The sequence below is a fragment of the Leptodactylus fuscus genome, chromosome 1, assembly GCF_031893055.1.
Source record: "Leptodactylus fuscus isolate aLepFus1 chromosome 1, aLepFus1.hap2, whole genome shotgun sequence".
Taxonomy (NCBI): domain Eukaryota; kingdom Metazoa; phylum Chordata; class Amphibia; order Anura; family Leptodactylidae; genus Leptodactylus; species Leptodactylus fuscus.
The window spans coordinates 189,941,461-190,006,922 of record NC_134265.1 but is presented as its reverse complement, the minus strand read 5'-3'; the positions used below and the strand labels follow the sequence as shown (position 1 = coordinate 190,006,922).

Genomic DNA, 65,462 nt, shown 5'->3' with positions numbered 1-65,462 from the left:
TAGTACATGGGCTGGCACTGCACTGGCAGCTTCACCCAACACCCCTGAACAAGTCCAGGATGATAGACGGGAGTGGAAAAAAACAGAAGAAGTACTGCCTTTTTTTTTTTTTTTTTTAAACTGGGCACTGCCCTTCACAATAAGAGTGTATACATGTTTCAGCTTGACTACTACTCTGCAAGCTCTCATTTACTTACAGCTGGGTAAGCAAGAGCAATGCATTGCTAATGCTAGAGAAGGAAGAAAAAGAATTTTAGGCTGACCGACATGATGCAGAAAATGCTACATCTGCCTCATTTAGTTGTCAAGTGATTACATAATTTTTTTTTTTTTTTAAGATGTGAAGACTTCATCTGCACTATTCAGATCTGCCTTCCTAGGCTAAGGCTTTGATTATGCTACTCTTTTATTGCCAAAGTCAAGAGTGTTTTGAAAAGGAAAGGAAAATATATAGGAAATACTAATATTTTTCCCTTCTGATAAATCCACTCCTGGTTTTGGCTTGAAAAACCACAACAAAATCTGCAAAAAAAAGAAAAGAAAAAGGGGGCTTTTCCTTAACATGGTGCTTCAGTCTTAGGGTACATTCACACTACGTAAACGCCAGCTTATTCTGAACGTAAAACACGTTCAGAATCAGCGGCGTATAAAGCAGTTCCCATTCATTTCTATGGAAGCCGGCATACGAGCGCTCCCCATAGAAATGAATGGGCTGCTTTTTTCACTACGAGCACTCCCATTGAAGTGAATGGGAAGTGCATGCGTGTACGGCTCTGAAGGAGCAGAGCTAGCCGTACATGCGAGTACATCCCATTCAAGCAATATAGGAACAAGGTATATGTATAACAGAAAATTCATGAGTTCCATTATTTGTTGAAAGCCCTATAGAAACATGTCCTTACCAAATAAACACAGATAGCAACCATAAAAAGGTAAGTATGACATCTAGTGTGTGTATATCACAACAAAATACATGCAATATACTGATAAAAAAAAATCTCAAAAAGTTTTTATTAATAATTTACCACATACAAGAAATAGGACAATGTCCAAGAAACGATGTACATATACAAAAAACTGGGTATAAACTGGGTAACTTACTCCATATCATTATAGTACAACCATATGGGATCTATTGATAACCTGACAAAGGCTCTCTGTGCCAAAACGCGCGTCGGGGTTTGGGTGTTAGGTGTCTGTCCCTGGTGATCTGCTTATAATTCTCCTCATGGGTGAGTGTTCACATTGTAATACTTGAATGTCTTTGTGTCTGCTTTTTGATACTAATGGTGACTGTGGCCTCTGAGGGCAATGGTTTGTGCTGCTCTACATGTGTAAAAAGTAGGATACATTTGTATGGGACCAAGAATAGTGGTATTATAATATGCATTTACCTATTTCAATTTACGGATATAAACATTAACTTTTATCAATAGATCCCATATGGTTGTACTATAATGATATGGAGTAACACTTACCTATGTAAGATTGATTATATGATATGAGCATATTTAATACTTTTGTAGGGAAATTAGCAGTATCTACAGGGACTGCAACCTGTTGTTGTGGCATCCCACTATACCCAGTTTTTTGTATATGTACATCATTTCTTGGACATTGTCCTATTTCTTGTATGTGGTAAATTATTAATAAAAACTTCTTGAGATTTTTTTATCAGTATATTGCATGTATTTTGTTGTGATATACACACACTAGATGTCATACTTACCTTTTTGTGGTTGCTATACTCAAGTATAAGCCTAGTTTTTCAGCATAGTTTTTGAGCCGAAAAAGCCCCCCTCGGCTTATACTCGACTCAAGCAAAAAAAAAAATAAAAAAAAAAATTTCTATCATTGTAATTTAATTATATAATTAAAGATATATCTTATATATCAATCTGTGATGGAGTAAGATTGATCCCTATTTATTTGATACCCTTTATAAGTTCACCGCAGGAGGATATTGGCCTATGATTTAATAAAACCTTGACGGACAGACTGCACTGTCTCACTATGGAATATATATGTTGATATACAGTGCCTACAAGTAGTATTCAACCCCCTGCAGATTTAGCAGGTTTACACATTCGGAATTAACTTGGCATTGTGACATTTGGACTGTAGATCAGCCTGGAAGTGTGAAATGCACTGCAGCAAAAAAGAATGTTATTTCTTTGTTTAATTTTTTTTTAAATTGTGAAAAGTTTATTCAGAGGGTCATTTATTATTTAACCCCTCAAACCACCAGAATTCTGTTTGGTTCCCCTAAAGTATTAAGAAGTAGTTCAGGCACAAAGAACAATGAGCTTCACATGTTTGGATTAATTATCTCTTTTTCCAGCCTTTTCTGACTATTTAAGACCCTCCCCAAACTTGTGAACAGCACTCATACATGGTCAACATGGGAAAGACAAAGGAGCATTCCAAGGCCATCAGAGACAAGATCGTGGAGGGTCACAAGGCTGGCAAGGGGTACAAAACCCTTTCCAAGGAGTTGGGCCTACCTGTCTCCACTGTTGGGAGCATCATCCGGAAGTGGAAGGCTTATGGAACTACTGTTAGCCTTCCACGGCCTGGACAGCCTTTGAAAGTTTCCTCCCGTGCTGAGGCCAGGCTTGTCCGAAGAGTCAAGGCTAACCCAAGGACAACAAGGAAGGAGCTCCGGGAAGATCTCATGGCAGTGGGGACATTGGTTTCAGTCAATACCATAAGTAACGTACTCCACCGCAATGGTCTCCGTTCCAGACGAGCCCGTAAGGTACCTTTACTTTCAAAGCGTCATGTCAAGGCTCATCTACAGTTCGCTCATGATCACTTGGAGGACTCTGAGACAGACTGGTTCAAGGTTCTCTGGTCTGATGAGACCAAGATCGAGATCTTTGGTGCTAACCACACACGTGACGTTTGGAGACTGGATGGCACTGCATACGACCCCAAGAATACCATCCCTACAGTCAAGCATGGTGGTGGCAGCATCATGCTGTGGGGCTGCTTCTCAGCCAAGGGGCCTGGCCATCTGGTCCGCATCCATGGGAAGATGGATAGCACGGCCTACCTGGAGATTTTGGCCAAGAACCTCTGCTCCTCCATCAAGGATCCATTAAGATGGGTCGTCATTTCATCTTCCAACAAGACAACGACCCAAAGCACACAGCCAAGAAAACCAGGCCTAGTTCAAGAGGGAAAAAATCAAGGTGTTGCAGTGGCCTAGTCAGTCTCCTGACCTTAACCCAATTGAAAACTTGTGGAAGGAGCTCAAGATTAAAGTCCACATGAGACACCCAAAGAACCTAGATAACTTGGAGAAGATCTGCATGGAGGAGTGGGCCAAGATAACTCCAGAGACCTGTGCCGGCCCGATCAGGTCTTATAAAAGACGATTATTAGCTGTAATTGCAAACAAGGGTTATTCCACAAAATATTAAACCTAGGGGTTGAATAATAATTGACCCACACTTTTATGTTTAACATTTATTAAAATTTAGCTGAGCAACATAACTTTTTGGTTTGTAAGATTTATGCATCTGTTAATAAATCCTGCTCTTGTTTGAAGGCTCTAACTTATTTGCATCTTATCAAACCTGCTAAATCGGCAGGGGGTTGAATACTACTTGTAGGCACTGTACATGTTCACTGCAGGAGTGCATTAGGCTAAGGCCCCACATTGCAGAAATGCAGCTTTTTTGTTGCAGATTTTACTGAATTTTTTTAAGCCAAAGCCAAGAATGGCTACAAAAGGAATGGGATATATAGAGGAAGTACTTATACCTTTTACTCAATCCACTCCTGCTTTGGCTCAAAACACAGCAACAAAATCTGCAATAAAAAGAGCTGCATTTCCACAACGTGAGGCTATAGCTTTAAATAATTGATCTTGACTGATAGCTCAAACATCAGATGAATGCAGACTAAGTCGAGAGTGGGAATGGTGAATATAAAGGAAGCACCAGGGGCATAGCTAGCATGGGATGAGTGGGGAAGGGCCCGGGCCCACTAATTCTGATTCTAAATAAACTACTGGCAATTTAGATTTCCAAGAGGCTAATTATTTTTTTTTTTTTTATTATTTCTATTTGTCCTCTGCAGTACCCTGGACTAATGATTCTACCCATAGCCTAGGACAGAACATAGAAAAGCAGCAAGCACCTTTCACTCTATTTCTGGAACATGTAGTTCAAATAGGTGTCCAGCTTTTTGAAAGCATGGCAGCTACTGCTGTAGTCCAAAATACACTCAACATAGTCATTGCAACTCCAAGAAGTACAAGCTGAAAGGTTATGCAAATAGAAATAGCAGCAGATGTCACTAAGATCTGCACATGATCATAATTTTAAACATCTAGTTCCCTTCTTTGGCATGCAATGTGGTGTTAGGAACTGTAGCTCAGTTTCCATTCATTTCAATAGGTGCAGAGCTGCTTCAGGCCCAAGGCTTCTGTCAGCCGAATCAGCTGATCAGTGTGGGGTCCAGATATAGATAGGTTATCAGCATCTGTTAACCATGGGTCTCCCTTTAATCTATTTTTTTCTCTTTGTTAATTGCCGACTGATTGTCCATTTGTGGTCTACAAGAAAGTAGCAGTAATCTGGGGATGCAGGGCCATGTCCTTCTGGTTAGTGGCCAAGTTCACGACGCATTGCTTAGGTCTGTCCAAGGGAGTTTCCAGACAGTAGGGTTGGCAGGCTTCAGTGCCACAGTCTTCCAAAAATTTTAATAATGTAATTACTCTTATAGTCAACACATAGTTCAAATATCCAGAGGCCTAGTTCAGGTTTTTTTTCATCTGTAGGCCAGGCACACAGTGTGTAGTGGCAGTGTGTTAGCCACCGTTAGCAGTGCAGTGGATGGGATTTAAACAAGTTCCATTCACACACTGCAGAAAAACAAAAAAACAAACCTACATTGCAAAGTGTGTTGTGCTGTGTGTTTGCCCAAATTTTTCAACATTTGCAATGCTAGGGATAGCTACCTGGAAAGAACAGCTAAAACCTCCAGACAAAAAGCTGCTATGCCGATCCATTGCAGGATGTCTGCATCCAACTTTCAACAATTCTTTTCCCTATTCTAACATCAAATACGACATAAAAATGGCACAAGTTTTTAGAGCAAATTCTCTCACTGAATATGCCTTCAGTTCAACTGAATGAAAAAAAATCATTCTGCAACAATACTTTCCTTAGCATTTCTCAGAAATTGAAGACCATGCTGAAAAGAAACTATAGTGGTCCCACACAATACAATGTCCCTACTGGTCCCTACTAGAGATGAGCGAACAGTGTTCTATCGAACACATGTTCGATCGGATATCAGGGTGTTCGCCATGTTCGAATCGAATCGAACACCACGTGGTAAAGTGCGCCAAAATTCGATTCCCCTCCCACCTTCCCTGGCGCCTTTTTTGCACCAATAACAGTGCAGGGGAGGTGGGACAGGAACTACGACACCGGGGGCATTGAAAAAAATTGGAAAAAGTCATTGGCTGCCGAAATCAGGTGACCTCCATTTTAGACGAATAGTGGATTTCAAATCCGGGTCATATGAGAATGTGAACTTTGTGACTATGAGACAGGGATAGCTGTACAGGCAGGGATAGCTAGGGATAACCTTTATTTAGGGGGGAATGTTATTAAAAATAACTTTTTGGGGCTCTATCGGGTGTGTAATTGTGATTTTTGTGAGAGAAACTTTTTCCCATAGGGATGCATTGGCCAGCGCTGATTGGCCGAATTCCGTACTCTGGCCAATCAGTGCTGGCCAATGCATTCTATTAGCTTGATGAAGCAGAGTGTGCACAAGGGTTCAAGCGCACCCTCGGCTCTGATGTAGCAGAGCCGAGGCTGCACAAGGGTTCAAGCGCACCCTCGGCTCTGATGTAGGAGAGCCGAGGGTGCACTTGAACCCTTGTGCACCCTCGGCTCTGCTACATCAGAGCCGAGGGTTCGCTTGAACCCTTGTGCACACTCTGCTTCATCAAGCTAATAGAATGCATTGGCCAGCGCTGATTGGCCAATGCATTCTATTAGCCCGATGAAGTAGAGCTGAATGTGTGTGCTAAGCACACACATTCAGCTCTACTTCATCGGGCTAATAGAATGCATTGGCCAGCGCTGATTGGCCAGAGTACGGAATTCGGCCAATCAGCGCTGGCTCTGCTGGAGGAGGCGGAGTCTAAGATCGCTCCACACCAGTCTCCATTCAGGTCCGACCTTAGACTCCGCCTCCTCCAGCAGAGCCAGCGCTGATTGGCCGAATTCCGTACTCTGGCCAATCAGCACTGGCTAATGCATTGTATTGGCGTGATGAAGCAGTGCTGAATGTGTGTGCTTAGCACACACATTCAGCTCTACTTCATCGGGCTAATAGAATGCATTGGCCAATCAGCGCTGGCCAATGCATTCTATTAGCGTGAACTGAGTTTGCACAGGGGTTCTAGTGCACCCTCGGCTCTGCTACATCAGATTGCTACATCTGATGTAGCAGTGCCGAGTGTGCATCAGATGTGTAGTTGAGCAAAACTGACTCAGCACTGCTAAGTCTCTGCATTCGCATAGGAATGCATTGGCCAGCCTTCGGCCAATCAGCGCTGGCTCTGCCGGAGGAGGCGGAGTCTAAGGTCGGACCTGAATGGAGACTGGTGTGGAGCGATCTTAGACTCCGCCTCCTCCAGCAGAGCCAGCGCTGATTGGTCGAGTTCCGTACTCTGGCCAATCAGCACTGGCCAATGCATTTCTATGGGGAAAAGTTAGCTTGCGAAAATCGCAAACTGACAGGGATTTCCATGAAATAAAGTGACTTTTATGCCCCCAGACATGCTTCCCCTGCTGTCCCAGTGTCATTCCAGGGTGTTGGTATCATTTCCTGGGGTGTCATAGTGGACTTGGTGACCCTCCAGACACGAATTTGGGTTTCCCCCTTAACGAGTTTATGTTCCCCATAGACTATAATGGGGTTCGAAACCCATTCGAACACTCGAACAGTGAGCGGCTGTTCGAATCGAATTTCGAACCTCGAACATTTTAGTGTTCGCTCATCTCTAGTCCCTACAGTATTTGCTAAAAACCCAAAATGCTTGGGTTTCACTATCAGCGAATTAGGATTATACTCTAGGGTCTGTTCAGACCCCGCAATATAATGAGTAGAAGCCCAGGAAAGTGAGGAAACAGTGTTACTCACCTGTACTGGCTTCAGCAAAGATCTTTGGGCCTCTTCAATGACTTCACATAGCCCTGAGTGTTACACAAGTGTCATTATACATTGGGATCATGAACCTCTCAAGGTTTGATGGACAAATGTCCTAAGTGTTTCGGTCCTTACTCCTGGTCATGGCCACCTCAGCCTTCAGGAAGGCTAGTGTAGAGCAAAGAAGGGAGGCTGAAGGGGAATCAGAGGTGGCTGTGGGCAGGATTGGTAAATAAAAAGTAGACGGTACCTGTTGATGTAATGGCCTATAAAAAAAAAAAAAAAAAAAAGCAGTATAGGGTGGGCCCATCAGACTTTCCAGAGCAGCAGGCCACATAGTAGCCACTACAGCTGCTATGGCAGTAGTACCGCCACTACAGGTCATGCTGGTTGCAAGATCAGAGAGCAGTTTATTTCATGCAACTCTCCATTGGTTGGTCTGTATCATCTGCCCACAACTTGTTTGCTGCTCCAACTTAATAACTCACTGTTGCTGGGCAGAACATGCAAATGACTTAACAACTGCATAACAAAAAGGGCAACAAAACTGCAAAACATAAGAGCAGTTTTAACATAACAGCAATAATGTGTGAGATTTTCAAAAGTTTCACATGCAGTTTCCATTTAGATGCATTTTCTGTGTCACTCCACACCACAGTTCTGGTATTCCTGCTCAGCTGCTACTAAAGCAGGGCCACCTGAGGAGGATGAAGCCTGTTAGATATAGGATAATGCCCTTAGAGGTAGCCCCAAGCCAAACCAGTAGCACGGTGGATCCACAATCTGCTGTCCATGCTACAGACATAAGCCTGTATGGTCGGTACTAATGCTTTGCATTTTGGATTACTTCAAATTTGGGTGTTTAAATGCAGTGGGTCTTACAGCCGTATTTCACCAGCAATGGGTGTCACTATTATCCCCTACCTGGATGATTGTTTATGATGGCTCCATTTAAGTAGGTGTCAAAATAAAGTATATTGCTAAATGGTTGCTGATATTGTTTTAATGCACAATTAAAGAGCATAGTTTTATACAACTAAAAAGACTTCCATGTAGAAGGTGGTCCTAACAAACATCATTATTTGAGGAATAATGTAGAGGTAAAACCAAAAACATGTTGGTTGTATTTAGGAAAATAAAAAGGCAGCAGAAATTGTAATTGTTAGTCGTAACCGCAAATTTAAATAAAATAAAAACTGCTTCCAAAAATCATCCTTTTAGATTTCCTAAAAAAACGTGAGTGCATCAAGCAGCACATGGTAAGACATGGACTACACAATTGGTGGATCAAACTTCTTGTAGACCACACACCGCCAGAAGTTGTCATCACCAGCCACTTCTTCCTCCTTTCTTTTTCTTTTGTTGCTGTTTTTTCTTTGTGCCAGCAGCACCCATTGGTTTCTGATGTCTTGGTGGAACAACATTGCTGTTTGCGGTTGAAGGAGCATTTGTTGCTCCAGGCCTTGGTGATGTCGGCGGACTGCTCGCTGTTTTGCTTGCATCCCTAAAAACAGATAAATTAATAAAACACTTCATATATGCTCACTGTTCAAATAAATAAAAAACACTGAGTCACTAACAGTCTTAAAAGAATACGAATTTTAGAATTCTATACTTTTGGAAAAACTGGTAATACCATGTTTAAAACATTGCAAAAAAGGAATAAGGAGTTCATCATGGCAACCTCATGACCTGACTTGTCCATCATCTTGATGGAAGAAAATTCTTTCTTAGGTAAATCTCACTTACAGTTCAGCGGTTGCAGCAGATGTGGCTCCCTGAGTTCCCTTTCCGATCTGTTCCTTCTTCTTTCCCTTCTTCTTCCCACGATAATAAGATCTTTCGCGCATCGGTAACCATCGCTCTGGGTCTGGGGCAACCTTGGGGTCATAATTCTTGGGCAACTTGCCTATTTTAGGTAAAGAAAAAAAGACAAAAATATAACAATATAGACATGTATACTATTTCATGTAGCTTAGGGTACCGTTTTATTTCTGCACAAGTGAGCTTTACATTGTAATTTAATCTCGTTGGGAAGTTAGCAGTGAAGCAGACAATGTGGTACTGTACATTGAGTATTTCACTTTATACAAACTTTAAAGAGTAACTAAACTTTGGACAACTTTTGATTTTCTGGCAGTATTTGTGTCATTAACACATTTTGTCTCCTTTTTTGTGAAATCCTGCCTCGCTTCATTTTTCCACCTAGCTTCTGTATTTAGAGTTACTACTGTGTATGGAGTATGGACAGAGAACATGAGGGGAGGGAGAGTCAATCTTCAAACAGTTAAATCTCCAAGAGGTATAAAACAAAGAAACTCGCTTTTCTACCTTTTATATGGCTGAAAACACAGTGGGGGTTACAATCTTTATATCATATATTGAGAGCTGCATAGAACTCTCTTAATTCTGCTCTGTTTACAGCCAGTGATATTTCTAGAAATAATATAGAAGGCACTAAAGCTCCACTTTCATGTGACACAAAAAGCAGGTTTTGTACGTTTTATATACGTTTTATAATGCCCAAGATATAACTGAAGTAAACCCCCCCCCAAATCAGCATGTCTTTGGAGTGTGGAAGGAAATCCACACAGACACAGGGAGAATATACAAACTCCTTGCAGATGTTGTCCCTGGCAGGATTTGTACCTCACATAAAGGAGACAAACTATAGTATATTACAAAACCTATTCATAACACAAATACTACCAGAAAATCATGTCCGAAAGTTTAGTTGCGCTTAAAAAAAAAACAAAAAAAAAACAAGAGTAGAATTGAAAGGGGACCTTTTGTAAATCTCTGAGTGGTATATAACTAGAGTCATTGCTTTGCTGAATTCCATTTTTTTTTTTTTTTTTTGGTCATTAGCAGCCCCACTGCAGCGATGGATTCTGGTGTCATTAGTTTGGCTACCAATGCCAATGTATTGCCAAGTGGGGGATCTCTGGACAGCAGAGAACATCCCTTGAGAGGAGAAGATGGTAGCAATCAGGTGTTTGTGGGGAATCTGTTCCAAATCTATTTACAGAGACCAGAAAGCACATAGATACTATTAATTGTTGTCCCTCATATTGTACAGAACTAGAAGCAGACTGCTTCCTGCTATTGAAGGCCCAGCCATTGTGCAATGTCACCTTTGTACACTTGCTTGACGCTAAACATGGTTCAGTGAATGAAACCAGTCAGGTTTATGCAGTTAAGCTTTTCGTACCTGTTACGCAATGCAATGACTAGAAAGACAGGAGTACAAGTCCTTTCTTATTCTCCACTTCAGTTTAATTTAATTTTTTATTTATACTCAAAATCTAAGCCAACTGTGTGGGATCGGATGTGAAATACATTTTTGAATGGTGTGACATTATGAACATACCTTTCTTTTTCTTCTTTTTTTTCTTTATCTCCACTTGCCTGTTTTAGACATGCGATGAAAAAACAGTTAAAAAAGGTGCACACATGACAACTGGGCATCTGAAATCACGTCATATGTATGTTTTTCTTCCAGTGACAGTAACAAAATCCAGCATAGTGGGCAGAACACCATCACTTCAAGCAAATAAAACCATTCACTACTATACAGTTATAGGTTCACTAAGAAATAAATAAAAGGCTTTAAACCCATCTCTTCTGCAAATGAACTAAGTAGCCAAGTAATTCCTACACATGTTTCTGATTCCAAACGAAAAAATATATACTGAAGATGCAAAAATATACCGTTAAGCTGGGGCCTCACGTTGCAGAAACGTAGATTTTTTTTGTTGTTGCAGGTTTTAATTTTTTATTTTTTTTGAGCCAAAGCCTAGAGTGGCTATGAAGAGAATGTGAAATATATAGGAAGTACTTGTACTTCTACCTTCTACACAACCCATTCCTGGGTTTGGTTAAAAAAAAAAAAAAAAAAAAAAAAAAAAAGCAAAAAAAAAAAAAAAAAAAAGCTGTGTTCCTGCGATGTGAGGCCTCAGCCTAAAGGGTGTGGACCAAGTTTACAACTTCTCAGTTACACACATTAATATGGTCACTAGGACACAGATCATGAGAAAGGGAGACCAGTGTATGCTGTATGAATGGGAGTGGTTAGTCAAGTATGTGCATTACCAAGTACAAGCACAGCCTTGCCAAGTACAGGAATTATTTTTCTAACTTGTTTAGAACCAACATATTCTGAAGATTTAGTTCTCTACAACAACGAGTTCTCTACCGCATAATTATATAGTGTCTAATATTAAGTCTGATATTAAACCCTTAAGGGTACATTGAGTTTCTGTTTCTGCATTTCAGTTTTCCCTCCTTAACTTCCAAAAGCCATAAGATTTTGTGTTTCAGTTTACAGAGTAGTATAGGGGCTTATTTTATACAGGGCAAATTGTATTTGATATTGGCGCTATTCAATATTCTGTACAAGGTACTAGGTGGGTGTGTGTGTACTGAGGAGCATATGATACAGTGGGGGTGTGTACTGAAGGGCATATAATACTGTGTGTGTGAGGCGTACTGAGAAGCATATAATAGGGGGGGGGTGTACTGAAAAGCATATAAAACTTTGTGGAGGGGGGTGAAGCTTACTGAGAAGCATATAATACAGTGAGGGGGTGCACTGAGAAGCATATAACACTGTGTGTGTGTGTGTGTGTAAGGGGGCGTACTGAGGAGGATATAATACAGTGTGGGTGGGTGTGCTAGGGAGCAAATAATACTGTGTGGGAGGGGGTGTAATGAGGAGGATAGAATACTATGTGTGGGGTGGCGTACTGTGGAGCATATAATACTGGGGGGGGGGGGGGCTGCTGTGGAGCGTATAACACTGTGGGGGCGCTACTCTGGAGCGTATAATCTTAAATTATTTTTAAACTATATTATGGCCCTCCAAAGGTTTGAGGGACAGTGAACTAGCTCCCTGTTTGAAAAGTTTGAGGATCCCTGCCTTATAGGAAAGCAAAAATAAAAAGTTGTAGATATTTCAGTAAAGACCTGAGACTATTTTATGCCTGAAAACTGGCATACAAGGCATAATAAACCTGCCACACTAAGTGTAGAACTCATGAGAATGTGCCCTTTCATTTAACCTCTATATTAACCAAACCTTAATAATGTGAATCTAAAGATAGCAAAGAACATACCCTGGTAGTTTGGCCAGCTCTCCAGCAACTTTAGCAGCTTTTTTCCTGATAAATGTAGCGCCAGTAGAATTTTCTAAGGCATCAACATCTACTTTCAAGTGCATAGTGTCAGATGAAGGCAAATGCTCGCTAAGACTGAATTTTGGATGTAAGGAGAATGCACAGTCACAAGTTATACATACATAAATATACCAGAAGATTATTACATGAAATATTACAGTCCATCTTGAAAAATTAATTGCATAAAAACAGCATGAAACATATCATCACAATGTTACATGCATCTGTAAGATTGAAAAATAATCTATAAAAGGATACACTTTTGCCTTATTAGCATCCACAAGGGAGTATGCGGAGATTAGCTGCGCCAACGTATGAATGTCTTTGGGGTTTTGTCTGTGAAGAGAGAGTATTAGTACTTTGTTCATTCAACTGGTGAGAGCCTACAAAAACAAACAGTCAAAAGGAACTCACTTCCATAGTTGCTCCAGGTCATTGATAGCTTCCTTCTTTCGACCATGTTTTAATTTAAAGTTTGAAGCTTCTCTTATTAGAGCTAAGTGCGCTGAGGAGTTTGGCTGTCGAGGAAAAATAGAATTTTAAAATGTCTATCATAAGTAATGTGAATTTTTTTTTAAAGGATTAACTTTTAAGGCTCTGCTTTCCTAACAGATTTTCTATTCATTTCAGCTTTAAGCTAAATGGCATCTACAGTGAAAGCCTCTTTGCAAGTTAATAGCCATAGTAAAACTGTGCCATTTGAAACGCAGTAAAAATGTGCAACTCATTCAATAAAAAAACAAAACAGAGAAGTTCTTAATCAACTAAAGCAACAAAAAAGCACCTTGTAAACAAGGTGTAAATTCATTACAAAATGTTCCAAAAGGGTATTACAGGACCAGATGAAAACCACACAAAGAGTAGGTTATTTTCATATTTAAGCAGACAACTTCAACAAGGCAGTTTTCCAAACCCCACAGACAGACGTAGCTACAGTAGTGCTGGGGTACTCCATGGCTCCATTACTTACAGGGAGTCTGTCATACACCTTGCTGGCCTTTGTACTCACTTTCAAAAGAAGTGTTTATTGTATCTGTGCAAGGCTCATTGATTCTGAAACTTTTAAAGACTATGCAAATTAGCTGTAGTGGCCGTGTAACTTCTACTGTGGGATTCAGTGACATGTTTTCTACATGCCCATAGAGCCCATGTACAGGCCATGTTGTTCTGCTATCTATCTGGGCTCGGACTCCGCGGAAACAAGTGCAATGAGACATCACACTACACTTAGCATGACTGAGTTTCTACCCGACATGTAGGGTTTTTCTGTCCGCTTGAAAAGTCGGACATCTTTACATGCGGACAGTGAAGGAAGGGCACAGAGTGCAAAAGAACGCACCCGATTGCCATTTAAATAAATGACAGGTGTCACGGACACAGCTAGTGTCCGCTCCTAACGTCCATGCCAGATTTTGAACGGACACTAGGAGCGGACACTACCTGTCGGACACAGACGGTAGTGTGAACGCCCCCTTAGAGGCAAGTCAAAATGCTGGAAAGAGGGAGAATAATTGACCTCAGCAGTCATGTGCCATCTGTGTACACTTCTGAGGTCAGTGGCTGTCAACATACAGAATATTGTAAGCACTTGTCCTCTAACTTAAACATGTTAAAATAAATTAAACATATAGCTTACTTGATTTTCTTGGTACCACCCAATTGCCTGGTTAAACACTTCTATAGCACTGTCAATATCTTCATCATGGCTGTGCATAGTAACTAGTGCAGATACCTGGAAGGTACAATATTAAACTTACAATTAAAAAGTAAGTGAAGATATATATGATATCTATATGAAGATATAGTAATGCAATGTATTCTTAAGATTGTTATGTATTGCTACCTTTAGACTGGGTGTCAACAATATGTCACTTCTCTGAGTTTTAACATTCACAAATAGAAGTGTACATAAAAATCTTAGGTCCCTGTAACAAAACTTAATATGCCCTTATGTTTGTTTCTTAAGTTACAAGATCTTTATATGAGTTGGACCTCTGGTTTTCCAACATAGGGCAAATTCTGTTACTATGCTAGTATTGCCCCCTTCAGGACGAATTTTAGACACAGTGTGGCCCTGGGCAAAATTTAAAGCGGGGCCCCAAATGCTGATATATCAACAACACTATCACATCCTGTCACTTCAGAAGTTAGTGATGCACTTCCAGCAGCATTGATATACCGTATTTTTCGGACTATAAGACGCACTGGACTATAAGACGAGGTTTTAGAGGAGGAAAATAGGGAAAAAAAATTTTGAAGCAAAAACTGGTAAAATATTTAATATATGGGAGTTGTAGTTTTGCAACAGCTGCAAGGCCACATTGACAGGTGACCCTGCAGCTGTACGGGGATGCATAGAGTGTTTTTTTTTTTTTTGCGGGGCCAGAAGTACTTTTTAGTTTACCATTTTGGGGAATATGTATTGCTTAGATCACCTTTTATTGAAAAAAAACCCGGTGGTTTATGACATATGATTTTCTACTTTTATATATATATTCTAGGGACAGGAGGTGATTTTGAACTTTTATTTATTTCATATTTTTAAAGCTTTTTTTTTTTTTTTTTTTTACTATTTTATTCCCCCCTCCCCGGGGCTTGAACCTGCGGTCACTTGATCGCAAGTCCCATAGACGGCAATACAACTGTATTGCCGTCTATGGGACATTCTGTCTATTAGTATTACGGCTGGTCATAGAGACCAGCCGCAATACTAATACAGCAGTGACAGGCCAGGGAGCCTCATTAGGCTCCCGGCTGTCACCCGAACAGGTCGGCTCCTGCGATATCGCCGCGCAGGAGCCGGCCTGCATCTTTACAGGTACGGGGGAGAAGGGGCCGCTGACAGACTGCAGACCCGGCATCCGCTGTACTAGAGAGGCGGATGCCGGGGAGGGATAGACGCCGGGGCCTGAGACAATCGCTGCCCTGCCCTGCATGAAGCCAGCGGCGGGGGGACAGAGGATCTAAGCATCACTCCTCCCGCTGCTGGCTTCATGCAGGGCATAGGAGCGCAGTGATGTCGCAGGCCCCGGCACCTGTAATGGCGTCTATCACTTGCCGGCTTCCGCCTCTCTTACAGCGGATGCCAGGCGCTTCATTCGTACTATAAGACACACCCTTCTTTTCCCCCCAAATTTTGGGGAAAAAAAGTGCGTCTTATAGTCCGAAAAATACGGTAGTCTTAAAAGATCAGGAGAACAAAAAAAAAAATAAAAAATAAAAAAAGGGTTGTAAATGGATATTTAGTTGTGAAACCGCTATACTGGGGAAAATTATTACCACTAAACAGACAGTTACCAAACAATACCTGTATACAAGGCCCACTAGCACACTACCTCCACACAGTGACTACCTCATTATGTTACACAGTGATACAAAGACCATAGCCACGTATTACACAATACTTCTATCCTAATAAACATCAAATCAATTAAAGGGTTTTTCTGGCCTCAAATTGATTTTTTTTTTAAACTGATAACCTATCCACAGGACAGGACATCAGTATAACCCCACACAGATAAGCTGTTGTAGCAACTTCCAGGACAGGACAGGATGCAGTGGACAGGATTCAAGTAATTTGAGTGGTGCTGTAATTACCCAGGACCACCACTATACAGAGGATGGGGCTGCTGTGCCACTCCTATTATTTGCATAATAGCAGTGCTACATTCTGTCCACTAGCAGCACTATCCTGTGGATAGATCATCAGTATCAAAAGTCAGTTTGTGAGTGAAAAACCCTTTTAAAATAGCGATTTAATAATACCCTTTTCTGCCCCAAGTAATAACAATTTTTCCCCATACGCAATACAAATGACCACCTTTGTATTGCCTTATGAGCTATTATAGTGCCCACTTATAATAGTTCCAGCCTGTAAATAATAGGTCTCCCATATAAATCAATCCCCTCTACTAATAGTTCCTTCTTATAAATAAAACTTCCTCCTTATCAGTAATAGTGTCCCCTTATAAGAAATAGTCCCTCCTTATTAACAATAGGTCTCCCACTGGCTTTATTATTAATAGTTCGAATATATATATATATATATATATATATATATATATATATATATATATATATATATATATATATATATATATACACACACACACACACACCCCGTATATAATATTATATATATATATATATATATATATATATATATATATATATAATCTTTCCCCTGCCTTATTATTAATAAATAATAATAATAATAATGAGTAAGGCTAGGTTCACACTAGCGTTTGAGGATTCTGTTCCCCATTCTCCGCTTGAAAAATGCGGAGACAAAAGTCCTGCAAGCAAAACAACAGAACAAGAACGGACAGAAATGATACCCGTGTGAAAGTACCCTAATTCTGGATTATAATGGAGATTTTGTATACTTGGATCAGAAGTTGCAGTTATATACTCTAATAAAACTAAAGCAAACTCTATAAACCACATGCACAGCTGCTATCACTAAGAATTATTTCAAATGGTTTAACCAATTCAGTACTGGGCCAATTTGTTACAGAGAAGTTACAGCCGGCTCCCAGTTTCAGCAGCTGCATGAGATCGTTCTGATTAGATGTACCAGTACGTCCTGTCAGAACAAGGCAATCACCTTCCAGACGTTTATACTCTATGGGCGGTCCGGAAGTGGTTAAGTAAAATTTTTAATTTAGGGGAATACAATGAACAAAATTTTAGCAAGTATCTTTGCATATCATCAAAAGTAGCTCCAAATAGTGTGCTCATTCTCTTTTTGCAAATACGTAAGGTACAAGTGCAAACCAAATGTTAAAAGGATTAGAACTCACCATGCCAGGTCTGTGCTCCAATTCCTTTATAGTTTTCATTATCATACATGCCTTGGTTACATTACCTGAAATAATTAATAATTCAGCTCATACTGTGGTTAGATTCATTAAAAGAAAAAACCCTTACATGTTAAATATATTACATTTTTGGATAAAGAACATACCTTGTGCGAGTTTCAGCTGTGCCATTGTTAGTTTTATTTGGGGTGAATGGTCGGGATTCTGATCAGCAAACTCCTACGAAAACATAAACATTAAAAGTAAACTAAATATTTCACAACTGATAGACTTATGACAAACTGGATATAATATTAAAGCTGGACAGGAAGGGCAGTTTTTTTTAAAAATGTATTTATTTTTATACAAAACAAACCTTTAAAATTATTGTGATAAAATCATCCTAAACCCCTTTATCTTCATAGCTGTGGGCTATGAATCTCAGTGTAGTAATGACAAGAGCTCTCTCTGTCACTCCCGTACTACAGTGAATAGATCAATAGTCACACATGAGCACAATCACTCCATTTGCTCACAAGACTAACACAGCCAGTGGTCATATATTTATCACCTACCCTTTGGATAGAAGAAAAATGCAGTTTCTGAGAAAATCCCTTTAACTGCTATCTATTTCTTACTAACCTACCAAATGTTACTAGATTCTCTGTGTTACTTGCAAAAAGGACAACCGCAGAATATCTCATTCTTGCATACCTTCTAACAAGCACAGAGAAAGTGGATTAGTCTAAGAAGTAGAAGTTCAATGGGATTCCAAAACAAAAGTATCAAAAACTAAAGTGATAATGCCAACATATTTTATCTTTCTTGATATATTTTACTAATAGGCAGAGTGAGTTTGTCACCAGAACAAAGCATATAACCCAGCCCTGCAGATAGATAGGTTACGGAGTCACATAACTCAAATGGAGTTTTCCCGTTAAAAATAACCGCCTCCACTGCCAAGATATCAAGGTTTTTGGCAATATGTAAATTAGCTATATGGAGCTATTTCCATTAAAAAAAAAAAAAAAAATCTCTTGGCAATGAAGGCACCAATTCAGAGGGGGAATTCACTTTGCTTCAGGTAACCCTAACCTATATGCGGGGCTGGGTTGATATGCTGGGTCCTGGTGACAGACTCTGTTTTTGAGTGCGGCCCTTGATGTAAAATTCCGAACTTGTCGAACACTTGTCCACATGATATAGCACTCCTGCAGTCACGATATTCTCACCACTTCTATTCCATGCAGTGGAAACACAAATCACCACACCCAGTACATGCGAGATACAAAAAGTTACTACTCAGCGGTAAGGCATGTCTAACATGATTATAGATCAAAGAGGAAACACAGGGTGGAAAATGAATTTTGCAGTTTTTAAGTACAGCAACACTTTTCCAGACACCAACTGTTTTAGAAAACCAAAAAGTGCACATATTTGCAATGTTAGCAGCCTTCTGGCACACCATCCCAGTGTAAAAATACCATAATACTATGCATAGGTCTTTTGCATTGCTTAACATGAACATGCTGCACACGTATCTATACCTGAAGCAGGTCGATTGCTTTTGCATGCTGCTTCTCACGACAAAGCTGGGCAGCCTGAATTAGAACGGGAAGAAGATTCTCAGGATTCTGAGCCTGTAAACTGCTGGACAACTTTCGGCACTGCTCTGCCTAAAAAGACAAAGAACCATTTCTAGTAAGACACAGAAAAACACACAATGGAAAAATTAAGTTTTATGAAAAAAGGAAAAGTTATATTAAACTGCTTACCTGATTTGTATACATGGAGAGCAAAGCCTTGTTAAATTCTATGGATTGCAGTTGTCTCTTTGCCAACTTATGTTCTACACCTTCAGCATTTGTTAGCTTCACTTTCTTCTTTGAATCAAACACATTTTGATCCTAGTAAAGGTAGAAACACTTGACTGTTAATAGGTGGGAAAAAAATGACATGTAAAAAAAGACAAAAATGAAAAACTAACAAGAAACAAAGAACAAACAAACCTTGTTAACAGTTATGATGTTATTTGCCACAACAGCTAACAAACCAACATCGGTGGGCCTGTAAAAGAAGATGTAGTTATAATAATTAATAATTATAAATAAGACAATGTTTCATAAATGAATAGAGTAGCTGAATATAAGAAATTGTATAATGTATTCAATTAAATAAATCTATATCCTTCTCCACTTATCGAGCTTATGTCTTAAAGATCTATGGAGAGGGCAGGGGGTGGAAGAAAATGCTGGATTGACACACACTGCTACAATCTGATTGAGAGTTCTTCTGACACTGCTGTATCTTTAAGAGAAGACTACTAATGCACAGAATGAGGTAATAAAACAATTAACAGCCTCCTCCTCCTCCCCTCTCCATAGATTCCATGTATGAGCTGGATACAGAGAGACATATTGTGCATAAACAAACAAACAAACAGTCTGAGTGAAGATAAAGAGGAGGAAGGAACCTAATAAGATATGTTAAAAAGTATCTTATATTAACATGTACTATTCAATTATGAAAAGTGGTTTTATAAGTGGAAGAATGCGTTAAACACACTACTGGCAAAAGTAAAAGTTGGAGGACTCACGGCTTCGGTTTAACCCTTACTTTAATTTAATGATTTGATTGTAAAGCTGGAGTGCATCATCTATGGATCCTTGGAGCTGCATGACATACGCCATCTGACCATGAATTATTGCCAGTTCAGCGTCTATATCTTCTTCTGTCAAATCCTGAGAAAATTATATAATTGATTTGTCAGATGGAAGACACTAAATTATACTGTAAGACCATATAATACATTATATTCTCTAACACACAGTAGAAGCTACAGAACATAGCAGTTTATTCTCACCGTGTCTTCTGAAATTGATTGTCTGCAGAGATCTTAAAAAGATAAAAAAAACAAAAACAAACATGAGATTAGTTAATACAGAATTATGTGGTGACATTACACAGAGAAAATAAAATTAATCACAAAAAAATATAAATCCTCATTCAAAATTTGGGCAATTCAAATAGGACTATAGGAATAGGACTATAAATTAACTAGGCGTACTGTTCAGATGTGTAACAGTTCTAAGCCAGTACGTGCAAAATTATCAGCTATAAAAAACAAAACAAAACAAAAAAAAACATTCAGGCTGGGGCCCCCATGTTGCAAATATGCAGTGTTTTGGCAATGGCAGAAACACTGCGGTAAAAAATGCTGCATATTATAGTACCTGCAAAGTGGATGATATTCTGGCTAATCCCATCCACACATTGCAGAAAACCCCCCAAAAACCCTGCATCAAAAATGTGGCGATTTCAAAAAAACGTTGCGTTTCTGAAAATTGCAGCATGTCAATTATACCTACGGAAATGCTGGCTTTTCTGTTTAGGTACAATAGAAGCAGAAAGTCCTGTGAGGAAAACTGCAGACTTTCTGTTAAAAACGTGTGGAAAAAAAAATGTGATGCATTTCCGCAGCAACTTTTTTTTAGCTGCAGCTCTCTACGTGGAGCCTTAACTTAAAAATGGTTTCCAAGTAGTGGTCAAATTAAAGGGGTTGTCCCATCACAAGGATCCTATCTATACTGCTTATTAATGTGAGTGTAAGACTTTTCCTAAATACATTGATTCAGCAAAACTGCTTTGTTTGTCCACTATATCACTTTATTCTTTTTTTTTGACACATCCCTTGACTTATCTGGTCATAAGTCAAGTGATGTATCTGCTGCTCTGAGGGGGGAGGGAGGAGGGGCTAAGTGCACGGGAGCAAGCCTGGAGGGGGGGGTAGTTTACCCTTTGGGGGGAAGGGGCCGCCAACACAGACCCGGCATCCACTGTAATAGAGAGGCAGATGCCTGGCTGGCTTCATGCAGGGCCGGAACATAGCGATCTGTGCTGGCGTCTAACCCTCTCTGTATTACATTGTGAAGGCTGTACGTCCGATGCCTAAGCATTGGGAGCGCACACACGGGGCCAGCGGCATAGAAGCGACGACTTCTTGCCGCTGGCTTTGAATATGTAACCACGCCCACCAATGACGCAACAAAGCCGGAAGACAGAAGAATTTACAGCAACGAAGACTGGTGAGTATGCAACGTGGGAATACCCCTTTCAACAGCTAAACTGATGGGGTACAGAGTCAGACTGATCGGTTATTGAAAGAGAAGGGTAGGCTGTCTGTTTTAAAGAAATGGAAACCCCTTTTAAAAATATAATGTGCAAAAATATTTTATTGCAGTGTAAACTATATTCAGTCACCCCTTCACTGTGTGGTGTTCCACAACTTACTTTCAGCTTCTCGCAGCTTTTTCATTGCTTCACGTAGCCTTCCCTGTCCGATTAAGCTACAGGCAGCATTGTAGCAAAGTTCGTAAGTTGTCTCCTGCAAACCAAGGTCTTCCTATAAAGCAATATAAAAGAGAACGATGGATTTTTCTTTAAAACAGGAAACAGGACTATACAATGGAGGGTTGGTTTCCGAGGGAGGAATTGCTTTAATCACAGACAACCACATTAAAATAACGTTCCTTCCAAATAGATGATTTTAAGAACGTTAACCTTTAAAATGAAGACACTTACAGGCTTAGTCTTTGACCAAAGACTCATAGCAGCCACCACTGCAGACAGGTTTGTTTGTCTTTCCTCATCATAGTCATCTTGAGAATTTCGAATGAGGTCACGATAGACAGATATGCATTCTTCATATCGTTCCAATCTATAAAGCTGAAAGGATGCCAGAAAAAAAAAACACACACAAAAACACAAAAAAGATATTTGTTTTTTAGATTAATACATTTTAATTAGGAGATACAGAAAACAAAGACTGTAGCATTACAGCAGCTGTATCTAAATATCCCAATCCTGACCATATTCAACCAGTTATATCTCTAGAAACAGTAGCAGTGGAGCTGCAACGGAGACTCTTCTCTTTCACACGACACCAGAAGCAATTTCTATCTCAGATATGTAATAGTGGAATAATTTGGTGTCTCCTACAGGCTATGGCACTCGCTCCTGATGCCCGGGATCTGCCAATTACAGATCCTGGGACTTTTAATCCCTTAGATGTCTTGGCCAATAGTGTGGGAAGGAAATACAACACAGCAATACAACACAATTTCCCTCATCCTATATATATATATATATATATATATATATATATATATATATATATATATATATATAAAAATTAAAACATAACAGATATTGGATATTGACACATCTGTAAGGACCCGAGCAATACAAATGTAATATTAATATACCCATGCACAGAAAGGCGTAAAGAAAAATGTAAAAGAATTATAGCATCAATGAAACCATCAGGTGTTCCTGCAAAAAAAATAAGCCCTCAAACAATTCCATTAAGGGTCTTGGAAACAGGCGATGGGGGGGAAAAAAAAAAAAAAAAAAAGTTATTGCAGAATGGGTTTCTACTAGTAGTAAAACTTTGTTGACCCAGTGAATACATTTATCAGGTTATTTAACCACACAGTGAATGGCACAAAGTTTATAGTATAAAAAGGAAATGGCAAATTTGCAGTTTCCTTCTATTCCTTCCCAGAAAAAAGTTAATAAAACTTAAATCAGTAAGGTATGTCTACCTCCAAAAATACTATCACTAAACATTGCCACTTGTCATACAAAAAACCATGCCCTCATACGGTTATATTAACAGAAAAATTATAAACCTAGAGGGCCTGGATTGGAATGACAGAAAAATGCAAGAAGTGGTTTGGACATCAAGAAGTAAAATAGGACCAGTCAAAAACGGGTTAACGTAAAAAAATTATAAAATAAAATATGTTTTTGCACTGACTATTCCATCTCATGAATTCATTAACCCTTATTTCCAATTTCTAACGTTCCATGGTCACTTCTGTGTTTTAATTTCACCTGCACAGCTTCAGCGCAGCTCTTCCCCACTTCCACTATCTATGTTGCAGAACCATGTACACACAGCTTTATGTGAAAGCACACTCAACAGGGAAACCTATGTATTTGGGTTGACAGCTGGCTCAGTGATAGGAAGCAGGGTATACAAGATCTCATACAGCTATACTGATAAACCAAGAAAGAAAAAAAAAGTTACATCTGTTGTACCACAGAGGGGAAGAATATTTTACTTGACATATGAATTACAAATCTAGAAAAAAAAGTGTGAAATTTTTCAGTTTTTTTTATTAACTATTTTAGGCTAAGGCCCCACGTAGCCACAGCCAAAAAGCACTGTGGGAAAATCACATAGTGGTTTTTCCTCACAGTGCTTTTCATCGAAAGTCTGCAGAGCTTTCCCTAAGTATAACTGACAAGCTGCAATTTACAAATAAGCAACGATTTTTTTTTTTTTTTAAATCGTTGTGTCCGCTATGAATATTTTTCTGCAATGTGTGGATAGTATTAACCAGAATCCCATCCACTTTGCAGCTAATGTAAAACGCAATGGCAAAATTGCGGCGTTTAAAGGGATTCTATCACCAGAATACCCTTTTTAAACTAAATGCATGTAGGAATAACCTTAAGAAAGGCTATTCTTCTCTTCCCTTTATTATTCTGATCTGCGCCGCCGTTCCTTAGAAATATCTTATTTCTTCCTTATGCAAATGAGTTTTCTCGCAGCACTCGGGTTGTCCCCAGTGCTGCTTGAAAACTCTCCAGTGACGGCCTCTGTCTTCTTCTCTGGACCGCCTCTTCTCTTCTTCAAAAAGAGCCTACTTATGTCAGCCAGCCATTTTCTTGTGGCCTAAAGGGAGAGGCCACAGGAAAATGGCCGATGAACATGCGCACTCGACTCTTTTTGAAGAAGAGGAGCGCAAGAGAAGAGGTGGAGAAAAAGACAGAGGCTGTCGCTGGATAGTTTTCAAGCAGCACTGGGAACACCCCCAGTGCTGCAAGAAAACTTATTTACATAAGGAAGAAATAAGATATTTCTAAGGAAGGATGGCGCAGATCAGAAAGATAAAAGTAAGAGAAGAATAGCCTTTCTTAAGGCTATTCCTAGGTGCATTTAGTTTAAAAAGGATATTCTAGCAATAGAATCCCTTTAACGTTATATGGGGCCCCAGCCCTAATGTGAATTTTAGGGGGTGTATAGTAACTTACTTGGCAAGACTGCCACCGAAAAAGACTTGGGGATTTTGGAAGACAGCAAACTTACTTTTAGTGACCAGTGCCAGGTAGCTACTGCCAAGGTAATCAAAATTATGGGATGCATCAAAAGAGGTCTAGATTTTTCATGACAAGAACATAGTTATGCCTCTATACAAATCACTGGTACAGCCAAACTTACACTATTGTGCGTAATTTTGGGCCCCAGTATACAAGTAAGACATAATTGAACTAGAAAGAGTGCAGAGAAGGGCGACCAAAATTATTAGGGGAATGGGTGGATTGGCGTACAGAGAATTAATAAATTTGGAATTACCGTATAAACTCGAGTATATGCCGACCTGAATATAAGCCGAGGCCCCTAATTTTACCTAAAAAAACTGGGAAAACTTATTGACTCGAGTATAAGCCTAGAGGGGGAAATGCAGCAGCTACTGGAAAATTTCAAAAATTAAAATGGCCGGAGTTTTTGGGTGCAGTAGTTGCTGGGTGCTGGGGAGGGGGTGTTTTGGTTGTCTGTCTTCCCCTTCCCGGAGCTTGAGGACTGGGTTTTTTTCCCCCTTGGAATTTAGCCTGGCTGAATATAGGGTATCTGCAGTGCTCCTATTAACCCCTTCCCGACGGAACAGGAGCACTGCAGATAGCCTATATTTAGCCTCGCTATAGTCAGACTGAATTCCAAGTGGGGGGGAAAAAACCCAGTCTCAGGGAAGGGGCAGTTAGACAACTTTTTTTTTTTTTCCCGCTACGGTGTTTACCGTACAGGAAAAATATTTTTATAGATTTGTAGAGCGGGCGTTTTCGGACACAGGGATACCTAATGTATATGTGTTTCACAGTATTAACAGTATTAGTTATTAATTATATGTGTTCTAGGGAAAGGGGGAGGATTTGAATTTGTAATACTTTATTTTTTTATTTTTTACTTTTTTTTATACATTTTTTTTTTTTTTGCATTTATTAGACCACCTAGGGGTCTTGAACCCAAAGGGGTCTTATCACTAATGCAATGCATTACAATACATTGCAAAAATCATCATTTCTTTTGCAGGCTGCATAGAGCAGCCTGCAAAAGAAAAGCACTGCAGGCCGGGGAGCCTTTACAGAAGCGCTGAGGGGAATCCCTGGCAGTAGTGCTGAGGGGTGGACCTGAATGAGAACCTCGGCTTGCCAGGGACTCCCCTCAGCGCTTCTGCCGGTGGCTGGCCGCAGTTCCCCTTCCCGTCCGGCAGCCGAGATCTTCCTTCAGGTCCGGCCTCAGCGCTCATGCCAGCGGCAGGGGATCATCCTCAGCGCTTCAGGGCCGCCCTCGAGAGAGCGATCTACCCTCTCCCCCCTATCTCCAGGGGCATAGCGTCACCTGCCTCTTCCCTGCAGCGGTTCCCCTCGGAGGCCATCTCCGCTGTAACTCTTACAGCGGAGATGTCGGAGGTCATGAGCTCCGCTGTAACAGCGGAGGTGCCGGTTGCCATGGCGACTGCTCTGGAGTAGAGGGGCGCCATTATAGCTACAGAACCGACATCCAGACACCGGGGCGGGTGCCGGGCCGCAGCATCGCCACGCTGCTGTTCATTTCAAACTGCAGAAGTACTTACGATACTTCTGCTAGCAGGGCTGGAACGCGACACACGCTGGGTGCGAGCCTGAGGTTACGTGGCCACGTCACCCCTCCTGTGATAGAGCAGTGGTGGTGGTGGTGGGGGGGGTCTGTGTTCCGGCCCTGCTAGCAGAAATACCGTAAGTACTTCTGCAGTTTGAAATGAGCAGCATCACCACGCTCCTGCCAGGCCCAGCACCCGCCCCGGTAAAGACAAATGATCCAGGGTTTTATACCGCTTGCTGGTTTTGGGGTCTAGAAGCTTTTTTTTGCCTTCCTATAGATCAAACACTTAGGGCTATCGGCTGGCCTTCATCCAACCTCATCTACTGTGTAACTATGTAGTGGTCCTCAGCAAAAACAGTGGCATTTCTAGATCTTTTTCCCTTGTTATGCTTGTGTCAGATCCGTTCGTATGGATTTCTCATCACAGGACTATATTTCTGGTATGAAAAACTGTCTGTTTCTACATGGCGATAGAATATTTTGCTGCATAGAGTACAGAATGCCTAGAGGCTGGTTTACAAAAGGGGAGGGGGGTGGTCAGGTGTGCCTGAGGTCTTCTTTGATGTATTCTGCTAGAAAAAAAACATATGATCTGGATTTACAGATAATGTAAAGACTTACCACTTGTCCCTGAAGCTCACTTAGTTTTTCTGTTTTCTGGGGTGCATTTTCTATTGTTTTCAATGCATTCTCAATTTTATTTAGCCTGTATTCACAGTATGCCTTTTCAAAAGCAATTACATCGCTGGAAAAAGTGAGAAAAAAATACAACCATGGTATATAATTCAAAGAAAGCAACTTGTCTCACATGCCTCTATAAATTGTAATAAAGTTTATGGGACTCATGCTAAGGGCTTGAGCGAGCAGTGCTCAGTGTTTATTAAACCAATTTTCCATGGCATCCCAAATGAAAAAAGGTGCAACATTGCAAGTAGCCTTGCAGAAAAATATTTCAATTTCTATGTACAGTGCTAATGTAAACCTATGTATCGCCACTTTAAAAATACTACAGACAAATCTATGTTGTCTGATCTAGCACTAATACTCCTTCACTTTGTTGACCTATCAAATGTACATTAGCAAGAAGTAGTGGATGGACAGAAGGGAGTATGACTGCAGGATCACATCACACAGGGTTTACTTGCAGTCTAACCTTATGCACCCAACTGCACACATGCAGTTATTGTAGCATTTGTTCATCCATTTTTAAAGAAACCCCTAGAAAATGTATATAAAGACTGTTCATTTTCTTTTGTATATATTTCTATGTTTGGCTCACAAAAACCATGTTCCAGTCCTCTGCAGCAAGATAAGGATGGAAGGAGCAATTAAAATGTCCCCATCTCTGGCTGTACAGCGCCTAGAATTGTAATACATACACAACTCCTGCTATCAACTGCATGTTCAACTGGTTCCATCCCTGGTTTTATCGCGTGTATATCTATGATCTTGCTAGCATATTAAAGATGCCACCAGAGTCTCAGATCTAAATGGCATTTAGCCTGAGATGGAGCTGATGGTAGCAAGGGCATACCCATATTTCCTTGGCTACTAAAGTGCTATAGTGGGAAGACAAATGGTGTATGTACTTGGCAGGGAAAGGAACAATTGCAGTACGTAAATGGATTTATTCTATATAAGACGACAAGTAGTTTTAACAAATGTTTACCTTGTTAGCAGTTTAGAATTGTTGTTAATTAGAGTCAGGGCTTCCTTAAAGCTTCCATTTTGAATGAGACAGACCACTTTACAATGCAGTGCCTTCACATCATCCTTTGCAACCTGCAATACTAAAAACATAATGTAGGATTGATAAGTGTGAAACATTTCTAACATTTCAAAGTGGTGCTGAAAACTGAATTTTGTAAGGAAACTGATGGCATGAAAATAACACTACTTTCAGGTAATATTAAAATGCAAAATGTTAACACAATAGATATTTATGGCATATAGTGTAGGAAAGATATACCATAAATGGTTGATCAGAGCGGTCTGCTTGCTGAGCCTCCAAGAATACGGGTGTTCAGACGTATTACAGAGATATCTCTCCAGACATGTGGAAACAGCTGAGAGCACCATATTTACTATAAGATTTTCTTGCATGGAAACCTACATATCTGTAACAGGGAACAAGGCACCCCCAATCCCAGGAATACTTAGTGATCTCAACAGTAAACTAAATCCACCCATTGTTTAGTAGGATCATGTGATTCTCAGAGTATATGAATTCAGCCCCATGTTGTAGAAAAACCTGCATTTTTGGTTGCAGACTTTAACATATTTTTTGAGCAATTATATTTCTCCCTTCTGCTAAATCCACCTCTGGGTTTCGCTAAATACAAAAATGCAGCAAAATCCAAAAAGCAAAATCATTGGGCCTTGACCTAAATATTACAAATAAGGATACATTTTAGCAATTGGTACTAGTAAGAATTTGTATGATCATGTAAACTTTGGATGTGAGGGTTTTTTGCGACGGAAAATACTTGTGGAAAAAACCTAGGGTTTTACACCCCCAGCAAATTGGATGAGATTTTAAGAAGAAAATTGTGGCTGAAGAGACACTGCTGAGATTTTTCCCCATAGACTAACAAAGGGAGCAAGAATCCATCTTTAAAAATGACTGGAGTCGATTATCTCTGTACTAATGCCGCTAAAACACAGCCACTAACCCCTTCCACTATTAGGGTACATTCACACTGAGTAACGCCGGGCGTGTATGAGAGCCGTACACGCCGGCATTACAGCAGACTGCCGAACACTTCCCATTCACTTCAATGGGAGCGCTCGTAACAGCGGCGTTTACGAGCACTCCCATTGAAGTGAATGGGAAGTGCTCGGCAGCCCTGCTGTAACGCCGGCGTGTACGGCTCTCATACACGCCCGGCGTTACGTAGTGTGCATGCACCCTTAGTACAGTGAACATCAAGACTTTAACCACAGTGTCTGCTCAGATCCTGTTTCACACAGCAGAGACTGGTGGTAATACCTGCAATAAGAATCCTCGCTAATTGGGGAAAATTAAACCATTAGTGTATGTTCACACAGTGTTTTGCAGGCTGTAAAAATCTGCTTCAGGTATCTTTTTTTGACACAATTTTTTTTACATGATGAGATTTTTCCCACATTTTTTGCTGTGGTTTTTTGCTCAAGAACACTGTGCAGACCTGGGAACTTCCCTTTTAAAAAATGCATCAAAAACCGCATTTATAAAAAAACAAAAAAATCCTTCGCTTTTTTTCCCGCCTCCTATTGATTTCAATGGGTTTTTTCAAGGCAAAATCTGCCTGAAGATAGGTCATGTGGCTTTTTTTTTTTTCAGCGATCAAATCCTATTGAAATTAAAATCAGTCTGCAAAAAACTGAACATAGCCTTAGATGCCTCGGTCAAACTGAAGCAGCTGAACATTTGTCAGCTAAGATCACTGTCCCCCTGGGGTGAAATCTGGGAGCAGTGATGTGTTTCCATGAAGCCGGAAGCCTCGCAAGCATTACTATAATTCAGCATGGTGCACCAGTAGCACGGTGGTTCAGCAGTTTGCACTTTTGCCTTCAGTGCGTAAGTCCTAAATTAGAATCCAAACAAGGAATAGCATCTGCATGGAGTTTGCCCCCCTTTTTTAACGTATAAATGGCATTTGCACTTTAAGTTAGACCTCTATTTATTATGAGCTATAAAAATGATAGAATATATATTGTGTCCTATTGACTTATTACAGACAATATTCGTCTATATTCTTCTGGTTACCTTATTTATTTCTTCATGAATTTTGGATATAATTGTGTTATTGATATACTTTGTAATCTCTCCTCTGTGACCTGGAGCACTATGATCTCTGCCACCCCTTTGAGTTTCTCACACCTGGGTTATTAACATTATTGGTTTTGCTTGATGAAATAAAATAAAATTATATTTTTGATTGATACAAGCATTTCCTGTGTTATTTTGAATAGCAAATATTCACTATAGGAATTAAATACCGACTTTAGATTGAAAGCCCTATGTGGGACAGTAATTGACAATGTTTGTAAGGCCCTATGCACGCGTGTGTATTTCCGACGTGGGGAGGAGTCTGCAGCGGAATAAACTAGGATGGCACATCCGAGTGCATTCATGTCAACAGGGGCTTCCAATCCATTCTAAAGACATGGATGATTATAGAACAGGACCTATCATAATGAATCAGAAGCCAACCTAGACACAATGAGTATCCTCCAGGTACATTCCGCCTCAGGTTCTGGTTCAAAATCTCCGTGTGAACTTACCCTTATGCAGAATTTTATTTTCAGGATAGGTTCACATCTAAGACAGAATCTCCAACAGACTCAGTCAAAGAAACTACCGAAAATTGTCAAAGCCAAAAGGTTCTGCGCGGAGGATTTTTTTTTCTCCACCGCTTTCAGTGCACTCCATTTCTGGTCAATGGGGTCTGCTGTTGTCCGTATGTAACTGCTGTTTTAGCAATCTGGCTCTCTGTCGTTTGGGTCTCTTGGCGGAACAGAACGACATATCTAGAGTGAATTTACCACCAGACCTGTATGTCCTCAGGCTGGGTTCCAGAAGGACATGCATATAGACTATGGACTTTCTGGCAGTTAATCTGCTATGAAGCACAGTAGCAGTAAGGCAGAAGAGATTCAACCAACAAATGCTACAGGCTACACTAAATCACAACACACAATGACCTGTGTGGGTTTTATGGTATGGTGTAATAGCTATCAACCTTTGCAAAGCATTGGACTAAATAAGGGGTCTCAAACTCGTGGCCCGCGAGCCAACTGCGGCCCTCGGGACAATAGTTTGCGCCCCCCGGCAGACATCCCGACATCCGCCGTAATAGTACGGCGCATGCTGGGTGTGTAGCTATGGCGGCCGCCCGGCAGCCGCCGGGTGTCTACTGCTTTAAGCATTAGTGATCAGACCCCCTGGGGTTCAACACCCCTAGGGGGTCTAATAAATGCAAAAAAAAAAAAAAAAGTAAAAAAAAAATATAAAAAGTATTAAAAATTCAAAATCACCCCCCTTTCCCTAGAACACATATAAAAGTAGTTAAATACTGTGAAACACATACATGAAACACATATCCCCGTATCCAAAATCACTTGCTCTACAAATCTATAAAAATATTTTTCCTGTACGGTAAATGCCGTAGCGGGAAAAATAGTCAAAAGTGCCAAACCGTTTTGATTCTGATAAAAATTTGAATAAAAAGTGATCAAAGCAATAGCATTTCCCAAAAAGTGTAGAACTAAAAAGTACACCCGGCCCTGCAAAAAAAAAAAAAGACGCCCTATGCATCCCCGTACACTGACGTATAAAAAAAGTTATGGCTGTCGGAATATGGCGACTTTTAGAAAAAAAAAAAATTTGGAAAACCTGATGCGGCCCAGCCTCACCCAGACTCTACCTCCAGCGGCCCGGGGGTAAATTGAATTTGAGACCCCTGGACTAAATGAAGTGATTACAGAAAAATACCTCTGCCATATACACTCCATTTTGCACAGTTTTAACGGTGGTCACATTCAGACAAAACAGAACCTGATTTTCCCTGGTGGGAAGGCAGCCTGAAATAGGATCATGGAAAGTAGCCAGCTTGGTGATCAGCTGCTATCAGGGGGAAGCTACTTTACATCACATGCACTGTCAGGGGCACTGATCACCCTTTTATGAGTCCCACTAAGGAAAGGGTTGTCTTCTATACAATGCCCATACACCTCTGCCTAGAGCTGTATGTTGTGCATATGTAACCTACAGGCACCAGCATGTGATAATATACACCGAGGTACTACTTCTAATCCACACTCACTCTTGTTCACCGACTTCAGAGCCCGAGTAAAGTCTCCATTCTGTCCTGCTTTGTTGACATCGCTCCATAGAGAAGCCAAGGAAGAAGAACCAGATGCTCCCCCCGAACTCGCCATCTTCAATCCCCAGAATACTACAAGCAAGACTCGATAAGGAAAATCAGCGATAGTTAATGAATGACGTAGTAAAATCGCGACTACACTCTAGCGTCCATTTTAATTACTGGCAAACGCCGCGCCGTTTTCATAGGAAATGTAAAATATACCACTGATAAAGACTATATTATCGGACTGTGAGACTTGGTAACGTAGCGAAGCAAAGTTTAGCAATGGGAAGTTACATTCAAATTTCTTTATACAAGCGAGATGTTGATAGTGCCCTGAACAAACATGGCCGAACTGTAAAATAGGCGGTCCACAAAGAATTAGTACTGACACGTTTCATGAGTGGCTCGCAATCTTGCCTCGTTCTTACGTCTAGCTCCTCCTCTTTCGCAATCAGCTTATGCGCACTGCTCGGCTTCATTTAGCAACAGGCGCAGGCCTGTGTGGCGGGCTGAGATTAGCTGTTATGTCGGCTGTGAGAGATTCCTAGGCCTTAATGGCGCATTTTAGTTTAGGCAAAGCACTCTATATGTAGAAGTATGGCGCAGTGGCAGGTCTGACAGAAAAGCAGTGGGAAAGTTAATGGCACGTTTTATTTTCTGACCACCATGGGGTATGCCTTAGTGCTGACCCTGACAAAAATACTTTACAAAACAGGATAAATATGTCGCCCTTCTTATCCGAAAATCACTGACCTGTACACTGCACATGTAGCCTTACATCAAATTGTGTCACACTTTTAGAGTCACAAGCGTTGCGCTTGACTTACCTTTTTTTTATCTGCCACATTTTCTGTGAGAGATGGATGGCGAAGGTGATTTTGTGGAACTCTAACTTCTGGCATTCATGCTGATCAGCTATCAGAAGCGCCTTGTATAGATGCTGTGCTTGGTATCGTGGGTCAGTCCCATTTATTTGAATGGGACTGAGCTGCCATGAGAACAATAGATCTGATGTTCCTGTCTTGAGAAGCAAGGTCCGCTGATTAATAGGCATTGGGGGCTCCACTGAACTGTTACGGAAGACCTGTTAGTGGAGTTACTGTTCAGCCATGTTTATAACATGGAAGTGTTTAAAGAAGTCCTATGGCTAGGTTCACATCTGTGTTGGGCTCCCTGGTGGACCTGAACAATGGAGATCCTGACTGTCAATACAATGGTTGCTGGCAGACCCCACAAACTATAATGATGTCCGTTGGGTGTCTGCCTTGCTTATACTGAAACAGGTGAAGCGAAAAGTCCACCATACAGGAAATTTCACTCCGCCATTGTCTGGAGGTTTCTGTGGCAGAATCAACAATGGACCTTAGCCTACAAAATGAGTGGTTAAAAAATACGGTATAAGCCTAAAAGTAGACAAAACATTTAAAGGAGTTGTCCAGTACTCATTAATCCTCAGGATAAGCCAAGTGGGGGTCCAGTCTGGTATCTTGCCTTCATTGATTTGAAGATAGGGCATCAATCAATAATAATAATAAAAATATACTTTATTTAGATATTTTCAACATATTCCATAACACTTTACAAATCATAGGGTTCATGTACAGACAAAATGAGATGTTATGGTTCAATAAATAATTTCACATAATAGGAGTGAGGTCCCTGCTTGGGAAAATTTATAATCTATAGGGTAGGACGGGGGTGACTTGAGGTAGAAGTACTGGGGCAACATAGTGGCTCAGTGGTTAGTACTGCAGCCTTGCAGCACTGGAGTCCTGGGTTCGAATGCTGCCAGGAACAACATCTGCAAGGAGTTTGTATGTTCTCCCTGTGTTTGCATGGATTTCCTCCCATACTCCAAAGACATATTGATAGGAAAAAAATATACATTGTGATCCCTATATAGGGCTCACAATCTCCAAAAAAGAAAAGAAGAGGTAGAAGTCCTTATACAGTGGAATAGCCATTTTTATGAACTAGGTTACTTTAATAACACAAAGAAATAAAGCTGTATGTCACCAGCTGGTGTCCTTTTATGTGCAGATCCAAAGTGCCTGGACATAAAGAGTTGCACTTTGATAAAGGCAGCATGACCTGTGCGATAAGGGGGAGGAGGTGAATAGCAGAGTGTAATTGTTAAATTTATGTTAGGAAATTTGATAGGACTGAGCCGTGCGGAACCCTAACAGCAAGAGGGAGATGGAAATTGACAGCCTGGAAATGATACACTGAAGTCAGAGCTAGAAGGAAAATCAAGAGAGCAGTGTCTTTGAGACCGAATCGCTCATGAGGCTGAAGCTGGGAGACTTGTATAACTAGATCAAAGGATGAGTGTGAACAGGATGATGTGTGGTAGGTGAGGGAATTAATGCCTGAAGAGTAGGCAATTATTTCTTGACAGGTCATATAAATTTTGTCTTTGAATAAAGCAGCCAGATCCTCAGTATAGATGGGCACTGGCTCCTATAGTGGGTGTTTCACCTCTTAGGGGGCATGCACACGAAGTTTTGTGTTGCCACAATAACTGGTGTAAAGAATGCGCGCTGAACAGACTCCCATTGACTTCAATGGGAATTCTTTTTCTTTATACTCGTGTTATTTTACGCGTCTTAAAAAAAAAGTGTCAAAAACAGCGTCAGGTCAAAAAATTCCTCACCTGTTTTTACACGTCTAAAAATTGATGCCCAAATCAGCGCCTCATTACTCTGTGTGAATACACCCTTAGGTGCCATGGCCATTAGTGACTGCAGCATCTTACGGGTTTTGGAGGGTCAGGAATTGGTGGAATCAGGAAGATTCACAACATGAAAAAAACCCGGTGGGCGCTCAATCCCTCATAAAGCAACGATTCAGGGTGGTTAAGGTGAAACAAGCGTCTGTTTATTGAAGAAAGATTACACGTTTCTGGGTATTCGGGTAAAAACCCACCCCTTCATCAGATCTATTACAAGAAAATTCAAAATTAAAACCATATACAGTAAAATACAATTTCCTATATAGTGCATAAAACAAAAGAATATGAAGCAATAAAAACAGGATACCCATAAATGTCAAAAATATTTAGATATCCACAAAAACTTTTCCCCACAACTTAAGGGAACGCCATTCTTCCGAGTTGATAAGCGGAATGTAGTGTATACAAACAGATAGAAACATGGTTATGTCCAATGTCATAAATTAATTTGTATAGTAGAAAACAATTGTGCCATTTGGTTTACTTATGATAGCATGGTCTTGAATACAGGCCAGTGGCTAGATACTAAATAATTTGTATAGTGCATAAAAAATAAATTTATAAACATTATTAAACATTATATACACATAATTTAAAATACACGTAACAAATATATTGTGTGAGATTTAAGAGTACACAAATGTGTTAAACATAATTCATCCATAAAGAAATAAATGAATAAATTGAATGTTAGCTGTTAATAAAAAAAATATATTTTAATATATAAAAAAATTCAGACAGATTAGAAAGGTAAAAAACGGATGTGTATCGGGATAATATCTCTGTAGCTTTATTGAGCCCTTTTGGCTGTAATGTGTTCAGCCTAAAAATCCAATACATCTCCCTGTTTTTGAGTTTTTTGAATCTATCGCCTACAGAGATCGGGATCTGTTCGATTAAGATTGCTTTAAAATGAGAGGCATCACAATTGTGGTATATTTTGGCGTGTTTCGAGACACTATGTTTTAAAAAACCTTTAAAAACCGCGTGCCACAGCTTCCGCCTGAAGAAAGGACACGTCGCTTCTTTTCTCCGCTAGCAGCAGCTCGCCGCTAGCGGAAAAAAGAAGCTCGGCAGTCTGCATAGACCATCATTGTAAAGGGGCGGATTTTGAAGCGAAATCCGCTCCTTTGTTCACGTGTGAACGAGCCCTTAATGTACAACAGTAAACAAATAGTTGAGAAAAGCTCAAATAACCATCATATGGGAGATCCAGGAAACTGAACTACAAATACATACAAGCATGGCACAGGACAAGACCAATCTATGAACACAGTCAAGTTAAGCTGGTCGCTGTATGTGAATAATATTCAATCTGTAATAGACCAAGCAGCCTGAAGTAGATAAAAGTGCATGGAACACTTTTCTTATATTGTAAAATGTGAGATTTGCAGATTGTTCAGTCCTTTGCACAAATAAATCAGATTTTTCTGCGTTTTTCTTGAGCCAAGCCTAGTACTGTGTACAGAAGAAATGGAAAATATTTAGAAAGCTTTTATACTTTTACCTTCTGCTCAATCCACATTTGGCTTTGGCTCAAAAAACCGCAGCTAAATCTGCAACAAAAAAGCAGTTTTTTTGCAACTTGCGGCCTTAGCCTCATATAGAAAATGACAATAAATGGACATGTAAATAAGGCCTTAAGTCGCCACTTTTGGGTCTATTTAATTTAAATATATAAGGCAGTTGTCACATCACATATATATATAAAAAAAAGTTGTAGGAAATCTTATAAAGCATTTTACTTGTATGGAAATTTGTCAGTGTGATTTATGAAATAATATACAGTATATTGCAGTTTAGTAAATCGGTTGCAACATTTGCACCATGTCAAAGAGTTTTTCCAAATATAGAACAAAGTTAGAAATTTATTTAATAAACTTAGATCCCATTTATAGACCATGGAATCTTTTGCACTTTAAAATGATGAACACCAACAAATAGGTTTTATGGGTTTACATGGCACCAGTCAGAAGGACTTTAGCAAAGGAATAACTAACAGTATAGCTGTTACTTGAAGGGACTAGGGTGGCAATAAGGACGTAAAATTGCCTGATATACAGTACAGTATATTAGCAGGATTGTTTAGGGCAATATTAAAAGTTTAGGTATATCTGTTTTTATTGTGCAGATGTAAATCATAAAAAGCTATAAATTGCTGTGCATTCCACCCTTCAGCACATTGTGTGATTTTCGGTTTTTATTCCACAAAGCCATAACTTTTTTATTTTTCCGTTCACAGACTCTTATGAGCACATAATTTTTGTATGACAAATTGTACTTTGTTTTGTTACCATTTAATTTTCTGTATGATGTGCTGGAAAGAAATTCAGAAAGGGATTTTGGTATAATGGTGCAAATGGTAAATGTAATCAGAAAGCACAAATTATATAAGATAATAACTAGAGATGAGCGAACAGTGTTCTATCGAACACATGTTCGATCGGATATCAGGGTGTTCGCTATGTTCGAATCGAATCGAACACCGCGTGGTAAAGTGCGCCAAAATTCGATTCCCCTCCCACCTTCCCTGGCGCCTTTTTTGCACCAATAACAGCGCAGGGGAGGTGGGACAGGAACTACGACACCGGGGGCATTGAAAAAAATTGGAAAAAGTCATTGGCTGCCGAAATCAGGTGACCTCCATTTTAGACGAATAGTGGATTTCAAATCCGGGTCATATGAGAATGTGAACTTTGTGACTATGAGACAGGGATAGCTGTACAGGCAGGGATAGCTAGGGATAACCTTTATTTAGGGGGGAATGTTATTAAAAATAACTTTTTGGGGCTCTATCGGGTGTGTAATTGTGATTTTTGTGAGATAAACTTTTTCCCATAGGGATGCATTGGCCAGCGCTGATTGGCCGAATTCCGTACTCTGGCCAATCAGTGCTGGCCAATGCATTCTATTAGCTTGATGAAGCAGAGTGTGCACAAGGGTTCAAGCGCACCCTCGGCTCTGATGTAGCAGAGCCGAGGCTGCACAAGGGTTCAAGCGCACCCTCGGCTCTGATGTAGGAGAGCCGAGGGTGCACTTGAACCCTTGTGCACCCTCAGCTCTGCTACATCAGAGCCGAGGGTGCGCTTGAACCCTTGTGCACACTCTGCTTCATCAAGCTAATAGAATGCATTGGCCAGCGCTGATTGGCCAATGTATTCTATTAGCCTGATGAAGTAGAGCTGAATGTGTGTGCTAAGCACACACATTCAGCTCTACTTCATCGGGCTAATAGAATGCATTGGCCAGCGCTGATTGGCCAGAGTACGGAACTCGACCAATCAGCGCTGGCTCTGCTGGAGGAGGCGGAGTCTAAGATCGCTCCACACCAGTCTCCATTCAGGTCCGACCTTAGACTCCGCCTCCTCCGGCAGAGCCAGCGCTGATTGGCCGAAGGCTGGCCAATGCATTCCTATGCGAATGCAGAGACTTAGCAGTGCTGAGTCAGTTTTGCTCAACTACACATCTGATGCACACTCGGCACTGCTACATCAGATGTAGCAATCTGATGTAGCAGAGCCGAGGGTGCACTAGAACCCCTGTGCAAACTCAGTTCACGCTAATAGAATGCATTGGCCAGCGCTGATTGGCCAATGCATTCTATTAGCCCGATGAAGTAGAGCTGAATGTGTGTGCTAAGCACACACATTCAGCACTGCTTCATCACGCCAATACAATGCATTAGCCAGTGCTGATTGGCCAGAGTACGGAATTCGGCCAATCAGCGCTGGCCAATGCATTCTATTAGCCCGATGAAGTAGAGCTGAATGTGTGTGCTAAGCACACACATTCAGCACTGCTTCATCACGCCAATACAATGCATTAGCCAGTGCTGATTGGCCGAATTCCGTACTCTGGCCAATCAGCGCTGGCTCTGCTGGAGGAGGCGGAGTCTAAGGTCGGACCTGAATGGAGACTGGTGTGGAGCGATCTTAGACTCCGCCTCCTCCAGCAGAGCCAGCGCTGATTGGCCGAATTCCGTACTCTGGCCAATCAGCGCTGGCCAATGCATTCTATTAGCCCGATGAAGTAGAGCTGAATGTGTGTGCTAAGCACACACATTCAGCACTGCTTCATCACGCCAATACAATGCATTAGCCAGTGCTGATTGGCCAGAGTACGGAATTCGGCCAATCAGCGCTGGCTCTGCTGGAGGAGGCGGAGTCTAAGGTCGGACCTGAATGGAGACTGGTGTGGAGCGATCTTAGACTCCGCCTCCTCCAGCAGAGCCAGCGCTGATTGGCCGAATTCCGTACTCTGGCCAATCAGCGCTGGCCAATGCATTCTATTAGCCCGATGAAGTAGAGCTGAATGTGTGTGCTAAGCATACACATTCAGCACTGCTTCATCACGCCAATACAATGCATTAGCCAGTGCTGATTGGCCAGAGTACGGAATTCGGCCAATCAGCGCTGGCTCTGCTGGAGGAGGCGGAGTCTAAGGTCGGACCTGAATGGAGACTGGTGTGGAGCGATCTTAGACTCCGCCTCCTCCAGCAGAGCCAGCGCTGATTGGCCGAATTCCGTACTCTGGCCAATCAGCACTGGCTAATGCATTGTATTGGCGTGATGAAGCAGTGCTGAATGTGTGTGCTTAGCACACACATTCAGCTCTACTTCATCGGGCTAATAGAATGCATTGGCCAGCGCTGATTGGCCGAATTCCGTACTCTGGCCAATCAGCACTGGCTAATGCATTGTATTGGCGTGATGAAGCAGTGCTGAATGAGTGTGCTTAGCACACACATTCAGCTCTACTTCATCGGGCTAATAGAATGCATTGGCCAATCAGCGCTGGCCAATGCATTCTATTAGCGTGAACTGAGTTTGCACAGGGGTTCTAGTGCACCCTCGGCTTTGCTACATCAGATTGCTACATCTGATGTAGCAGTGCCGAGTGTGCATCAGATGTGTAGTTGAGCAAAACTGACTCAGCACTGCTAAGTCTCTGCATTCGCATAGGAATGCATTGGCCAGCCTTCGGCCAATCAGCGCTGGCTCTGCCGGAGGAGGCGGAGTCTAAGGTCGGACCTGAATGGAGACTGGTGTGGAGCGATCTTAGACTCCGCCTCCTCCAGCAGAGCCAGCGCTGATTGGTCGAGTTCCGTACTCTGGCCAATCAGCACTGGCCAATGCATTTCTATGGGGAAAAGTTAGCTTGCGAAAATCGCAAACTGACAGGGATTTCCATGAAATAAAGTGACTTTTATGCCCCCAGACATGCTTCCCCTGCTGTCCCAGTGTCATTCCAGGGTGTTGGTATCATTTCCTGGGGTGTCATAGTGGACTTGGTGACCCTCCAGACACGAATTTGGGTTTCCCCCTTAACGAGTTTATGTTCCCCATAGACTATAATGGGGTTCGAAACCCATTCGAACACTCGAACAGTGAGCGGCTGTTCGAATCGAATTTCGAACCTCAAACATTTTAGTGTTCGCTCATCTCTAATAATAACCCTTTAATAGTCCCACATTGGGGAAAATTTCAGCATGTTACAGCAGCATAGTAATACAGGTACAGGATAATACACAGTAATATAATACAGACGTAGGCACGCATATGCTGAGAAGAGAAGATATACTAGGAGTCCATAGCAGCTAAGTAAAAACGGAAGAGAAAGAGGAAGACCTCATGGTCATCGTCATAATCATTAGTTCTCTGTGCGGAGTGATCTTCGTTTGGTCTGATGTAGATTATACAGCCTGGTCGCAGTTGGAAGGAAGGACCTGCGATAGCTCTCCTTCTCACACTTGGGGTGAAGCAGACGGTCACTTACAGTGCTGCCAAGTGCCATCAAGGTCCCATACATGGGGTGGGATTTGTTCTTCTGCATGGAGGTCACCACAGACAGTATCCTTCTGTCACCCACCACCTGTACTGGGTCCAAGGGGCTCCCCAGGACAGAGCTGGCCCTCCTGATCAGCCTGTCAAGTCTATTTCTGTCCCTGGTTGATATACTGCTCCCCCAGCAGGCCACACCGAAAAAGATGGCTGAAGCAACCACAGAGTTGAAAAAGGCCCTAAGAAGTGGCCCCTGGACTCCGAAGGCCCTCAGCCTCCTGAGCAGGTAGAGTCTGCTGTGGCCCTTTCTGTGCAGCGCCTCCAGGTGATCAGCCCAGGGATTTTGCAGCCTCAATTAGGTGAGACCAAAGTGCATGTTTGTGGGAAGCGAGGGTGTCATAGGGGCCTGATAATAAGACACCGTCTGGCATTAAGGGCATAGAGGTTTTTAAACTGCTGTTAACCTTGGTCTCAATCTCTGTCCAAAAGGGTTGTATCTCATCACAGGACCACCAAATATGTAGCATAGTACCAGGCTCATTTCTGCATCGCTAACACAGATCAGAATCACTCAATCCATGTCTGCGTACTCAGTTCGGGGTGCGGTACCATCTGGTTAACACTTTGTAATGAAGCTCCTGAAGGCGCACACACACAGAATGGCCATGGGAGCACTTCAAAATGTATTGTACATCCTCATCAGAAAAGTTAAGAATTAATTCCCTTTCCCAAGCAGAAATAAATGTCGGCCTACCGGACTCAGGGCTTTGATTAACACATCTTTGCAGTAAGCAGTTTTCCTGTGGGCAGATAGTAGCAATGAAAGGTTTTTCTCAGAGGGAGTTAGTGATCTTTGCATAGACCTTGAGTTAAGGAGGGACTGAACAACACTAACAAATTGAGCATAAAGAAGAAAAGTGAGTTTCACCTCAGGAATTAGCAATTGCAATGCTGGCCTGGTAATAGGAGCATTTTCAACAATGAGATCTCTAAGTCGCAAATGTTGTTTCCCCCAAAGGTCAAATGATGCATGTTCCATAGCTGTCTGACGTGGAAGTAGGAAAGGTGTTAGATTCGCCGGGAGAACCGGCGATGGAGAGGGTGCTAATTCTCCCTTGTATTGCAACCAGACTTCACATGGGCCTCTGAGGAGATCACTCATCTCCTTGGATTTCAATGAAGCTACCATTGACATCCAAAGATGACTGGCAAAATCTTTGCCCACCAGAGTCTCAACCAGTAAGGTGGAGATGGAGGACTGCGCTGGTGATGTATAATCCAGCCACCTAGACAATTGAATGGATTTATAATAAAGGTACATATTGGGAAGTGCAATACCTTCTTCCAGCTTCTTCTTTTTCAATAATTGGGAAGACAGTCTAGGGACTTTATGTTTCCAAAGGAACTTTGAGAAAAGCTGCCTGATATTTTGAAAAAACTTCTTAGGAGAGAGACTGGGACCATACGTAGCACATATGTAATCTTTGGAACCACATATGTCTAGAAGAAGGTTACGTCTCCCTATCCAAAAAAGGAATGGAAGATCGTACCTCTGTAGTAAGAGATTGATTTCTTGCAGCAAGGGAGGGAGGTTGGCCGAGTAAGCATTTGACATAAAGGCCGGCATGTTAATTCCTAAATATTTGATAAATGCGGTTTTCCAAACAAAGGGAAATGATCTTTTAACCTGCATTGCCAGGGAGTGGGGAATTGAAATATTAAGTATCTCAGATTTTGTCATATTGATCTTATAATGTGACAATTCACCATACCTATCTATCAGGGACATAAGTTCAAGTAAAGCCTTTAGCGGATCCGACAATAGGAACAAAACAGCAGCAGCGAAGGCCAATGTATGAATAGATTTATTCGCTACTTGGAAACCTTGAATGAGAGGGTTTTGCCTGACTGCCTGCAAGAATGGTTCCAAGGCTAGGACAAACAAGGTCAGTGAAAGGGGGCAACCTTGCCTGGTGCCATTAGTGATGTTAAAGCATTCATAAAGGGATCCATTGATTTTCAATCTAAAATGAGGCTGGGAGTATAGGATGAGAATCGCCTGTACAAATTTCTCAGGGATGCCAAAAGCTCCCAGGACTAAGGCCATATAATCCCAGTTGACCCTATCAAATGCCTTTTTGGCATCGACACTAAGTAACAATAAAGGTTAGGCCATCAGGCCCAGGGCTCTTACCACTTGGGAAGCTCAGAAGTCTTTTTAAAGGGGTTGTCCCATCACAAGGATCCTATCTATACTGCTGGTTAATGTGGATGTAAGACTTTTCCTAAATACACTGCTTCAGCAAAACTGCTTTGTTTGTCCACTATCTTACTTTATTCAATTCTTTGTGGCCACAGCCCTGACTTAGCTGCTCATGAGTCAAGTGATGTATCTGCTGCTCTCAGGGGGGAGGGAGGAGGGGCTAAGTGCAGGGAGCGAGCCTGTGTATCTAGCTATTCCTGTGTCTGCACCACGTGACCTAGTTCCCTGCTTTCAGATAGGGGAGAGGAGCTGCTTTCATTTCTTCTGTTCTCCCAGTTATCAGGCTAGCTAATTCAATTGTGTTCATTATGGCAGAGACAGGCAGTCTCTGTATGTAACACAGAATGGAGTTGCTGTTGCCTGTACTTCATAGTCCAATATGGGTGGGCGGAGCTACACTCGAATTTGGGGGTGGAGCTAAATGACGCATGTGAAACCCCGCCCACCAAATGATGCAAGAAACCAGGAAGAAAGAAGATTTTACAGCAGTGAAAACTGGTGAGTATGTGAAGTGGGAATACCCCTTTAACTTCCTCCTCAGTCACAGGATGGAGAAGAGCCAAAAAACTCGCTATGTGATCTTTCCTATCTTGTGAAACGAAGTGAGTCTGTAGGGGGTCAACGAGGGGGCTGAATTCAAATTATATAATGTGGAATAGTACTCTTGAAAAGACTTAGCAATTTTATCAGTGTCATAATCCTTCTCTGTTCCTAATGGCCTCAATTTGGGCCCTAGCGCGTTCCTTTCTCAACATGGCCGTCATCATTCCCCCCCCCCACCCTTGTTACCATGAGCATAAATGCGTACTCTGTAACGAAGGAGCATTTTTGCTGTAGAGTAGTTCAGCAAATTCTTGAGTTTTTCCTTCAATGCCATTAAGTCCGAGTGAGTAGTCACCAAAGAGGACCTTTTATGGGTTCTTTCAAGCGTTGCAATTTGCGCAAGAAGGGAGTCTACCTCCTTCTGCCTCTCTTTTTTCAGTACGGTAGCTTTTGATTTCAGCAAACCCCTCACAAACGATTTGTGTGATTCCCACACTATGGTGGGGGACATTTCAGAGGACACATTCAGTTGAAAAAAAAACATCTAATTCAGTTCTAACACATTCCTTAATATCAGATTTGTCCAGCATGGATACATTTAAATGCCATGTCCAGGACTTAGGAGATATACCCGGCAGAGAGAAAACAGAGGACACTGATGCATGATCCGAGACATTAATTGTACCAATTTCTGAGTGAGAGACACAAGGAGCCAGAGACGTAGAACACAATATATGATCCAATCTCTGGTAGGGTTGGTGAGGGCGGGGGGGGGGGGGGGGGGAATAGAATGTGTAGTCTCTGACTCTTGGATTACTAAGTCTCCAAGAATCAGAATTCGGGGCATATATAGAAGCCAGCGTCATAGGATGACCAGCTATGTGGCTTTTAACAAACATCGCTCATCCGTCAGAATCTGCGTGGTAGCTAGTCACAACAAACGGAAAGAAGCTCTTTATCCCCTTCCCGCCAATGGCATATTTCGATTATAGTTTTTGTTCTTGACTCCCTTCCTTGTAAACTCGTTAACTTTTTTATTTCTTCGCTCCCAGAGCCATATGAGGTCTTTATCTTTCCGGGACAAATTTTTCTTCTTGATGACACCATTAATTATTCTATATAATGTACTGGAAAGCTGGAAAAAAATTCAGAATTGGGGGGATTTGAAGAAAAAATGCATTTCTTTGACTTTCTTACGGGCTTCACTTTTACGGCGTTCACTGTGCAGCCAAAATGACACGTCATCTGTATTCTATGTTTCGGTACGATTCTGGGGATACCAAATTTATATGGTTTTATTTATATTTTAATCTCTTAAAAAAAAATCTAAAACTTAATTTTTATTTTTTTTTTAAAGTCGCCATATTCTGACACCCGTAACTTTTTTTTATACGTCTGTGTACGGGCATGCATCGGGCGTCTTTTTTTGCGGGGCCAAGTTTACTTTTCAGTTCTACCATTTTGGGTAATTACTATTGCTTTGATCACTTTTTATTCAAATTTTTTTCAAAAGCAAAACAGTGAAAAAACGTCGGCTTAGTACTTTTGACTCTTTTTCCTGCCACGGCGTTTACTTTACAGGAAAAATATTTTTAGAGATTTGTAGAGCGGGCGATTTCGGACACAGGGATACCGAACATGTCTGTGTTTTACAGTATTTCAGTACTTTTATATGTGTTCTATGGAAAGGGGGGTGATTTGAACTTTTAATTTTTTTTTTTTTTTTTTAAACTTTTAATTTTTTTTTTTTTGCATTTGTTAGACCCCCTAGGGGTCTTGAACCCCAGGGGGTTTGATCACTAATGCAATGCATTGCAATGCTAATGCATTGCATTGCAAAATACCGGCGCTTCTATTGCAGGCTATCTAGCATAGCCTGCAATAGAAGCAATAGAATGACAGGCCGGGGAGCCTTCACAAGGCTCCCGGCTGCCATAGAAATGTGACGCCAGCGCCGGAGCTTACTCCGGGTGCCGGTGATCAAGAAGAAAATGGTGGCGCCCATGTGCCGTCGGGAAAATGGCGCCTCGGTCAGCTTTGACCGAGGCGCCAGAAGGGTTAATGCCTCTGATCAGTCCGGGCACCGATTGGAGACATTAGCACCGGTTTTCTACTGTGAAAACAATAGACACCCGGCGGATGTCGGGAAGGGGTTAAAGCTAAGGGTATTCCTTTCGATGCCGAGGTCGGATGGGAAGAGTAAAACCATCTATCATCAGACGATTTAAATGGTTTAGGGATCTTGTCAAATTTAAAATGTGTCTCTTGTAGTAGTAATATATCTGCACCTAACCTACCAGCCAGGGTCATGATCCAGTGCCTCTTATTTGGGGAATTCATCCCATTAACATTGAATGAAGATATTGTGACATTTGTCGCTATTTTAAGTGCCATATCTTAATCAGGAGGACAAAAAAAATTAAGCAGACAAGAGAATGACCGAGATAGGTTACCTAACTGGGGAAATATAAGTAAACTAATCGTCAAAGAAAATGAATATAATCACAAGTTTTCAACCGTGATAACTATAACAGTTGACAAATACCCTGAGCCTACGCAAAATTAAAAGTGGAATGGTAGTACGAGTACAACAGTGAACAATTGCGGGCGTGAGTAAATTCCTGATCAGGACCCATAAACACCGTCCAAATATTAGATAGTTATTAAAGAAACACAACGAGGGAGTATAGTCAAACATGTCAAAAGGAGCAAGAGGATTGTATTTACTTCAAACCCAAAGAGAGTGTATCCAACTGTAATGAAGTAGTCCACTCAGTCCTGGGTAGTAACTTGCAGGGCTATCAAAGTAGAAGTGAAACTTACTGCGAGTCCCGAAACAAGTAGATCGGCCATTATAAGTAGGAGAAATATTAACCATAGTGTCCACGATTGCAGCAACGGATGTAAAGGAAAAAAAACAATCCGAAGGGCAGAGAACTTCAAAAGAGCTGCAAAAAAGTCAATTCTTAATGGCCATTCGCACAATAACTCGTAGGGGTGGTTGTCTCCCTTTCAATATGTTTTTCCTCGGCTTAGGCGACAGAAATCTTGCGGAGTCCCCCCCCAAGAAGGAAGAGCAGGTAGCTGGTTGATGCGATCCAGGTCTTGAGACGGGAGCCAGGATGGTATATCCATAAGAGAGATGCCAAGTACGGACCAAACTGCTGGCAGGTCCTGCGGTGTGTGTACCACTATTCGCCTACCACCTTGTAGAATGGCCAGGCCGAACGGGTACAACCAGGCGTATTGGATGTTCCTGGTCCTAAGTTCTTCCAGGAGGGGCTTGAGAATCCTCTTTTTTGCCAATATGGAGGGAGCAATATCTTGATAGATTGAAATATCAACTCCATCTAATAATATGGTGTCCCTATTTTTTGCCATGGTGAGGATCGCTTGTGTGTCCAAGTAAGGCAAAAAGCCACAGATCACATCTCTTGGTGGGTTACTCTGGCGGGGTTTAGGGCGTAGGGCACGGTGTATTCTTTCAACTACAACTGTGGCAGTTCTCTCTGGGCATAAAAGCTCAGTGAAAAGGCCAGCCGCCATCTTAGGGAGGTCTTCCAAGAGATAGGATTCAGGAATTCCCTTAAATCTCAGGTTCTTGCGCCTATTCCTATTCTCTTGGTCTTCTATCAAAGTCATAGACTGGTCTATCAGTTCCTTATGATGTGATAGCTGCTCTGAATCAGTTTCAGAGTGATCCTTAACGGCCATATATGAGTCCTCTAGGGCTTGTACTCTCCTCCCCACCGATTTAATTTCAGTCTTTATATCCAACAGCTCTAATCTAACTCCAGAGAGTCCTGTCATTACCGGACTAAGCGCTTTCGCTAGGGCTTTCTGCAGGAAGGTATGCGAGATATATGTAATGCCTTTGTCCAGGCTCTCACCCTCCACTGTGCACTCGACTTCCGACTCCTCTCCGGTCTCAGTCTCCGGCCTGGGTTCTAGTGCCATCTTGAAAAGGCCGCGTGAAGAAAGAAAGTTCTTCTTTTTAAGGTAATGCTGCAAATCCCCCTGCTGCTTTACTGATTTGGGGGTGTTGGGAGGATCTCCGGTGTTATCCCTGACGAATTTACCCATAGTTTTCCCTCATATCTGGGCGTGACAGGCATTTTAGGGTCCTAGGTTGTGGAGCTCTAGCAGTAAGCGTGTACCATGCTGCGCGGTCAGGCTCTGCCCCCCGACTTCTGGGTCCTTAACAGAGCAATGCCTTATAGTACAATATACTGCATTTACTAACTAAAGCTGTTAAAATTGTATTCCAGATGTGCTAGTCTCAGCGCTACCACGGCATTATAAAGGACACACACGATTCCCACAAGATGATCACAAACCAATCACTTCATCACTAGATGTACACAGCCTACTTCAGAAAGCTTCTCTTCACCTAAGAGTTGGAAAACACACCCATCCAAAGCCAATGCTGCTGTTCAATAGACAATGAGCGTTTCTTAGTAGGATTATCACCACAGAAGGTCTTTACACAATAAATGAACCTCCCCTATAGTGATCACATCTAGAATCCCAGACATTCAGAGCTGCAGTAAGTCACTGTGCGCAGATCTCTACTATTATAGACCTGAGCGCAGTCTAAAGATGGATAAATAAAAACACATCTAAGCGCTGATGAGAGGTCCCTGTGATTAGATTTTCTGGATGATACTGAAGAGTTAACGGGCTCTAACCATACTTCAAACCCGACTATGGTGAAAGAATGGAGAAGGATACTCAAGTGGAGAGACTATGTGGAATGAAAATGTAGATAGTCCAAAAGCTACCATATAAAAAGAAGGAATATGCAGTTACAGTGATATATGATCATATACAGTATGTTGGAATTATCCAAGGATTTAAATGTTATAAATATATGCAAGGTATAAGGTGTATATATACATGCAAGGTAAGATAAGGTGTAATTGCAATAGGAGCAATTCCCCAGTAGCTGCTGGTGAACCCTTGGCGAAGTGGTACGACAAGACAGTGAGCCCTAAGCGAACCCACCGCTGCCCCTACCTGCTTGCCTCACTGCCCCAGCTGGCAGAAGACAACTGGTCGACAAGCCCTTTCTATATATATCTGACAACACAGAACGCAGACAAGACACACAATAACAAAGTGAGGTCAGCTAGCCAAGGGTCCGGTAACAGTCGAGAAACACAATACAAATCGTAATCCAATAGAATAGTCACAAAGAAAGCCAAAGGTCAGAGGTCAGTAATCCAATAGGAGTAGAAAGTGGAGCTAGCAGGCACAAAGTCTAAGGACAGTGTCAAAATAGCCAGCAATCCTATGTGGGCTGATGGCCTGTATAGGGGAGGCCCAAGACCCGCCCTAGGCTTGATTGGAAGACAGTCAGTAAATCACCAGGCAAGGCTAGAATTAACCATTTGATGAACAGAGGGAAACAAGGTGCAGGAGATGGGTGTGGTTGAAATATTACAGAGATAATGCAGTTTCACACAGGGCAATGAAAACACTTAGCAAAGAATCAAACTGAACGTGCCTCCTGTTCCGCAGTGTGTGAGTGGAGGGTGGCTCAGAGACCTGAACAGGCAGAGACGTTACACGAGGATTTCAGACAAATGCAGAGATCTCATATTCCTTGTTCAGTCCGAGAGGCTGCAGGGTTTGCAACCAATATGCTTTGCAATATTTCTTTTTCAGGAGTAGGATTTGATTACCTCCCCTTCTTGGAAGGGTAACATGTTTAAGGACCTAGAATCTTAATTGCGCCACTGTATCTTTGAATTAGGTAAAGTGTGCTGGTAAAGGTAGTAGAAGGCACTGGATGACACTCTGGAACTGTATGTTGGACTTGTCGATTTATGCGGTCTCACATACATTTCGTTGTTTCCCCATATTATGCGAGAGTGCATGGACATTTAATAAGGTAGATCACAAAGTTAGAATTACATTTGTTGTGATCTGGGGATCTGTGACCAAGAACTGGCCCCTGAATTATAACTTCTCAGTCAAGTATATAACAAAAGGCACAAAAAAACCAAAACACTTTTAGTATCGTGAGCAGTTTGGAATAGTTCGTGTGTGATACTCCTAGTCCTTGCCTTGCACTAGAATTAGCCATGGGCCCAACTAACTATCCTGAGAGGGCCTGAACACAGCCGGAGAAATAACTCGCCGACTAGAGAAACAGAAATCCTGACTAGTTTTGCATTTGAATGTGCATTTGAATTGTCTGCCGCACGTCAGACAATTCACGCACAAAATGTCATGCAGACACTCCGTGCCTGAACCTAACATGCTGAGACTGTAAACACCGGCTGTAACATACACGTGAAGTAATCCTTAATGTAAATACAGTATGTTGTCCATTGAGGGATGGTATGTGATGTCAACTCTAATGATGTTAGAGCACTGATTACATGAGGGACATGGACAAGTGCCACATTTTGGAGTCCTTCTTGTACATGAGTGCAAGAGCTCCTCCCTTATTAGCTGGTTTTATGACTAGTGACTTATTCTGTGTTAGGTTGGCAAAAGCTTGTCTAGCCAAAAGGGATAGATAAGAATTACAGGTATAATAGCCTTCCTTGCCCTGGTGTCTAAAGAGGTAATAGGCTCTAATGGAGTACAGTTTCTTGGGGGAGTGAACAGGCTTTTGTTCTTAAGCCTTAGTTTCTTGGCTGTTATTAAACAGTCCAGGGTACTGGGAGGATGGGTTTCTGTGAGAGGAGTCAAATTGGCAAAATGTACCTTCAGTCTTTTTTTATTTTTTATAAATTATTTATTTATAAACATTTTACAAAGAAGCAAAACGAGTCCGAACGGACAAGGCAAAACAAGGCAACCAAAACCAAAAATAAGACCAACACAGACAATTAAAAAAAATAAATAAAAAGGGGGGAGAGGTTAAAGAAAGCAGACAGCTCCACAGTCCGACCACCGGCCAAGCACTAGCTGGGGAGCTACAGCCAACCAGTTCTTCCGTATGCCCGAGTGCCCTGAAAGAGAAGTAGCGGCAACTGAGCTTTCAGATAGTCCTCATGCTTAACACGGGGTGACAGGGCGAGGCCCACCATGAAAGGATTCCCTCTCCCGGACCACCGCACCATCCAACAAGAGAGGAAGACGGGAAAACTGTAAAAGTTGATAGCCTGCCTCTTGGTATGTACTGGCTATAAAGCTTCTGTGGGCGGACCCGAGAATTATGGTATATTGCAAATCAGAGGAAGTTAGGATCAGGTCTGACTCCCACTTGGCCAAAAAGGAGGAGCGGTAGCTGGAGGAGGGGGGACCAGACGCAAACCAAGATCAGACAGAGAATGCCCAACAAGGGAGTTGAGACTGTTGGTGTTAATGGAGGCGAAGGAGTTGAAGACCATGGTCAAGAGCTGGGGCCCAGCAAGAAGGGGGACACGTGTTTTAAAAAAAAACAAAAAATAAAAAAAAGAGGGGGAGGAAAAAGAAGAAATGAAAGAGGAGGGACAGAACAACAAAACAACAATAAGCAATTAATCCCGGTCACAGCTAACCTGAGAACGGGTCACAAAAAACTGCGGAACAACCCACTAAAGCAGGTCTTGGGAGTACACCACAGTACACTCCGAAAGAGCTGCCAAACCTAACAAACTGGGCGGAGGTAGAACTACAAGAGAGTGCTTCCATTCCCCCGGCAGTAAAACTGAGTGTCTGGGGGCAAGAAAAATTGAAAAGGAAGTCTGGAACCAAAGGTACAGGGACGGCCCAGAAGAGCCAACAAAGCTCTGCAAACTAGTCGAGGGTCAGGCAAGTGTCACTGGCGAGGGCCACCACGAGCCGAAGCCTAGGCTGGCCGCTGCCAGGGTAGAAAACTTACAAATGAGGAGAGAACATGGAGAGAAAAAAAGCAGAAGAATAAGACACAATGGAGTCCGACACCGAAGCAAAGTCTCTGCAAAGGAGCTGCAAGGATAAAGAAAAAAAAAAAAAAAAAAAAAAGGATATCTCCATCAAGAAGGTGGTGGAGCAGTCTCTTCAGCACGAGGTGATTGGTGGGTCACAGAGGAAGATGACGGGTGCCCAGCCAGTGGAGCAGAGGGAAGAGGATAGTCCAGCCAGTCCGGTAAGGTCAGATCAGGAAGGTCCAGGAACTGCGCCAAGGAGGTCGCTTGGTCTGGAGAATGCAAGGCAAATAGAGCACCGTTGCGGCATATCAGGAGGTGGAATGGGTGTCCCCAACGGTAAGTAGCACCAGAGTCCAAGACAGCTTGCAAGACTGGTTTCAGAAGTCTGCGCATGGCCAGTGTGCGACGGGAGACGTCTGGAAGCAAGTGAACAGGGTTGTCCAGGAACGAGACAGGGCCATGCCGCCAAGCGGCCTGAAGAATATCCTCCTTTTCCCTGAAAAAGTGAACCCGACAGAGGACGTCTCGTGGTTCGATAGCAGCGGCACGACGAGGACCCAGTACACGGTGTATCCTGTCAAGGTTAATGTCCGTGTCCACAGGGCGAGAGAGAACCGTGTTAAGGATGGAGGAGACAACAGACCGGAGTTAAGTTGGAGGAACGCAGTCAGGGATACCCCGCAGCTTGACATTGTTTCGTCGGCCCCTGTTCTGCTGGTCTTTCACCTGAAGAAGGATGTGACGGTTGAGGGAACGTTGAGCGGACAAGGATTGCTCCACAGCCGTAAGGCGTTGTTCGAAGGATGCCGTTTGCAGTTGCTGGGTGGCGACTTGAGCCGACAGGGACTGGAGCTCCGACTTAAACTCCAACATGAGCCTCTCCTGCTTTTCCTCGACTCTGCGGACAATGGTCTCCAAGTCCAACTTGGTAGGCATAGTACGAAGGAGATCCCATATGTCTGATAATTTAGGACGGTGAGACAGTGATGCAGCACCATGAAGCAAAGTGTCGGACAGGTCAGAGGGGAGTGGAGAGCGGAGGACCGCCAGGGTAGAAGCAAAGTCCTGATCCAGACTGGCCGGGAGAGGTATCAAACCACGGGCAACAGGCCGAGGAGATAGAGAGGACGGCGTAGCAAGGAGAGACTGATCCAGGGCGTGCCGTGCTGAGCCGGGATCCCTCACAGCTGCAGAGGGAAGGCCCATGGAGGAGAACCGGGCATCTTGATATGCCATGCCAGGAATGCAGTAGGAGTCTCCACATGGTGCGCAAAGTCCTGCAGCAGAGGCTGCGAGGAGGAGGCAGTGTCAGAGCCAGGTGGGCACAGCTGGTCAAGTGCAGAGGTGAGGGGTCCAGAGGTCGTCTGCAGGGACCAAGGGGAAGCCTCCAGAAGCTGAAGGGGAGCCGGCAGATGCTGAGAACCTGATGATATCGGAGGTGCTTGGAGGGAGGAGGTGGAAAGCGGCTGCAACAAATGGAGGCCGCCATCTTGGACATCTGCAGGGAGGGGGACCAGCACCTGGAGCTGAGATGCCGATCCTCCCTCTGTGGATCCCAGGGAATGCAGGAGCAGAGCTGCGGAGGTCCCGGAAGTCAGCTATAAGAGCGGAGCTGCCGCTGCTGACGGGGGAAGCGCTTCTCTCTTCACATTGTCGGCGCTTGCCATCGCCATCTTGGTCCCATTGGCAGGAGCTGAGGAAGGGACTGAAGATATACGAAAACGCGCCATCTGAGGGTCCACACACAGTGTAGAGGTGCCCTTGCGTCTAGGGCGACGGACCATTGCTTTTGTAGGGCCAGAGGAGGTACCAGGACACCAAAGGTAGGGGAAAAGCTGCCTGGGGTACGGGAGCTACTGAAAGATGCGTCTGTATTCAGCCATTGCTAGACCACGCCTCTGTACCTTCAGTCTTATTGACTTATAGAATCTATAAAGATCCAGGTCTAACTGAAATAAATCATATTTGTATTTGGTTGAATCAACCAAATGTTACTCCTCCTGTGATTTTGGAGTTCAACCAAAATATAAGGCATCGTGCTCACTCAAGATTTTTCACAACACACAATCCTTTATTTAAAAACAACCATCACACAACGCTAAAAAGCATTTCAGGTTACTCCACCTCTTCTTCAAGTGGGATATGGTGCTAGGGTGGAATCCTAATTGTAAAAAACAAACGGTCCAACTCATCCATGGTCCACAGAAAATACAAGTATCAGGGATATCACATAAAACATAGTTCAAATAAAACAAAAATTATTTCCATAAAAAGAGGCTATTGTTTGCATTACAAACATGCATAAATTAATAAATGAACATAAATAAAATTAATAAATAAAATGCACAATGGATGGGAGATCGGGTTCAGCTTGTAACCATTTGAGTTTCACATCTCTTAAACCCGCATCTCTTTGATTTATGAATAAATGTTTTTTTGAAATGAAGTCAGTACAATTAACCTACTGATAAATTTATTTACAAGGGTAAAATATTTAAAATAATGGAGGGACATACCTTTTCCACAGAAAACGATGTACACACTTCCACTCCGAATAATTACGTGTAGAACACTGAATACACGTGTAGCGTTCCCTAAATGGTTCTGAACATGTGTGTATGCTGCTACTGCGCATGCTCAGATAAACACAAATGTGTTTTCTCAAAAATAATAAAACATCTGTACATTATTGGTTAAATAGCTCAGCTGGGGGATTCCGATTAAACTCTCGGACTTTTGGTGGCATTCAAATTGTCCACCGGTTAGACTCGGCTTTTGCCGATACTTGTATTGCACATGCACAAAGTGGAGTCCTCGGGTTGAATTGGCTTTTTTCGGGACTCGTATTGCACAGGCACTTTAAAAGGAAGCCCTCAATCACTGGTAACTTTAGTTTAATGCAGTGGAGGTTTGCATTGTTTAAAGTGAAACATGGATAGATAGAAATAGAAGGAGAGGCAGAGATAGGATGGGAATTAAAAAATGGAATCTTTTGTACTCACCATAAAATCCTTTTCTTGTTGTTTCACTGGGGGACACAGCTCCATGGCTATTGACCTGGCCACTAGGAGGGGGACACTTGGAGAACGAAAGCTGTCAGCTCCATCTTGACAGTCTATACCCTCTCACAGATGGTGTTCCAAGCCAGTTTTGTTCTGCAGCAGTAGGGGAGGGTCCAAAGAAAAAAAGTATCAACAACCACAAACAAGTCTTAAACCAGGGAAGAAACTAACAAACCTTGGGTAGAAAAAACAAAGGGAGGGATTTGTTCCCCCAGTGACATGAGAGAAGAATTTTATGGTGAGTACAAAAAATTCCATTTCACTGGGGGTAGCACCATGGGACATCCTAAAGTAGTACCAGACGGAGGGGAAAACAGCCTTCTGAACAACCTAGCTTGCAGAACCTTATGACCTAAGCTGGCATCTGACAACTTGTGAAGGTGTGAATGGAAGCACAGGTTGCAGTCTTGCAGACCTGGGCAGCAGAAGCCTGATGCCAAACAGCCCAGAAGGCACAGACAGCCTTAGTGCAGTGAGCCGTCACATGGAAGGGCAGATCCCTACCCTTAAGCCGATAGGCTTTCTTAAAGGGGCTCTATCACTAGGAAAAGTCATTTTTAACTAATCACATCCTTGCATAGCCTTTAGAAAGTCTATTCCACACTTACCTTTAGTATGTAGATTGCCTCAGTGGTTTCTGAATAAGTCCGTTTTTATTCATATGCTAATTAGACTGGTGCACGATAGATCGTGCACACCTCTCCCTATTGTTTTTTTATGGGAGGCTGCTGATGATGACTCAGCTTCCTGTTTGCCACACACATAGGAGATAATAGGAGAGAGGAGGCTGCTGGGAACTTCCTGAGCTGGCTGGAAGCTCATTAGCATATGAATAAAAATGGACTTATTCAGACACCTCTGAGGCAATCTACATACTAAAGGTAGGTGTGGAATAGCCTTTCTAAAGGCTATGCAAGGATGTGATTAGTTAAAAATGACTTTTCCCAGTGATAGAGCCCCTTTAATGGTAGACTGAATCCATCTAGAGATGGAGGCCTTGAAAGCAGGCAGACCCTTGCAACGGCGCTCTGGGAGCACAAACAGAGCATCTAAGCAATGAAAAAGGGTCAGCGATAGACAAGTAGACCCGAACCACCCAGACAACATCCAGGCAGTGAAGAGAATGCTCTCGAGGATGCTTGGAATCACGTCAAAAAGATGGCAAGACTACATCCTCATTAATGTAAAAGGAGGACACCACCTTTGGCAGAAAAGATGAAGGAGGACAAAGGTGTTCTTGTGGAGAACCAAAAAAAAAGAGTGGTGAGACAAGGCAGCAAGCTCGGAGCCCCTGCAAATAGAAGCAATGGCCACCAGGATGACGACCTAGGACAGAAGGTGCAGAGAAAGTTCCCTAAGGGGCTCAAAGGGGGGAGCCTGAAGAACCTCAAGTACAAGGTTAAGATCCCATGGATCCACTAGTGGCCAATAAGGTCAATAAGTAACACCCTGGAGAAAAGTCTTCATCTGAGGACGGAAAGCCAGGGTCCTCTGGAAAAGAATAGGAAGGGCATAAATCTGACCCTTAAGAGAAAAAAGACCAAGACCTTGATCCAAACCAGACTGAAGAAAAGCCAGGACCCTGGGAAGAGAGAAGGAGAGCGGATGACAATTGCTGTGTTCGCACCAGCGGACATAAGCCTTCTAAGTACGATGGTAGATCTTGGCCGACTAAGGTTTTCTTGCCTTGAGCATGGCCTGGATGACAGGTTCAGAAAAACCACGACACTGAGGATGGAGTCGTGCAGAACACGATCCATAACAGTGTGAAACCCAAACTTCTCCAAGGCAACAGATGAAGTACACTGACTCTTATGTAGTACCTGAAAACCTACTATTTTCTCACTTTACAGGTCCATCACTGTATAAGTACAATATTTTGCACAGTGACTCAGAGAGTCCCACTGTCCGTCTTCAGCCAAACAGATAGGAACTTCAAGCAATTCTGCCTGAATCCAAGCAAGTTCAATGGCTGAAAAGGTCTTCTTGGTTTGATATCTTTAGTATGTGGTCTCAGTTATTATGCTTAGGCCTAGAATGTTGCAAAGTTCACTGACTTTCTGGAAGTTTAATCCACTGTAAAAAATTGATGATGCAAGAAGTATATTTCCGCTCCAGAATCTTCCTATCTTCAGCTAACTATTCCAAATTAGAGATGTATGTCTACTTCTGCATTTGTCACGGATTATCAACACACTCCCTTTCTTCCTGCTGGTTTTTATGATCATTAGATTGCATCCTTCATGTTTGCATTTTACTTGCCTTATTAACTGATCCAAACAGCTTTCTAAGATAAATTTCTGGTCATTGTTGATCTTATTTTCCATCAAGTTCTTAATTTTTGCATCAGATCTCAACTCACTTCTTTCTGAGGAGACAAAGCTTTCCATCAAAGGGTTGCATGACGTATCCTTTGTGTTATACAGTACTCCATCATCTTGTGTGCTTGAAACTGAAGTAATGGAGCACCATTTGGACCTGCTAAAGGAAAAACCGCACTTACCTCATCATCTTCTAAACATGACGTTTCCAAGATCATGACTTCATGGAGTGTATTATTTGAAATGGGAGATGGGCAAACTGCTAAATCTTCTACATATTTTTCAAATATGTTACCAGATTTCCTAGAATGCACAGGTACTGGTGTGAACAGTGTAGAATTAGAGACTGATCAACACTTAACATAGGGAGGATATTTTCTGACTCAGCTTGTGCACGTAAGATGATGGAGTTTTCATTGGTGAAGTCCGTTTGAGTTTCAGCATCCTGGTAAGATTTGGAATGGTCTAGTGAGCTGTCAACACTGGAGACTCCTAATGAATTTTCACTGCTTTATGGAAAATTTCGCAAATCTTCAGATTGTAACTTGTCAGGAATTGCTTCTGATGATTGATGCTGTGAAGTTAACATAATAATTGAACTAGTTGGATTGCTAGATGTAGACTCTCTTCCTTTTGGAGATTTTTCTTTTTTCGAAATCTTCGCATATTGTATTTGATCCCGCTGGTACATTTTGATAAATGGTGGATATGGCATTAGCAAGCAGAACGCGTCCTCCAGCATTTAGCATAAAATGATTATTGATGAAATGTCTTGAGGAAAGGTGAAACTTGTTGGAATTCCTTTGCTTATTATCCCAAATATGTTTGGCAAAGTGGTCTAAGTTTTATAAATCTTGTATAAAGATTGTAAAAGCAACATTTTAATACGTTCTATAGAGTTGGGGAAACAATGTAGTTTAATCTCATATCCATTGTGGATCTGCCCTTATGAGAAAAAGCACCCTGCAACCATATCAACAGGCAAGTTTGTGTTTTCTGGAAAAACAGAAAAAAAGATTAATATTAACATAATGTGACAAATAGGTTGATAAGAAAACTACATTGAAATAGAAAAATTCACCTCCTTCTTTATAACCAAAACTGAAAACTTGAACGTCAAACTGTTGAACATGATCTTCTTCCATTGTAATAAACCAATGGGTTGAAATGGTGAACGATAACAGGCCACTTCTTTCTTTTCCTTTCATTGTTGAATCTGATCTAATCACTTACCTTTAGACTACTTACCAATACCCACAAACAAGTCCCTTTTTTGCTCTATAAGAAAAACAACAAAAAATAATGAAATGTAAAAGACTATAAAATAAAAAGTAATATACTATAACTAGTTCCTGTACCTTTTGGAGCCTCCTGGAAAGGTTTTTGGATGACTGTGCTGGTTACTAAATATCCTAGACACAAAAATGCAGAATCAGATAAAATTTTCACAAATATCAATATAAAAAAAGTGGTGTATAGTATATGACTAATCAAGTAATAGCATGGCCCATAACAGAATGCCATACAACCAGACACCAATGCCAGATATAAGTAGTAGGAAAAAATCCCCCCTCAGTGATATAACATACAGCCTATGGAGTAGAACCGCCTGACGCGCGTTTTGTCCACTGAGATGGACTTTGTCAAGGGACAAGTGGATGGTGTCAAGTTGAGGTATAAGTAGGCCATCATAAATACATAATACAGTAATTACCAGGTGTGCTTGTACAGCGCCCGAATGACTAACTCCTATCTCCGCCATTAGAAAAACAAAGATGGCTGCCACGGCACTTACTGAGCGTGCCCGGGACTATCTCAAATAACGCGAGACGTCGAATAGCTCTATCACAAGAGGCCAAACATACATAAAAGACCAACACAAAATGGCTGCCACAAAATACATAGCTAATGTGAAACACAAGATATATCATGGACATATTGCAATATATAAGGTGATAGATACATGTTTACATAAGTACCAATAAATATAGAAAAATACATAATTTCAGAGTGATTTTATATATATATATATATATATATATATATATATATATATATATATATACACACAGTGGGCAAAAAAGTATTGTCAGTCACCAATAGTGCAAGTTCCACCACTTAAAAAGATGAGAGGCGTCTGTAATTTACATCATAGGTAGACCTCAACTATGAGAGACAAAATGAGAAAACAAATCCAGAAAATCACATTGTCTGATTTTGTAAGAATTTATTTGCAAATTATGGTGGAAAATAAGTATTTGGTCAGTAACAAAATTTCATCTCAATACTTTGTTATATATCCTTTGTTGGCAATGACAGAGGTCAAACGTTGTCTGTAAGTCTTCACAAGGTTGGCACACACTGTTGTTGGTATGTTGGCCCATTCCTCCATGCAGATCTCCTCTAGAGCAGTGATGTTTTGGGGCTGTCGCTTGGCAACACGGACTTTCAACTCCCTCCAAAGGTTTTCTATAGGGTTGAGATCTGGAGACTGGCTAGGCCACTCCAGGACCTTGAAATGCTTCTTACAAAGCCACTCCTTCGTTGCCCTGGCGGTGTGCTTTGGATCATTGTCATATTGAAAGACCCAGCCACGTTTCATCTTCAATGCCCTTGCTGATGGAAGGAGGTTTGCACTCAAAATCTCACGATACATGGCCCCATTTATTCTTTCATGTACCCGGATCAGTCGTCCTGGCCCCTTTGCAGAGAAACAGCCCCAAAGCATGATGTTTCCACCCCAATGCTTTACAGTAGGTATGGTGTTTGATGGATGCAACTCGGTATTCTTTTTCCTCCAAACACGAAAAGTTGTGTTTCTACCAAACAGTTCCAGTTTGGTTTCATCAGACCATAGGACATTCTCCCAAAACTCTTCTGGATCATCCAAATGCTCTCTAGCAAACTTCAGACGGGCCCGGACATGTACTGGCTTAAGCAGTGGTACACGTATGGCACTGCAGGATCTGAGTCCCTGGCGGCGTAGTGTGTTACTGATGGTAGGCTTTGTTACATTGGTCCCACCTCTCTGCAGTTCATTCACTAGGTCCCCCCGCGTGGTTCTGGGATTTTTGCTCACCGTTCTTGTGATCATTTTGACCCCACGGGGTGAGATTTTGCGTGGAGCCCCAGATCGAGGGAGATTATCAGTGGTCTTGTATGTCTTCCATTTTCTAATTATTGCTCCCACAGTTGATTTCTTCAATCCAAGCTGGTTGCCTATTGCAGATTCAGTCTTCCCAGCCTGGTGCAGGGCTACAATTTTGTTTCTGGTGTCCTTTGACAGCTCTTTGGTCTTCACCATAGTGGAGTTTGGAGTCTGACTGAGGGTGTGCACAGGTGTCTTTTTATACTGATAACAAGTTTAAACAGGTGCCATTACTACATGTAATGAGTGGAGGAAAGAAGAGACTCTTAACCCCTTCCCGCCGATGGCACTTTTTGACTTCCTGACCAAGCTCGATTTTTCAAAACGGACATGTGTCACTTTATGTGGCAATAACTTTGGAACGCTTTAACTTACTAAAGTAATTTTGAGATTGTTTTTTCGTAACACATTGTACTTCATGTTAGTGGTAAATTTTGGTTGATATGTTTTGTGTTTAATTATGAAAAAATAGGAAATTTGGTGGAAATTTAGAAAAATATGCATTTTATAAAGTTTGAAATGATGTGCATTGCATACAGAAAGTCAGACCGCCAAAATTATATCCTAAATCTCATGTCCCAGATCTCTGCTTTATGTCGGCATCAAACTTTAGTCACCCTTTTATTTTTTACGGACATTAGAAGATTTACAAGTGAAACAACAATATTCAAAATTTTCAAGAAATTTCCAAAACCCATTTTTTAAGGGACTAATCCAGTTATGAAGGGGTTTTGAAAGACCCTTGTATTAATCCCCCCATAAATCACCCCATTTTCAAAACTGCACCCCTTAAATAAGCCAAAACAACATATGCCTAGTAATTTAACTATATAAGTGCTTAACAGGAATTAATACAAAATGGAGGTGAAATTTTCAAATTTCATTTTATTTTACTAATATTTTCGTTTAGCCCTAGAATTTGCACATTCACAAGGGGTTAAAGGAGAAAACGCATCTCACAATTTGTTAGGCAAGTTCTCCCGACTACCATAGTACCCCACTTGTGGGTGTAAACTAATATATGGACGCAGACACAGAAGGGAAGGCGCGCCAAGGAGCTTTTAGAGGGCAGATCTGGCTGTGATCAGTTTCAGGAACCATGTCGCTTTTACAAAGCCCTTGAGGTGTCAAAACAGTGGAAACCTCTAGAAAGTGACCCCGTTTTGAAAACCGCACCCCTCAAAGAATTTATCAAGTGATGTCGTGAGTAGAGATGAGCGAACACTAAAATGTTCGAGGTTCGAAATTCGATTTGAACAGCCGCTCACTGTTCGAGTGTTCGAATGGGTTTCGAACCCCATTATAGTCTATGGGGAACATATACTCGTTAAGGGGGAAACCCAAATCCGTGTCTGGAGGGTCACCAAGTCCACTATAACACCCCAGGAAATGATACCAACACCCTGGAATGACACTGGGACAGCAGGGGAAGCATGTCTGGGGGCATAAAAGTCACTTTATTTCATGGAAATCCCTGTCAGTTTGCGATTTTCGCAAGCTAACTTTTCCCCATAGAAATGCATTGGCCAGTGCTGATTGGACAGAGTACGGAACTCGACCAATCAGCGCTGGCTCTGCTGGAGGAGGCGGAGTCTAAGATCGCTCCACACCAGTCTCCATTCTGGTCCGACCTTAGACTCCGCCTCCTCCAGCAGAGCCAGCGCTGATTGGCCGAATTCCGTACTCTGGCCAATCAGCGCTGGCCAATGCATTCTATTGGCGTGATGAAGCAGTGCTGAATGTGTGTGTTTAGCTCAACTACACCGGTGGAGTAGTTGAGCTAAGCACACAGATTCAGCTCTGCTTCAATCAGCGCTGGCCAATGCATTCTATTAGCTTGATGAAGCAGAGTGTGCACAAGGGTTCAAGCGCACCCTCGGCTCTGATGTAGCAGAGCCGAGGGTGCACTTGAACCCTTGTGCACCCTCGGCTCTGCTACATCAGAGCCAAGGGTGCGCTTGAGCCCTTGTGCACACTCTGCTTCATCAAGCTACTAGAATGCATTGGCCAGCGCTTATTGAAGCAGAGCTGAATCTGTGTGCTTAGCTCAACTACTCCACCGGTGTAGTTGAGCTAAACACACACATTCAGCACTGCTTCATCACGCCAATACAATGCATTAGCCAGTGCTGATTGGCCAGAGTACGGAATTCGGCCAATCAGCGCTGGCTCGGCTGGAGGAGGCGGAGTCTAAGGTCGGACCAGAATGGAGACTGGTGTGGAGCAATCTTAGACTCCGCCTCCTCCAGCAGAGCCAGCGCTGATTGGCCGAATTCCGTACTCTGGCCAATCAGTGCTGGCCAGTGCATTCTATTGGCGTGATGAAGCAGTGCTGAATGTGTGTGCTTAGCTCAACTACGCCGGTGGAGTAGTTGAGCTAAGCACACAGATTCAGCTCTGCTTCAATCAGCACTGGCCAATGCATTCTATTGGCGTGATGAAGCAGTGCTGAATGTGTGTTTAGCTCAACTACGCCGGTGGAGTAGTTGAGCTAAGCACACAGATTCAGCTCTGCTTCAATCAGCACTGGCCAATGCATTCTATTGGCGTGATGAAGCAGTGCTGAATGTGTGTGTTTAGCTCAACTACGCCGGTGGAGTAGTTGAGCTAAGCACACAGATTCAGCTCTGCTTCAATCAGCACTGGCCAATGCATTCTATTGGCGTGATGAAGCAGTGCTAAATGTGTGTGTTTAGCTCAACTACGCCGTGGAGTAGTTGAGCTAAGCACACAGATTCAGCTCTGCTTCAATCAGCACTGGCCAATGCATTCTATTGGCGTGATGAAGCAGTGCTGAATGTGTGTGTTTAGCTCAACTACGCCGGTGGAGTAGTTGAGCTAAACACACACATTCAGCACTGCTTCATCACGCCAATAGAATGCACTGGCCAGCGCTGATTGGCCAGAGTACAGAATTCGGCCAATCAGCGCTGGCTCTGCTGGAGGAGGCGGAGTCTAAGGTCGGACCAGAATGGAGACTGGTGTGGAGCGATCTTAGACTCCGCCTCCTCCAGCAGAGCCAGCGCTGATTGGCCAAAGTACGGAATTCGGCCAATCAGCGCTGGCCAATGCATCCCTATGGGAAAAAGTTTATCTCACAAAAATCACAATTACACACCCGATAGAGCCCCAAAAAGTTATTTTTAATAACATTCCCACATAAATAAAGGTTATCCCTAGCTATCCCTGCCTGTACAGCTATCCCTGTCTCATAGTCACAAAGTTCACATTCTCATATGACCCGGATTTGAAATCCACTATTCGTCTAAAATGGAGGTCACCTGATTTCGGCAGCCAATGACTTTTTCCAATTTTTTTCAATGCCCCCGGTGTCGTAGTTCCTGTCCCACCTCCCCTGCGCTGTTATTGGTGCAAAAAAGGCGCCAGGGAAGGTGGGAGGGGAATCAAATTTTGGCGCACTTTACCACGCGGTGTTCGATTCGAACATGGCGAACACCCTGATATCCGATCGAACATGTGTTCGATAGAACACTGTTCGCTCATCTCTAGTCGTGAGCATTAGTAACCCCGAAGTGAATGTGTAAGCTGTGCGGAGTAAATTGGGCACACCAAATCCCATTCTATTTTCCCACTAGCTCCTATGACACGGACGGGGAAGAGGGGCATTCTGGGGGATCAGCGCTGGTGTATTATCTCTCATAAGCTCTAAATATGGGGGGTCCCCTGAAAACGCTCGCACCGCTTACACATTTCCTTCTAGGTCCCATCTGATAGGGGTAGCAAAATCTTTAATTCCGTTATTCTGGTTGAATGCCTCCCCCCCAAGTCCACCAGGTGGCAAGATTTGAGGAGCTACATAGTTGGAAGGAAAGGAGTCATGATAAGTATGTGAAAGTTTGGTCCAGATGGTGGAAACACTCTGTTGGTTAATTAGCAAATACCGCAAGTTTTCTATTTGATATGGTATATGCGATGTCCTCCGCCTATGTCCTTTGTCTTTTTGTAACTATCTTTCCTCAGCCCCCCCCCCCCTCTGTATTTTTTATTCTCCCCGACCCTTTACTTTACTTAGCAAACCAAGAATATTTTTCTGGTACAATATGTCCTTTTATTCTACACAAACCATGTTATCTTTCTCACATGTTATGAGTTGGTGACTTGTATGTCTATGGTTATACATCTGTTTTTATGCAACTCCGGTGAACATATGTTTTCAAAAGCTGTTTGCTGTATTAATATGCTGTAAACAAAATTTTCAATAAAAAGAGATTAAACACACATTTCCTTCTAGTCACAGCCACTTATGTCCTAATGATTTGGCGACTTTTAGGGTTTTTGTCTTCACATTCTACAAGCTAGATTTTTATTTTTATTTTCTGGCAATATGGCCATATGAGGGCTTGGTGTTTGCGGTATTAGATGAGCTTCTCAATGGCACCATTTTGGGCCCTGTAACTTATTGACTACATTTTATTAACTCTTTCTGGGTGGGATGTAAAATAAACATCAATTCTGGCATTACTTTTTAGCATTTTTTTTTCCCCATGCAGCATACAGCATAAGTAACATGTTACCTTTATTCTGCAGGTCGGTACGGTTACGGCGATACCTCATTTATATTTTTTAATGTGTTGCTATTTGTGCAGAATAAAATTCAATTTAGGGAAAAAAAATCTACTATTTTTGCATCGCCATCTTCTGAAAGGCATAACATTTTTATTTTTCGCTAGACAGAGCTGGTTGAGGGCTTATTTTTTGCGGGAAGACCTCTTCTTTTTATTGGTACCATTTTGGTTTTCATCTAACCATTTGATTACTTTTTATTGAACATTTTGTAAGGGAAAGGTGGTGAATAATCATTATTTTGTGCGGTTTTCTACGTTTTTTTTTTTTACGCCGTTCGGGTTAAATAGTGTTTTAATTTTATTGTTCAGGTTATTACGGACGCGGCGATACCAAATATGTTATGTTTTTTTCTCTTTTTCTTTATTTTACATAATAAAACATTTTATATGGGGAAAAAGGGATTTTTGGGGCTTTATTTATTTGTAATTTATTTTAAACTTATTTAAACTTTTTTATTTTTACTTTTTTTTCACTTTTTTTTTCTGTCCCCATAGGGGATTGAAGCAGTGATCGGCTGATCACTGCTTCAATAGAGATACGCTGCAATACACGTGTTACACATGTATTGCAGAGTATAGGAAGCTGTCAGCCTGTGTAGACGCACAGGCTGACAGCTTCATTTACGGCAGGATCGGCCAGGCGCGAGGACGGGGTAAGTGAAGGGGCAGACCCGGGGTCACTGATCAGACCCCGGGCTGCCCCCTACGAACACCGGCACCCCCCGAAACCGGCGCGGGGGGTGCCGATCGGCACCATGTTATGTTGAAACCCCGGAGGTGCTGGTGGTCATGTTGACCGCCGGCATCTCAGGGGTTAACACCCGCGATCGGACCCGGTTCCGACCGCGGGTGTTACGGGGCATTGTCAGCCGTGTATTACGGCTGTCACCCGCTGTGCATGGTGCGCACACAGGTTCTGTGTGCGCACCATGCATCCGCAGTAATAGTACGGCGGTTTGCGGGAAACCCTTCCCTGCAGCGCCGTACTATTACGGTGAATGTCGGGAGGGGGTTAAAGAAGAAGTTACAGGTCTGTGAGAGCCAGAAATCTTGATTGTTTGTAGGTGACCAAATACTTATCTTCCACCATAATTTGCAAATAAATTCTTACAAAATCAGACAATGTGATTTTCTGGATTTGTTTTCTCATTTTGTCTCTCATAGTTGAGGTCTACCTATGATGTAAATTACAGACACCTCATCTTTTTAAGTGGTGGAACTTGCACTATTGGTGACTGACTAAATACTTTTTTGCCCCACTGTATATATATATATAAATATAAGTGAACCATTAAATATTGCAAGCAAATTTTTTTTAATTTTTTTTTTAAAGTGAATCTTGACATAAAAAGTGATGAGTGAGATAAGTGACCGAATTGCGCAGTGAATAGTGAATAATGTGAGTATAAAGTCGAAATATATAAATGTCGCAATCCAATATGTTTTCCATATAAAATTTTTAGAAAA

The 65,462-nt window shown here is 42.0% G+C and overlaps 1 protein-coding gene across 1 annotated transcript; it reads right to left on the bottom strand.

Annotated features, from left to right (window-relative positions):
* Positions 1–8,172: 8,172 nt before the first annotated feature.
* On the bottom strand, positions 8,173–31,844 carry SRP72 (signal recognition particle 72). Its single transcript, XM_075280392.1, has 19 exons — positions 31,670–31,844; positions 27,532–27,652; positions 26,484–26,607; positions 21,734–21,877; positions 21,443–21,554; positions 20,016–20,047; positions 19,769–19,893; positions 19,162–19,219; positions 18,928–19,059; positions 18,700–18,828; positions 17,320–17,392; positions 17,156–17,220; positions 13,990–14,085; positions 12,768–12,871; positions 12,612–12,689; positions 12,294–12,428; positions 10,550–10,587; positions 8,929–9,088; positions 8,173–8,683 (listed from the first exon to the last, which is right to left on the bottom strand). Exons 1-19 carry the CDS (start codon positions 31,782–31,784, stop codon positions 8,506–8,508), a joined length of 2,019 nt encoding a protein of 672 aa, XP_075136493.1. The 5' UTR covers positions 31,785–31,844; the 3' UTR covers positions 8,173–8,505.
* Positions 31,845–65,462: the final 33,618 nt, after the last annotated feature.

Coding starts and splice junctions, on each gene's coding strand:
- SRP72 (XM_075280392.1), bottom strand. CDS start 31,784: ATGGCGAGTTCGGGGGGAGCATCTGGTTCTTCTTCCTTGGCTTCTCTA. Junction 17,221..17,319: donor ACAGCTGAAACTCGCACAAG/GTATGTTCTTTA, acceptor TAATTATTTCAG/GTAATGTAACCAAGGCATGT. Junction 10,588..12,293: donor GAGCTGGCCAAACTACCAGG/GTATGTTCTTTG, acceptor TGTCTAAAACAG/GCAAGTGGAGATAAAGAAAA.